This window comes from Cyanistes caeruleus, chromosome 1, assembly GCF_971803275.1.
Source record: "Cyanistes caeruleus chromosome 1, bCyaCae1.hap1.1, whole genome shotgun sequence".
In the NCBI taxonomy this organism is placed as follows: domain Eukaryota; kingdom Metazoa; phylum Chordata; class Aves; order Passeriformes; family Paridae; genus Cyanistes; species Cyanistes caeruleus.
In genome coordinates, this window is record NC_141701.1 from 41629377 (window position 1) to 41697519 (window position 68143).

Consider the following 68143-nt stretch of genomic DNA (forward strand, 5'->3'; position numbering starts at 1 on the left):
GACTTTGTGTCTTATCAACCTACTCTAAAATTACTATACTTAAAATATCTTTGAATTCACTCTTTATAAAACAAATGATTAATATTGGAGCATCAGGCAGTGTCACTGAATGCAGAAGGTGATTTATGACTAGTTTTTAAGAAAAACTACCCCAGAAGAAAAAGAGTTAATTATTCAGGCATTAGGGAATAATTTAAACAAGTCACACAGAAAACCAAGATGCAGGGAAAAGTCTCTAGATAATGGTCAGTGATTACAAATATACATTCACTTTATTGTTTATTTTAACCTGATCCTTCCTGAAGAGAAAATATTCTGCAAGATGTACTAGATTGGACAAGAGGGAATGGTTTTAAATTGAAAGAGTGCAGATTAATATTAGATACTAGGAGGAGATTCTTCATTGACAGAGTGGAGAGGCACTGAAATAGCTTGCCACATGGAAATATGGATGTCCCATACCTGGAAGCGTTCAAGATCAGGCTGGATGGGTCTTTGAGAAACCTGGTCTAGTGGAAGGTGTCCCTGCCCATGGCAGGAAACTGGAACTAGATGATCTTTAAGGTCCCTCCCAATCCAAATCATTCTATTATTCTATCATACACTTCACTTTTTTTTCCTTATAGCATCAAACATTAGAACATAACTGCAAAACCCAAGCAAATAACCATTAAAATATGTAGTAACCTTGCTCAGGAGTATTGTACTGTGGTGCACTAAGGATCCATAATGTCCAAGTGTACCTTTTGCTTCACACACTAGCCAGTTTTATGATCTGAATCTACAAATGGTTTTCAGTACAAGTATATGAAAATAGGTACAGGTATATCATGAATGATTTCTATGTTTCTTTCTATCTGAGAGATGGGCTATCTTCAATAAGAAACTCCATTTGTAGAAATGACTGATCTAATGACATTTAAATCTTTTCAGTATTTTGTCAGAGAAGTGAATGTTTCTTTTGTGGCCACAGTTGTGAAGGAGCACAAAGAAAGCCTGCAGGAAACTGAGCTTGCGTGGTCTTTAGCCACAAGTCAGGAGGAAGTTGACCTATAAAGCTATTTAGTCTTTCTTGGCACCATACATATTGGGTTGTTGGAATCATAATATCTGTATGGTGTTTAGAACTGCTTGGCAGGAAAAAATCAGTCTTCTCAGATGACAGTACTTTATGATTTAATCTAAATCCACAGAAGAATCAACAAGGATAAAGATGAAAAAGGAACTGTACAAATAGCACTTTACTGAAAAGCTGGTAATTTATCCACTAATTAGTAATCCTCCATTGTAACTCTGAGACCTTAAAAAAGTGAAAGACCTGTTTGGAAAGATTTTTCCAGTTCTTTCCTTCCTATGATAGTTTCTGGCAGTTTTTAGCTACTGCCCTTTGCAACTTCCCTGGATACACTGTTTGAAAAATAGGAAGCTAAAGATGCTGCACTGGGGAAATTAAAAACTAACGAGTCTTTATACTTCCCAAACCACCAGAATTTTGAACGCCGACTACTTAAATAGTAGAATGACTCAAAAGTTTATACTGGTATTTTGCATGAAGGAAGCATCATGAAGTATAAAACCCTAACAACCTGCAAAGGAAAATGTAACAATTATACCTCTGTTTTGGTTTTTTCCAAATTCTTTGTATTTGTAATCTGTAATTTTTCTATGTATTTGTAATTTAATCGCAGATGGTGATATTTATGTTGATGGACATATCAAACTCATCACAATGAGAAGAAGAAATATGAACATATATGCCCCTTTTCATATATGTTTGATGACATTAATGCCATTCCTTAGTATTTTCATGGAAGTCTGTACTGCTAAAGTTGCAGTAATGGTATATACATGCATAGTTACATAAAGAATAGTGCACTAAGCAGATGACCTTGTAAAATCAAGATAATCCTCCAGAACATACAGAATTTCTATTTTTTTGTGATGCCTTCCTTTTAAATTTAGATGTTTAAATTCATTGAAATTTATCAGAATAGTCATCCGTCTCATACATATTTCTTGCTAACATCTAAAGCTTAAAACCAAAGCAAATTATTAAAAAAGTTACAATATGTTTCCCTTAACAGGCAAGGCATTTGGAATTTAGATGGCCATTTATGTCTGGGGTTTTTTTCTTTGCCATCCATGCAGCCTCCATTTTTATTGACATATAGGGGAATTGTGTAAAGTAACACAATCTAGTTTCATTTAATGCAAAAGTTTAAGTCTGTTTTAGTTGGCTAACACTAATAATACTACTAAACTCATAAGAAGGTCCTTCTGTGCATTAATTTTGAGCATTTGGTTGCAGAAACAGTGTAAAATATGTAATGTATGTAATGTACATAAATAATGTGTGTAATGTACATAATAAATATGTAAGTACTTTGCCGAAGCATGGAACTAATTTCTTCAGGTCTATGGAACTGGATTTACTTTGTCTTTTTAGTAGAGTGATTATATGTAGTATTTCATCATTAAAGGTAATTTAATTCTGAACAACTCCTGAAATTCTGGAATATCATTGATACAGAAAGGACGATTCAGAGTACAAAACAGAATAAAGACTAGAATGAAAGTCTCACTGCTGAGGAATTTTTGCTTCCTGAGTATTTGGTAAAAAGTCCCTGTAGAGATGAGACTGCTTAGAACATGACTGGCAATTGCCTTTGATTTATGAACTGCTTCTGCTCTGGAAAAGCAAGGACAGATGTTGGTGCTGGGTACCTCTATTGCATCTCAGGCACACATTGTTATAGAAGTACCTTTGTAAAGAGGAGGAATTATCTGGCAGCTTAGAAAGGACAGAGAAAACTTTGATGCAGTAAGTAACCATTTAACTTAAAAATACTCCCCAGCCTCCAGTCCTGGAAATTAGCGCCAGATGAATCCTGACTAAATTTTGGGATGAGACCCAGGAGGGTATTATCCTTCCTTTGCGGTCCATTCACCTTTCTCCTGCTTTTTCCATTGCCCAGTTTTCTTTGGATGAAAACACAAGCATCCAGCAGGAGGTGTCCTCTGACAGGTCTCTTATCCTGAACAAGGGCATGAAGCCATAAGTCCAGGGAACAACCCAGAAATATTCTTTCTGACAGTTTGGATGCAGCACTTCTGTCAGCTACCAGTTTAGAAGCCAGGACCTGTCACTAAAGGACATGAAATGATTCACACGAATGCCTCTCAGTGTTAGAACAGGAAAGAAGAAACTTTATTGTCTGATTCCAGCATTTATAGATTCTCGACCATGACCAGGGATTGGATAATCAAGTTACCACCTTCCCAATCACACTGGTCATGTGTCCATCAAAAGACGTTTCTTAGAAGGAATGTGATAAACAACCTGTGTTTACAGAATGTTCATGGGAAAGTAACTAAAACTATGAGAACATTTTCAGAAGGCTCTATTTTTCAGGGCAACAAGGACCAATCATATAAAGTTTATCCACAGCCCTTCTGCAACACAGATATTGTTGTGAAATTTTACAAGTGGTGATTAATAGAAGATTATTGAATAACTATGGTTCAAATCAGGAAAAACCCTTATGTGGAGTACTTTTCAGACATCTGCTTATCACCTGTGTATCACTGATCAATTCCTCAATTTTGTCTGAAGGCTTAAGTAATGTTTTGTAAATGTGAGAAAATGGATGAGAGCAGAAAGAGTCCTTTGAGGAGGTTTGGGGTGATTTTTACATACCCATGCATTGCTGATTGCTTTTGTACTATCAGACTTATATGGGAGTTATATGATTTTTTTGTTGTTGCCTCCCTGCAGTTTCTGTTTGCTCCTGCAAATATCTCTGCCTACAAGCAGTTGTGTTTTAGCATGAACTCTCTAATAAATTGAGCCAATGTTCAGCGCCACTGAAGAAGTTTCCTCAAAAAAATTCGAAAAACATCTCTAGAAAACATACAGCACAACATTAGAGATACTCAGGAAGAATTACAGCAATGGAAATGAAATGTTTTTGGTTTCAAACATAGTCATGTGGCTGTTCTCCAGTTCCAAAACCAAGCCAAAATGTCCCCTTAGAGTGCAGTGGAATCATCTGGGAATTACTCAGACAGTGAAACAGAGAGTATTGAGGAGCAAAGTGTTCCTGTGTCTGTTTTACATTTCAGAAATGCCTATCACTGACAACAGCAGTACCCAGGGAGTAGGAAAGATACTGAAATATAGCTCTCTGCAGGCATTAGAAAAGTAAAATATAATTTTTCTTATGCTGACAAGCTATAAGTTTTCTGCCATTTCAATTAAAAACATGGGATAATATGCCCTTAATGATTATAGCAAGACTGTAATTCCATCAAAGTCCTATGTATAAAATTAAATACTTGAGTTAAACTTCGTTAATATTACTCTGATTCCAAAAGTAGTGACTTCAACACACATTTTCATAACATACTATTTTCTTTGTCAGATGGATCCAGCAAACACAGAAATGTTAAACACCCCTGCGAAATTAATACGATTTTATGTAAATGTTTCTTTATTTAAGCTAATTCAGCCAATACATACTTTTCTGCCAGAAACATTACTCATCTCATAGGAGGTATTTTCCTCCTGTCATGAACACTTGATATTCTGCTGCTGCTACTCATTAAGACTTCATGAATGGGATTTATTTCTATTATGTCCTTGGGAAAACTTAACTGAAAGACAGCCAGACTTCTTATTTGACCTGGCTAGGCTTACTTTTTCATTATTTTTGATGAATTTATTTACAGCCATTGACTAAGGGTAACATTTTGATGCTTGGACAGTCTAATAGGTTTTTGCAAATAGAAATGTCCACCTTCATTTCCTCTTGCACAATCAAAGGTGAGTCATTGGTGAGTTTGACACATTATTCATTTAAAAAGAAATTACAGCTATTCACACTGGTTAAGTCAAACTCTCTAAAAAGAGCTCTCCCCTGATTATAACACTTATAAATGGTGCAAGAGGTTCAAATAGTGGAATTTTTTTAACTAATGCAATTTCAGTTGAATGTTCAGTTTTATCTTGGAATCACATAAATACTTATAAACTTTTAAGGAAATGTAGCTACAATAAATCTGAATCAAATACATGTTATGAAAATTTTGAAATAAGAATTTTATTTATTCTCAGATTGAATTGGTATTCCTATACCTAATGTCCAGATAATGATAATCAGTTAATTTCTGCTGCTTCTTCTTTCCTCGGGGGAGGACTACTCACACTCTTCCTTTGCTCCAGCATGGGATCCCTCCCACAGAAGATAATTCTCATGAACCCCTCTAATGTGAGTCCTTCCCATGAGCTGCACTTCCTCATTTACTAGACCAAGGTGAGTCCTTCCCATGAGGTGAAGTCCTTCAGGAACAAACTGTGGATCCCCCATGGGGTCACAAGTCCTGCCATCAAACCTGCTTCTGCATGGGTTCTGTCCATGGGTCCTCAGGTACTGTCAGAGCTCTGCTCTAATACAGGCTTCCCATGCAGAAAAACACATCTTCCTTCAGGCATTCACCTGCCTGAGCACGGGGTCCTCCATGGACTGCCAATGGGTCTCTGCTCCCCCGTGGACTGCCATGAGCCACTAGGTGACAGCTGCCCTCATAATGCTCTTCACCATGGGCTGCAGGGGAAGCTCAGCTCTGGAGTCTGGAGGACCTCCTCCCACTTCTTGGTGTCTGTGGGGCTGTTTCTCTCACATGCTCTCACTCCTCTCCTGCTGTGGGTTTGGAGGCTTTTTCCCCCTCCTCAAATCTGCTATCCCAGAGGCAGCACAGCTATTACTGCTGGGTATGTCCTTGGCCAGTGGCAATTTCATCTTGAAGCCAGCTGGCATTGGCTTTGTCAGATTTGGGGGAAGTTTCTGGCATCCCCCCACTACCAAGACCTGTCCAGGGAAACCCAATACATAGTGCAGTGTTGTACTCAACTCTGAATCCTGTAAAATTATCTCAATCTCATCAGAATAAAACCAGGCTAATGACTTCACTGCCACTAGTCTTACCCAACAACAAAGTGTGACTCTAAATCTTTACCATTAATGTCCCCTCTCCAGATAGTTCCTGTCTACACTAATACAAAATATAATTAACTTCATTGCTTTCTTTTCCCATGTATTCCCCCTTCTCTATTAGAACCTCAGGATGATATATTATGCTAATCAACTTACATGTAATTGTTTTCTTAGCCTGGAATCACCAAAGCACGAGACATGAAGAGAATACTAAGATAATTCTTGGTAGCTAGAACTCCACCCTGTCTTATGCATAAAATGCTAAGTGTCTGCTGAGCAACCAGGATAATCACTGAACTGAGGCATATCTCAAAGAGGCAGGTTTCTTACTTGCCTCTATATTTTTTACCTTTTGTGTTATACCACCTTTTCTCCAATTTCCACCAATTTCTCTAATAATACAAGTTATTGCTCATTTTGGTATTTCACCTTTTTTTTTTTTTTTTGCAAATTCATGACCAAGTTTATATTTTGCTGTTAGAGTATTCTGCTTCTCTGGTTAATTTTCCTTTATCAGTTGACATTGCTATAGACATAATTTGACTTTTTAAGTTTTTGTTTCATTATAAACATAAAGCCTCCAATGCCACCAGCTTCTTTTCCAATTTCTATTTTATTCCACTAGTGTCTGAATAAACTACTTTTATATTGAAATATTTTTCTTCTGGTTCATCTTCTGTAATTCTGAGAAATATGAGAAATTCTATACACATGAAAATTCAATTTGTTTGTGTTTTTCTTTCTTTCAGCCTGTTCTAGTGCCAGCTCATACTGAAAATTCTCATGAGGTGTTTAATTTTCTGTGATTTAGGATTTACTTTCCAGATTGCAATGAAGCACCATTTAGCAAATTTTTCAGTATAATCTTAGTATGTCATCTACACATAGCAGATTTCTTGATTTCTTCCTAAAAGAAATTAACTCCAGGTTTGAAGTATCGTTGTTGTGACTGTACAGGGGATCCCCTAGTCTACGTTGTGGATGTCTAATTTGTGTCTATAGAATTCCTTTTTCTTTCTCACGTCTCAGGTATTCCACTGCTGTTCTTTTCACCTAGTTGAGTCATGTGCAGAATCTCACTGCTTTGTTTCCTTCCACAGTGTTGAAATTAAAGTTTGTGACACATGGCACCATTTCAGTGGCATTTGCCCCTCTGAAAGAGAGATGGTTTCAGTCTACTTCAAACTGTTTCCTCCTGTAAAGACCACACTGACCCTCAGTCACTGTTGGGGTAGAACACATGGAAGCAACACTGATAAGGTTTATTTACATCCCCACTCTATTCTATCCTCTCACTGCCTCTGGCCATTCTGGGAAGTAATCAAGTCCACAATAACAATGGTAGCCTACTAAGGGATATGCAAAACAAGCCATTATACTTTTCTCATTTAAAACTAGGTGGATTTGTTCAACTAATTTCCATCGTGACTTCATCTCAGACAGAAAACGAGGATGGGTGAAATGTTCCCATTATCAGGCCCACTATGGGTGCTGCAGTACCAGGTAACAGATGTACCTTCAGCTGATCAATATGCTGCTCTGTAGTTTTCTTTACATGAGCATTCCAGCCTCCAACTCCGTTACAGACTGTCTCCTTGAATGAACAGTTCAAATGATTCTCCAGGGACTCCTTTCAGAGGCACAATAGAATAGACAGCAGCACAGAACACTGGTCTTTTCAGATATTGTACTCTCTCTTCACATAACACATTCCATGAGGTCCAATCGTTTTTTGCCAGGACCATCTATCTAGGAAGATATTCCATAGCATTGATCTTTGGAGGATATATGGCTAGTGGGTTAATTACACAGTTAGATCATGTACTAATTAAAGTGACTCTGAAGTGTTGACCTACTACTGGAAAAAAAACCAATCAAACTACAAAAATAGAAGGCAGAGATTTAATATCAGACCTGCTGGAAGCTTCAGACATAATAAAGATCATAAAGAATGACTTCATTTGATATTTTATGACATACTATGGTGAAAAAAGTAAATAGTCAAATTGTCTAGGAAGCCTTTCAGGCTGCAATAAAGGGAAAATTATTAGCATTTTTTTACTTAAGTAGAGGGGAAAACTGAAATCAACTGATAGATGTTTCAGCTTTGAAAGCTAAGCCAAATGAAATACATTTTGAAGAGGAACTGGTATATACAAGTATAGAAGTAAGAGACAAAAAAATGCCTACAGTGTGCAGGCAGATTGAGGATTCTTTGAAGCTTACAGTGGATCTTTTATGAAGGAGGAATATAGGTAACAACAGACTTCTATCTTATAAAAGTAGCCCAAATAGAATTGAAATCCAAAATGAAAAGGAACATATCAGGTTCTTCTCCTACAGAAAGTGTTTATATTTTCAATAGATCATTCTAGAGCAGGAATCACACTCATCTCTAGGGATAGGTGACTGTGCTTGTGCTGCCTTTTTTGGATGCAGAAGTTGTGGGTAGCATTTATAGTAAAACACTACTTTGTTGGTATTTGAATCAATCATGGACCTTTACAGCTTGTGTTGACAGTTATTGTCATGTACAAGTACACACTAAATAATCTGTAATTGATAATTAACCTTTTATTTCAAATGATTGTACTGCTCTGAAAAAATCATATCTAGAGGGTGCAAATAATTGCATTTCATCATTTCAGCCATCAACTCTGTGTACTGCATGCTGGACAGCTTTCTACAAGCAACATTGATTTCCAGATGCAAAATAAAAACACTTGGTGGAGGAGAATCATGAACACGAGCAGTGTAGCACCTTCTGAGAAAGTGGCAGCAGGGAATACAGCTTGACAGGTCACACTTAAGAACCAGTTTAATAGATTTTTAATATTATCTAAACCAGGCAAATCTGCCTTCAGGAATAAATATGAATAAACATGCTGGAATAAACATGAGCTTAATTTTTGATATGTTGCAGTCCTTTTTTACCTTCCAGACATTCCTGTTACAAGCTGGTAAACCTGACCTGCAAAGAAGCAGCATAGCTGATGCTGAAGGTGTGTGTATATTTTTTCCATATTATCCACAAAAGCAACAATTCTTTTAAAGTTAAGCATTAGATCTCCCATTTTGTGTGGGCTGCTTTGCAATTCATGCTATATTAGTTTTTGTGAAATCATTGAGGCTTTCATTAGTTAGAAAATGGTTAATGTAAAGCAGTAATTATATTAATAGTAAAATAAGAGGAAGAATTTTTTATCAAAGCAGCAACTGCAAGCTCCAGCATGTTTCAGCTCTTGGCTGAACATGCTTTAAACCACCATGTCACAGATGAGGACTTTAAGGAACTACCATCTTATATATCTCCTTCTACCACCAGTAACTAGCTGCTCAAAGCAAAACAGGATTTTTAATTTCTTCAGGTTTTAGAGTACCCATTTTCTCATCTGGAAATGCACAATTAATATAAGGACTAACTTGAGACTTATTGCTTTATAAATTATTTTTTTTTTATAAGAGTAGGAGATGAAGGCAGGGTCTTCTTAGATGAATGGGACTAGGACAATTGGCACAACTTAATCAACTATTAGGAGGTTTGCTTGCTTTCTACTGTCAGTGTGGGATGGCCTTGATTTAATGAGACCTGTTATGAGCAGGGAATTCAACTGGATGAACTCTGGAATACTAACCTAAATTATGTTTCTGTAGTTCTAGCTCTGATTCAGGAAAAATTTAACCCTATATTCCCATCTGTCTCATAAGATATTTGAGATAAATATTAGCCATTAGTCAGGGTGGACTGAAATCAGGGGGAGGATGGGCATATATTTAAGTAGTATCCTGAACAGCCATTCCATCAAGGTTCAGATACACAGGAAATTAAACTACATTGTGATAAATTTTGTTTATAAAGAATGAGGAGTCAACACAAGTTCTGTTTCCCTCTATCTCTTTTTTCACACTTGTACAAAAAAAGCACAAATAAAAGTTCTTCATGTGGATCCTCATGAAGTCTTACAGTTGGAACAGTCCTACAGAAGAACACTTAAGTATATTCCCATATGGCTACATTTCTTTCTTTTCACTTGGTTTTACTCTTAAATTGTTGCTACTATTCAGATGTAATACCAAAATGCCTAATTAACCTTTTGCATAATTAATAATTTTCAATTATGTGACAACATCCTTGATGTCTTTCAGGCTTGCTTTTATTTTTTCCCTTTAAATTATTAAAACTGGTGTTCAGTTTCCTTTTCCTCTGCATTCTATCTCTTTGCTGATGGAGCCAACCCAACAGAAAAATGTTTCATTTCATAAATATGAAAATTTCTACATTCCAACAGAATAATAGGGTTTGTTTTAGAGAAAAAGCACACCAACATATTAGCTTCATTGATATACTTGAAACAGAATTTTTTCACTTTTCCAGTTTCTGTGTGTGGCAGTGGTGGAAAGAAAGACAGAGAAGCTGAGATAAAATACATAAAATTTATATTTTTACATCTTTTTTTTAACTGCCATGTTTTCACTGTAATATTTCTGTTACAGATGGAAAATGAACCCAAATATGGAACTGTCATTTATGACAGTAAATATCTGCTTGTGGGCCTATTCTAATTTCCATGTGTTCAAATTATTTCAAAATTACTAAGGAAAAACGAGTTCAAGCTTATACTCACAGTATAAAACAATCTTTCTGTTTACTGTTGCCCTGAAATGGGGAGTGTGAGTGACCAGAGAGGGGATGGAAGCATATCCCAGGAGGGGAGGGTCTTCACTCCCCAAGACCAGAAACCCTGAGGCAGAACCAGATATGAAAGTCTAACATAATCCAGGAAACAGCAGGATTGCAAAGATACTATGAAATCGCGTCATCTGCTTCCTAGATCTGGCCAGACAAACTCACAACAGCACCAAGGCAAAGGGGTCATGCACAGATTCCTCTGATTTCCTGAATAAAGTGAGTAGCTAAAGCAGCCACACAGGTGGGCTAGCAGGGGTGGCAGGGGATGGCAGCGGGGGGACTCCACCTAGCTAATATTGGTGGTCAACAACGCTGAGGACAGTAGTGTAGAATTATACACTTCTATTTGGAAGGAGTTTGCTCCTCCACTGATTTCCTATATGCTTGCTACTGAGTCATCAGTAAATTTTCAAATATTTTTAAATTTGAAAACTGCTCAGCAAGTTTGCTAATGACTCCAAGCTGAGACATGCAGCTGACACAACAGAAGAAAGTGAAGCCATCTAGGCATTTCTGGGGAAATCTTAAGTGGAATTTACAACTGTTTAATGTTTTACATTGTGTGTTGGTATTCAACAGAACAGACTAATAGCAAATTATATTTTTCAGTGGCACAATGGAAACACTCAAATAGTCCTATGTTGTGCCAAAACAGTGTTACCTTCTAGTGCATCTTTGCTTCTGCAGAAATACTACCAACTCTTACTCTGATTATTAAAAACACTGCTTATTAAAAGCAGTGGCTGATGTTTTTGTGTATTTTCTATACCCTTGCACACAGGATTCAATTTTAAACTATTAATCCAAAACACATGGCCATCAGACTCACCCAATTTTTCCCTGTAATTATATTGCAGGAATGTCTAGACTGCAATGTCTGCCTACTTAGATACCAGAGATTAGATCCTGGCCTGGAGATCCATGGAGGTACCAACAAAATGTCTTCTTATTTCTGGAGGTAGTGAGCAGAGTACTAAATGTCAGGGGGTTAGTCTAATTAGTACCAAGGATGGTAGGGAAGGATCATGGCATAAGCTGACAGCACAAACTCAACTTTTGAGCCAGTTCAAGCGAGGGATCGGCTGTGATGAGGAAAACACTCACACGTGTGAACACACACATGCACTGTCAGCCAAGGACTTCCATATCCAGCTGCCAGTGCCAGTACCAGCGAGGGGAGCCCCTAGAGATATGGAGGTGTACCTTTCCAGCAGTTTGTGATATCACTCTCCTGTCCACTGCCAGTCAATGTACCTCCTCACCAGTGTCAGACAGCTGGCCAGAGTGCCATAAGCAGCACCAAAGTGAGACCATGTACTCTTGTATATCAACTCCCTTATGTTACAAAGATCTGAGGAACTGGGATTTCACCTTCTGTCCTTGTTTTCTTTTTTTCTCTAACCCAGCCACACAAACTTGCAAAGATTTACTAGATATGAAGCTAATACTGCTCTCAGTCCATTGTTCCTCCAGTCCTCTGCAGGTAGCAAAGCCCTACTACATAGTGTTGAATGAAGGCCTAATTTTCAGTCCATTTTAGAAGTCATTAATGTTATTTACAGTGTTTCCCCTTCCCTGAAAGTAACACATGCTCTGTTTTATCCGTTTTTAGTCTGTCTTCAATCTATGCTGTATTATTCCCATCTTTTAAAATATTTCCACTCTTTTTTCTAACACAAGCCATCCATTTGTAAAGAATAATTTTAAAACTTTTGCCTGCAGCTTTTCTCCCTGTAGCTTTTCTATTTTCCTTAATAGGAACTGGTTATTGTGATTGTCTGAGCTCTGATGAGCATACATTAAAATCAGCCTCCAAGTAATCTGTAGGGGTTTTTTGTAAGATCAATACATAATTTCTAGAGATAAGTTAAATAAATTGTACTTGCCTAGCAAGATAAAAAATCAGAGTATGTGAGTAGGTGTTTGTATGTTTTATTTAAAGCAGTTTGTATCTGTTCCTAAATTTCAGCTTTAATACTCCATTTGATGCTGTAGAACTCTTAACTAGTGTAGCTATGTATTTGAAGCCCATGTTACAATCCAAATTCATCAAAATGTCAATCATTCGTTGTAACAGTCTGCTCTTTTTTCTTATCATTTTTCTGTATTATTAGGTTGTAGATGCAATCACACTTCGTGCTGCTGGAGGTGTGTATGTGATCTGCTTTCCTCCCCCACAGATCTGACAGCTTCATGGGCACTGATAAAAAGCAGATGTAAAATTTGACTCTGATCTGATCTGTTGGCAAATCTGCACTGGCAAGCACTGACAGTCAGGCAGTGTCTGACATTCTCATGCAGGAGAAAATAACAGCTGCTTATCAATGATGTATTAGAGATGGGCACAAACCAACTGGTGTACACATTCACATGAGAAGGGAGAAAACATTCATTGGCAAAGGGATCTCTTGCCTCCTACATATCTGGCCTACAGCTCTACTTTCTATGGTATCTGCTTCTTTTCAGCCTCAAGGTCATAGAGGTGAGAGCCCAGAGTCAGCTACAACCATACTGTCAGTAGGGACACAGCTTCAACGTAAGCTGTCCTGGTTTTCCTAACCTGGAGGGTCAGCTGGCTCCCTCAAAGCTGGAACTGAGCTGCCAGCCAGTGTGTTGGTGGTGTGAGGGATCAGCTGGGCTCAGCCAAAGTGGCAGCATCTTCTGCGTGTTTTGTTATCTCTGTCCTCTTTGGTATACGACTGTCTTACTGACTTCTAGGTTCTGTAAACATAACAGCTGAATTTCACATCAGAAAAGATGGTACCATACAGATGTCATTCCTGTTTATGCCATGGCAACTTGGAGGATGAGAAATAAAATGTCCCCCATTGAGTTAAAGCTTCCGTAAACAAACACTGCCAAATACAGACCAAAATGCTGTCATAGCAAGGGGGGGTTGAAATTCAAGACCGTGTCTACTAAAGTGCTTGCTAATTCAATAGTGGGTTAAAAAACTCAAAAATTAAACTTAAAAATTAAAACTCTGCCCAGATTCTTGGAAATGATACATTTCTTAATTCCCACTTGTCAGATTTGAAGAAATGTTAATTTATTTTGGGTAAATATAGTCAGAGTAGCTCCATTTTTCTTAAAGAATAGGTGACAAGGTAACATCTTTGTCTAATCCTTCCTTTATCAACACCAAGATATGGAAAACCAGACTATTGGCTATTGTGGTTAGGGTACTGTACAGAAATGGAAATCAGAGAGAGATGTACCATGTTTTGAAGGGATATCTGCACAGAGGGACACCAGAGGCTCTGGCAGGGCAGGAGGCTATGAGCATTGCACAAAGCACTGCAGGGTGTACACAGGTACAGGTCAGATATCCTCAGGCAGGCAGGGTTCCCCAGCCTGCCTCCAGTGACCAGGGAGGGTGAGGTCAAAGATCCCTTGGTTTTCCAGCTAGATCACAGAGATGCATCTGAACATCAGCCCTTTCTTAAAAGACCTGAAATATTTTGCTACTCTTGTTCTAAACTGAATATTTAGTGTTATTTTCCATTTATAAAGTATAAAAAGAGTGAGAAACGCCATATAATAAATAATGGAATACTTCAAGTAAAGTACTACATAAGTTGAATGTCCTATAAATATCAGTGTTTCACTCATCAGTTTCATTGGCCCTCGATCTTACCCTGCATACTTGATGAGAATAAATTATTTTTTGCAGAAATTCAGATCACAATGTAGCACGATTAATTACTCCTCTGACCATCTTCTTCGGATTAAACTGGAGAAGCTTCTGGTTGTAAGATTTTGAAATTCATCTCAGCATTTCTTGTTTAGACTGTACTGGTAATCCAGTAGCATGCTAGACGTTTTCCAAGCAGAAGTCCATACTCCAGGACTCCATTTTAGTCATAATATACTGCTTTAAAATGTCCCTGTTACAAACAAATTCGCAGTTACCCAGACTGTTCGGTTCTGTTTGTTTCTTGAGTGCTCATACTTGCTCAATATTTGAGTGCCTGCCATAGAGCACAAGTGAAATGCTCAGTGCCACTGTCACTGTAGAGGTGTGCATCTCTTCAGAACAGGTAGATCAGAGGACATCATCTTGAAGGACTCTCCTGAAAGAGTCCTAACTCAGCAGAGACACAGAGGTGGCAAAAGTGCTGAGAGTTTTCTAGGTGATAAAGATTTCCAGTATTTACCTGTGAATTCCAAGTTAGAAAAGAGCTTTCAAGTCTGTAGAAGCTTCTTTATATTTGTTAATGACTTTATGCCTGTGTTTGTGTTGGGGGGTGTGTGTGAGGGTGTGAGAAGGTGTGTGAGAGCCCCCAAGCACTAAAGCAGTGAAAGGAACCATTTGTGATTAGGAAAAAAAGATTACTGGTGAGAAATGCTATGCTCTGCTGCACATTTCAGATCTGCCAGAGATTCTAAAGGTCATTGCCAAGAGTGGTTTCCTCTGTTGCAGACACAGTATATGTGTGAAGTGGCCCTGAGGGCAAGGCTGATAAGACTTAGTACAAACATGTTTGATCTGTGGGGTTTTCTTTCTTTTTTTTTTCCTTTTTTGTTCAGTCCTGTAATAAAGCTGTTAGTCACAGCCATGTGCAGGAAAAACTGTGTTTTTAAAGCAGAAGATATGAGATCTTAAAAATGGGGATAAGACCAGTGGAGGAAAGTTGCTTAAGGAAATAGATCTGTCAGCTGACGCAGGGAAAAATCATGCAATAAGAGTTAAAGCTGAGCATTTCTGCTTTCTCAGAGAAATGCAAGGGCCAAGTTTTGAACTTCTGCAGGCCAGGCTTTATCCTTAATCTTTCTGTCAGGTGTTAGCAGGATCACAGAAAACATTAGCAGCATTTATAAACAGGACATACAACATAAAAGTGCTACAGCTTGATCACCATTTTAAACTTCTTTTAACACCAGGTTCACTGCACATTTCTTAGCTTGTCTTGCTAGCTCACACAGAGGGTCAAACAATGTTTCTGTGGTTCTGAGCACCAAATCTGTACTTCAAATATGAAAAGATGCACTTGTAAGGAAAAACATAGCAAGACTTTCTAGGTGAATGAGATATAGATGTTGTGACATGCTATGTCATATCCATGTACCATTCAAAAGATTGATCCTCATTACAATTTTACTCTCAGTATTCACATTTAAATTATTTTGTTTAATTTTGGGGGGATTTTGGTTTGGTTTGGTTTCTTAATCAATAATGCTTCCCCAATATCCTGAGATTGCCAGGTGATCCTTTCATCTTTTCCCAGGGATTTTTTGATACTCTTTTCAAGATAATCCAGTTACAGCTATCTAGGCAAAAAAACTGACCTCACTATAAGTCACAGTGATTCAGCTGCCCCCCTTCCAACCATATTTTCAGCAAATAAAATTATGGATTTTCCTGGTTTGGCTTTTGGATAATTCTCATTCAAGAAGCTTAATGCATCATATTACACCTCAAAGTCTTTAGAGGTCAAATGAACTGGTAGGCAGGAAGGTGATGCTGGCTCATTAAATGCCATTTTTCTATCACAGGGTTAATTTCTCTTGACCAGCTGTCTGAGTGATTCTATCTGGTTTCTTACTGGCTCTTCTGTGTCTCCCAAACCTTACTCCAGAAGCTGTCCATGCAGTGAGCTACTACGTAGTTTCTTTCTTCCTGGGCTGTGCAGTTAATGTAACAATTTTCTGTTTGATAACAGCTCTGTCACCTTAGTAGAACTGGCTGAAATTTATTGCAGATGCTGAGTTACACAGCAGACATTCTTGGTTATCACTGTTTCAAGCATCAGCAGTTTCACTTCATTACAGAAGCAAGCTTTTACTGGGATAAACATGCTTGCACAGCGACTCTGACCAGTAAATGCTGGGGATATGGATAAAGCTCCTGGGAGTCACATACCTAAACCAAAATTTGAGTAAAACACCTCACAGACATGAAGGAAACTTCAATTTCTTATCTGAGTAACCTTCTAGCCCTCAAGTTCTGAGAATTCCAGCTTCTTAAAATGTGTTCTGCATGTCTCCTAGGTCAGTTTTCAGAGAGTAAACTGTTGTGATTATCTAAACCAGAGCTAGGTTAAGACCCCAAAGGAAAACTGCATGTAGGAGTGCAGTTCTTTCCAATGGAATTGTTGTGTACATATCTCTGCATGCAACACTTAACAAGGTAGACAAGTATTTTAACAAACACATCTCACACATTTGATTATAGTCAGTCATGTATTTGAAGGCAAGTGCAATTCTACCGTGATGATTTTGAACAATGAATGCTTTTAAGCACTCAAACATGTTAACAGCATTTTGCTTTTATTCATTTTGCATTTGCTTATGGGATATATGCTATCATACTTCAGAGAAGCTGTTATATTAATGTACATTTAATGAATGTTTACTGCTGCACACAGCAGTTTTTGATGCTTTCAATTTTAATTCCCATTATTTCTGGTAAGGCTTTGAAATAATTATATACTATTGGGGAAAGCCTTGATCTGCAGACCTGCCCTTGAAAGGAAGCATGGAGAAACCTCAGGTGATGATACAAACCTACTAGGGTGAATCAAGTCTTATATTTTTTTTTTTTTTTTTTTTCTAGAGGACTTTTAAAACTAGCTTACAACAAGGCATTTTCAGGCAGTGTCAAGTTTTAAAAATATCCAGCAAAGGATCTTGTATAACCTTCTGGGAAGGGGATAGACTATAGATTAGATATAGAACTGTCTTTTAGGCCCAGCATTTGATATTTTAGTTTCTTACAATCTGGAATATACTCTATCTAGAGTAGAGCTTTGCTTTCTTATACATTTGCATCTGAAAGGTGAGACTTTGATTAAAGGTATTAAAAATATCTAATTTTCACTAAAAACTGAATTACAAGTTGTAATAGAGAAAGCACATAAATGGACAGGTGTTGAAGGATAAATCTTCCTATGAACTGCTATTCACCCACACTTGACAAAAATCAGACTTAATATGGGGGAAAAGTAGAGAAAGACTTATGGACACTTATAAAAGACTGACTTTTCCTTATCCAAATACCACGTGGAGCCAGGAGTTATGAATTATGAGGTGTATGCCCAAGCCTGCTCTTGGCATAATAAAACAAGATAGGAGAGGATGTGAGTTGGAGAGAAGAAGAGAAAGGAACAGTAAGTCTGCACTGATGGCACCAGGCAGAGGCAGAGTTAATGCCAGCAATTTCTGGTGAGTTACAGCAACCTCAATGTGGAGCTCTCTGTGTAAAGGGAGTTGCAGTGCTAACAAAGGTGGTGCCCAGAGAGCAAATATTAAATAAGAGACAGGGGAGTAGACATGTGCATATTCATTGATGATCTGCATTAGTAGCCAATGGTCTCACACCTTGATTTTCAGTGTAGATGAGTTTTATTATTCTGAGGAATAATAACAAATATAACAAATGGTTTATGAGATTTGTTTTAGCACATTTTGTTACTCTAATGTGGTTTGGCATTACTATGAGAAAGCAGCATCCTTAGCCATGGTTTATGATCTCAGTATTTTGAAAGAGTTATTAAGCTCACATAATTATCTTTTTCAAGCAAGCTAAGGTAAAAAGTAAGTATCTGCAGCTGAAAGCAGTCACTTTTTATTTCCATCAAACTTTTTACTGTGTGCTTACTTAACTTAAGCATTTGCAATCCCTTCACGGTGCTCTGAGAGCCTGATTGATTGTGACGTGGCTCCTGGATCAATACCTCTGTAGCATACCAAAGAGCTGCCAGAGCAAGCTGTGCAACTGCTTTATGGAAAGCAATCTGTTACTTCTCTCTGTCATGCAGATATGCTAATTCAGCTGTTTATCTGGATGCAAAGCATTTTCTCCAAGAATGATATCTGTTTGTATGCAAAGTGCTTTCATTGGCATATTTTTTCTGAATACCTGAGTACTTACCAGACGAAGTGCATTCAATACCAAAGTGGGAACCACAAGTAGTGTATTTTAATATAGTCTCCAGCTGATATAGAATAGCTCTCCAGATTCAGGATACAATATTGCATCTTTGCAGAATATCTAATTCAGCCACTGCTAATCAAGTTACTAACCACTGCTTGAAGAAGCAGCCTTGCCGAGCCACTCCTTGTGGTTTCTTGCTTCGTGTAAGAGAGGGTTTTGTCTTGTTACCTCACGATAAAATATGCTCTTAAAAGTTTCAGTAAATAATAATGTTTTGTTCTTGGAAAAATTACAGAGACAGCTGAGGTTTTCCTTATTACCTGTGGGAATCCATTAGTCCTTTAGAAGCTTTACAAGGGATTGTAAGAAGAGCCAGTGAGCAGAGAAGTCTGAACTCATCTTTTTCACAAAGTAACTTGCACATCAAGTTCTATTTCTATTTCTCTTAAGGCTTGATCTTTCATATCCACCTGAACTGTCTCAAAATCAAACCCAAGGAGAAAATTAATGCAAATATTAGAGATTTGATCTGTATTGTGCAGGGTGGAATATACCTCCTGCTAATCCTAAAGGAAAAAGAATGGTTTATTAAAAGTCAACACCACATGAAAGTTTAAAAAATGTTTACTGTGGACTAGCTTAGCAATGGGACTTCACAACAGGAGGTAAAGCTGAACAGGGCAGCTGTATAGCAACAGCAGACATTGCTATCCATTTTGTCTCAGTTTTTAATGACTTACAATGCAAGGTTGTTATGTTACTGGAATTTTTAAAGCATTTCTCTTTTGGGCCACTGTGTATACTGAAATGGAAATCTGAAACACATTTTTAAATAAACGGATATATGGGTATGGCAAATTTTTTGGTACCCATTTTTTTGCTGTGGTAAAGCAAAAAATTAATAGTTTCAAATTCTGATGGACTAAAAGGTCTCTTTTGCATTGATGCCTGCATATTACAGTTATGTGTATTCAAGACAAAAATCTTTATTTTGCTCATCAGAATTATTACAGAACCAAATTATCACCTTGTTTCTTGCAGGCCACAATTTCAGAGAAAAGCTTCTTGTCTAATGGCTAAGAAATGTTTAAATTAGATATGAAATCTTCCTATGTAAAACTGGAACATAAAATTTCTTTATGAAAGTAATATAGTTTGCATAAATCAAATTTAAGTTTGCATAAATCAAATTTAAGTTTAGACACACAGAAATAAAGGCATTTTCAGAACACCCACAGACAATATTTAGGTTAACATATTAAAATGTGTTTGGTTGTAGCAATAGTAAATTTAAATTGTTCCTGGAGCAGCAGCAGCAACAGCAGCAGCAGATGCTTTCATCCCGAGGAGAAACAAAAACTGATGTTCAAATAGTGATCAAGGTAATTCTCAGGAATATACAAACCTGTTTGAGCACCTGCATAAACCTGTGTAAGGTTCAATTCAATTATAGTTTCTTTTAGAATTAGGGGCAAGGTTTTGTGCTTGCATTGCTAACTGCACTTAATAGTCATGCAAAATAACTTGAAAATTAGATTACTTGGAAAAACTCCTTGACATTGTACAGCCTGGGCACAGTTTTGCCTGTGGGGTGTGCAACTCCTAATGAGGCCAGCCAAAAATATGTAGTCTCACTCCAGATCAAGACTGAGTCTTACAGTGCCTAGTGGTAAATGGTGTCTTTTTCTGCACGGGTAAGAAAAAGCAGAAAAGCACAGGAACTCTTCCTAGGTAACACCTATCCAGAACAGCTGAGTGCAGTCTCTATAATGAAAAGCCAAAGAACTTTAAATTCTGACCGTTTGAAAATACACTCCTCTGAAGGGTAGGGAGTAACCACAGTTCCCTCTGATAGTCCAGCTTTAAAATGTTACAGTTTCCTTTAACTCCGGCAATTCCTGAGAGGGGATGTAGCAGTCATCACCCTGAGTTGGACAGCAGTGCCTGTCATTTCGCAGCTGAATGAAAGATGAGGGATTTGAACCCTTCCTGCTCTATGCCCTGGCCCTCCCAAGTCTCACAACAGTCCTGTCTGCCTGTGAAAACCGAGACATAGGCAGATAATGAGAAAGGAAATTGTCCATTTTCCACCTTCAGGTCTAGGGGTTTTAGCTTTCCTGATACAAAACTACATGGATGGGTTAAGATAAATTTAAGGTAAATTCAGTTACTAATAGCTGATACTCCAGTGCTCCCAAAGCTCATTTAAAGAGTTAAGCATTTCTTCCCTACAGTGTGTTACGATGCCTGAGCATTCAGCAGAAACAATTTCTCATCCATTTATAGAATGTTATTGACTTTACTTTTATTTATTCTTCAATAGTTCTTTAATTGTGCTTTTCATTTGCAAAGGTAGACTGCAAGAGAGAAGGAACAGAACATTAGATAATCTTCCAGAGACCTCTAATTTGGCAAATCAATGACCAGCATGTATTTTTAGATGTATGGTTTTAAGTATGCAGGACTGAAAATGTGGACCTATGATTTATGGCTCTCTCAGAAGAGGCATATCTGAAATTAGGGTAAATAATGTCCTGGAAGAAATGTGAAATACTTTGTGAAAGGACCTAAATTCAGCCAAAGCCTTGAGACTAACGTGTCTGCTATTTTTCTTAAGGAGAATATGTCAAAAGGAGCACAAGATAGAAAAGCTTTCTGAGCACGGCAAGTTTCTGATCAATTGGCAGATCAAAATAAAATGCTTTGGGAACACATACATCCCTCACAGCCAGTGTGACCTTGTGAGTTGCTCCAACTTGCTCCAAATCTCTGTCCAGCAAATCCCAGTGGCATTGGGTGTTGAAGGAAATAACATCCCCACAGCGTCCATAGGAAGCATCTGTCTTTTCTATGCCTTGGAATCGTGACTCTGAGTGTTCTCCACTCCCATCTACAGTTTCCTTTCCATGCTTCTCTTGCTTCTTCCTACCCAGCAACCTAGATGTTCATACATACACACTCTGGCAAACCATAATTCATTCAGCTCTGGAGGAATTATGCTGTATATAAACCCAAAAATAGTGATTGCTTCCTCTGGAGAGAAGATTCCTAATAATGGCTCCTGATCATTACACATATGATTGGCTAGATGAATAAAGACATCCATAGGCATCATTGTATATTTAAATTTTCTTTAATTCAGTAATTTCATAGCTCAGTAATGATGCCACTGAGTTAAAATAAGCCAACTGTTCTGTTTTATTTAATCCTCTAAAGCTTTTACTTGCATGTGGCAGTGAGATGTTTCTTTTCAGAAAGCCTAAAGAATATTGTGCAATGATTGTGTGCATACAGGGTGTGATAGAGCAAAATTCCATCTTAATTAAGTGATAATTATTGTTTCAGAAGTTTCTGAAGGCAAAAAATAGTAACAAGCACTCACAGTTGATAACAAATGGTTCAAATAGTTGGGAGTTGCTTTAATTTAAGAGTTCTCTGAAGGGAAGAGAGATTTTAAAGCCGCTACTATGGAACAGCCTCAAACCTCAAACACTTCAAAGGAGATGGTCTTCACAACTTACAAGAGCCAGTTAACTTCTTTACATATTTCTAATATATGTGTCTGTAATTTTAGGTTCTGCATAAATTACAAAGCTTTGGCTGGATCTAAGAATGTGATTTTTCTGTTCTTGGTTTGTTTTTTTTAATTCCCATGCAGTGCTCTGCAAGCAATTTTTTTTAATACTCTAACAAATGTTGTGATATTAAAGTCTGTAGAAAATCAACTTATTTCAGTTCATTTATATATAATAATTACTTTTAGCTTCAGCTGCTTGTAACAGCCTCTTACAAAGAATAGATGGAGGAGACTTTCAGATTTAGAGATTTCATTCAGTTGTATAGATTACAGAAGCCTGGAGTCTGGACTAGAAGTCTGAAGCAAAATTTAAATGATAGTCAGATTTGTTTTTAAAATATGCTTCACTATGTGTAATGTGGGTACCCACAGCTTCTTACAAATGGCAAACTGTGGTGAGAAAAAAAAACCAGTCACTTAATTAAAAACTTAGTTTGAAGCTAGCTTAAAATAAATCAATTTTTTTCTTTTTTCTATCAGTAAAGACTCCAATTCTAATTTACTTTAGAAAGAAACCCCAACACTATAGCAACTTATGAATAAAACATATGGTCTGATCCTGCATGTCTTGTCCTGGTGAAATTGTCAGGAGTAGTTGTATGAGTCCTAATAATTTGTGGGAGTGGGCTATATATGGTAGAAAAAAAAGTCAAAACCTATTTCTGGCAGCAGAAGTGCATCATACCTTTTTTAAAAAAAACCCTCACATTTTATCAATCTTCAGATTTTCAAATTTCCATAACATGATGAGCTATTTCTGGCTTTACATTCTCAACACAAGAAAGCCACCAATCCAGGATGGACCCATTTGCTTTCTTCTTAAAACAGATTTTTTTTCTAAGTAGTAAAAGGAAAATCCATTTTAGAAAGGCATCTGTTTCTCATTAGAAACAGCACAAAACTTTCAGAAGTTTTCAAAAACAGAAATTTAATTAAAAGGAAAGAAAGAAGGTTAAAACAAAATTAACTTCTCTTAATGAAGAGGTTATATTTTTTTAATCATTTGAGTAGTCAGTTGAAAGAGAAATTGGAAAAAGGAGGAAAGGGAAGTCAAGTTATGTTTGTGTAGTCTAAAGTATCATTTTTTTGTAAGAGCAAGATGAGTTAAGTAATGATAAAAAGTGTTAATAGTAGAGCTAAGAATCCTAACCAGTGCAAACTTGAGGAGAGTGAAATTTCACAAGAAGAAAAACTAAAAAAAAAGATTGTTTCATCCAAAATTTTACTAAAATAAATGTTTTAGCACCTTTTGGACATATAAGGATAGCATGAACTCTGTTACTTCATGTAGTTTTTTACATGAGCTCTCATACAATTTTCAAGGAGTCCTAAAAAATCTAGCTTAAAAAGATATCTCTACTATCAATTATAGGAAAGATCAGTTTTATCATAACCTGGGCTTAACCAGAATTATTCTTAGCATCTGCAGACAGTTTAAAAATACACTGATCCCAAACATTTGTCATCAGGTCTAAAGCATGTTTAATCCCCTTCAATCTCTTCACAGATGAGAGCAAAGGAGAATGAGAATGTTACTTTCCATAGACACAGCACAGTTCTACACACATCTAGATGTCTACACATCTTCAGAGGTTTTGGGGTACATCCTCACACTCTTGTTCAGAGGCAAAAGTGGCTTCAGATCTAAACCAAGTTACCATGGACTAGTATCAAAGTCAAATTCATAATCACTGGAAGCTTAGTAAAGTTAAAACAGAATTTTTAAGGTAAATGATAATTTTGAGGTAGCTGAGAATTTAATCTCAGGATGCATGATAGAACTATACATTCTGAAACTTACAGTATTCTAATAAAACACCACTATATTCAAAACAACTATAAATATTTCAGATTAAATACAACCTTTTACTGCCTAAAGAAATTAAACCAGGAGGCAACAATGGTAGTCTAGGCTACATAAACAAGTTAATGTGATTTGTACTTTGGATCTGGTACAGACATGGTCCATGCCTACACTAACATCAAGCCACATCCTGGAAGCCAGCTGTTCCACTTCTGCCACTTTTGTAACTCTTTAATTCTTGAGTAAATGATGATGTAGCCCTGAGGAGCTGCTTCACAGTTTAAGAGCAGTTGATATGTTTTCATACTCACTGAATTTAAACAATTTTTCTTTTCTCATCTTAAAAAGAAAACCATGTAAATAACAATCTTTATTGTTACTGTCCACAGTTAATCCCTTTTTTCCTGGAGGCAGCTGGTTTGCATAAACCAGAAGTGTGGAAGTTGGTTGTCTCCTTGATTTCCTCCCTGTCAGGGCTGTTTCCCCCCCACTTTATTCCCAATGCCGCCGCTAATTATTTTATAGGCAAGCAAGCCATTAATTTCCAGCAGCAACCTGTGAATTTTTAAAAAGGTTTATATTTCTTTTGTCTCATTAAATAAATTAAATTCTTTTGTTGCACATTTTAATTGAACTAACTTCTCTTCCTGGTCTTGAAATCTTACAAATATGTCAATATTGTTGTCTTATTTTTTTCCTCTAATTTACCATTTATCGAAATAGGAACTATTATCCCATATTTATTTTTCTTTTTCAATTAACAGCCTTTCTACCTATCAAGTCTTTCAAGACACACTGTCCTTTTAGCTCTCTTTTCTTAGTCAAACTTGTAGAAACATATCTATTAAAAAATTGAAGAAACATTTTACCGCATGGGTATGCAGAATATTTATCACTAATCTTGAAAATATGATCTCTCCGAATACTCAAACTATGCCCATAGGATTTTGGTTGAAAGTAAGTTCAAAGCATAAAAATAGTTTCCTCTTGCTTTATAATTGTATTTATAATATGAATGCCCAGTGCACACTTAATTCCTTGAGAGGTTTGGGACTTCCCCAGTCAGTCACGTGCATAAGTGAGATAATAAATCATCTTGAGGCAATAGACAGATCTGAAAACCGAGTGACCCATCTTTATTAAATATTCAATTGATGTTTGCAGCAGCTCTGCAGCTGGTAGTTTTGAATGGCTGCATCTATTGCCCCACAGCACCTTGTCCTGTGTCTGGTCCAACTTGTTCTCCTAGATGTGCCAATTAACATCCATGGTGGAGTGTCCCAAAGTGTCACTACTGCAGAAGTGTCCGACTGTGCACAGATAAAACATTTGTAAGAGTCAACAGAAGCTGCTCCAGCAGCAATGGTCACAGTCCTTAAGAGGTGCTTTGTGTGTAGTTAGGATGCATCCATAGCAAGGAGGTGCACATGCACTGGTGATGCTTTAAGTTTTAGCTTTCATTTTTTTCCAGATTCTGTACTGCCCTTGAGTGTGACTCCGAACTTCATATAAAGTGTTAGCAAGTTCTCTTCACAGTTTAATTAGACAAAACAATCCTTTTCCAGTCTGAAGGACACCAAGGACACCGTTACAGCTTCAGGCTCAAAAAAATACAAACAACAGTGAATTGAGGAGAACAGTCTGGGAGGATGGGACTTCATTACCTGAAGCTGTAATTGGACAATTAACTCCAAAACATAAATGGACAAAAACTTGTAAAAGTGTGAAAACTCAGGTGTCCATCTTGGGTAGAGTCATAGCTAGGCTCTTGTACTTCCCAAGGTGTATCCTTTGAAGGGCTTTTTAATAATTACCTACTTTATTCCTTTATTCCTTTTACAGTCCAGCCTCTTCAGGTATCACCAGGAGGGTCTCATAGCATCGTGGTCAGCTGACTTCTAAGAACAGAATAAAATGTTCATTTGAGGAGTCACTCCAGATTCAGCTGAATGCTGAGTGCACTGTGAGGATCTCCTTGACTGAACTGCCTATCACCACTGGACAGACATCAGTCATTCTGATTTAGAGATCTGGTTTTCCATGCAAGTGTTACCCTGTTCCAAGATTCCAATAAATTATTATTTTTTTATTTAAAAAAATACTTTTTCCAAATGTCTGTGCAACAAGGCCAGATTTGGATGACAATACAGTATAGAAATAAATAAAATTTCATTTCCTACTTTTACCAGGTGTTTTTTTTCAGTTCTATTGCCTCCTAATGACAGATTTCTCTGCCAGGAGGGAGTTTTCTCCCTTGTTCCAGTGAATCTTTTTAATTCCTCTTGCAGGTAAGGTTTCATGGAAGGCAACATTTTCAGGCTGCAGCAGAACATGCATGGGGTATGGAAATTACAGTTAATTACAGTCAATTCTTAACTGTTTTGTGATGGATTTTCCCTTCTGAAGGTTTTATCACTAGACTCCTAAGACTGTTAATTCTCATTAAACAGGATGAGCTGATCCTCATGAGCCATAGCAACATGAACTCCTGGTTTCAGTGTGTCAAGACAGTGCAGAATTGCTTCAAATGCAGTTGCTCCACACATTTGCCCTGTAGAAGAGCAAGATCTTCCCTCATCAATTTAACTGAGAGATGACATAAACATAAACAGACACGGATTTGTAACACTGATTAGCTTTCTTCCTTGGACAGGTGAAGTGCTCACTCCCGTGTCATGTCTGTGTCCCCACCACACAATTCCCCTTTCTCTCTTGAGGTCAGGCTGGACCATTACCTCTTCAGAGAGTTAGTGTGGACACTGCTTTTTACTAACTGTTCTAAACCCTTCTCTGAGGCTTCCAAGATACTCTGTGGCTCTTGTTTCCCAAGTCTCAACATCAGCAGCACTCAGTTAGTACTTCTTAAATTTAACTGCTAGAGCATATGGTAACCTGCCTGTTTCAGGCCTCCTTAGGTAAGCTGCTCCACCAGTTTTCCTTTGTTTGGTGACTAGTGAGAATAATACTTTTCTCAGGGGAAAAAGGGTACATGGCAAGAAAACTACTTACTCTTCTTTTGGTTGTAAATTAGAAAAGGAGAAATGCTGCCAGGGAAAATGAAGGTATCAATGCTTAGTGCTCAGGGCTTCCTTGTCCTTGGAAAAAAGTCTCAAATGATTTCTCAGACGATTTGGCTCACTGTTGCTCCAAGTTCTCTTGATGACATGTCCCATTTTTAACAAAAAGGTGGTCATTTTCTCTCCAAACATTTTGCCTTTTATATTTCTTATTTAATGAGGGCTCACAGGTATGTAATATATTTTCAAGATTACTCTTCTCCTTTTGGGGTAGCTGTGAAGTCCATATCTACTTTAAAGAGTTTTCTGAAAAAGCTGCCTACAATTTTCTAACTTTTTATGACAACTGTTTCTTGCAAATATCAAATGAATAGAGATTGCTTAATCCTTCTCCATTTGCTTTGTTACACTGACATGGCATTTTAGTTTACTTGAAACTGTTCCACTTAGTTTCTTGTGCTGTCATCTGATGATCACCCACAACCACTGAGGTCCAGAGAAGACTGTTGTCTTAAAGGCCCCTTAAAACAAAAAACAAAGTCTTCTTTGTTTAACATGAATCTATGGCCTGACACACTACCACTCATGCAAGTCTGGTAAAATGCATTTCCCTAAGAATGCTTTATCTTAAAAAACATTCATTTCCAAATTATTCTTGCTTTATCTCCACCATCAGTTCTTTGCACTACACCTTGCAGGAGAGACGTGTCTCACTCAGCACAACTTTGGGCAAAACACAGTGGAACCAACAGTAAGGGTATCATATTCCCTCTGCTTATGTAAAAATACAGTGGGAGTAAACCCCATGGTACCACTTCTAGAGAGTACTACAATGCTGTTGTGATATAAGATATTTAATCTAACAGCTTAGAATCAGATGAAGCTGGAAGTTGGATACAAACTGAATATAAAAAGAGGTTTCTGTCCTGTTGCAAGTGATTTGAAATTGTCAAAAGTGAAGAAATACAGGAGTCACTTTGTGATCATGTGTGAGCTGAACTGACTTTTAAGAAAAGGGAGAACATTTTGCTTTTCTTGTGCTAATAATTCATGACTACAGCTTTCTCCTTCAGATGTGCCTTGACTAATCTAATGTTTTATTCTTCACATTTTTCAGAAATGTGATGTATTGTTGTTTGGTTTTCATTTTATACCTTAAAAAGTGACTTTTACAAAATCGACTATTGAATTCTAAAGACACTTGCATGTTAATTTCATGCAACTATGTGTGGTTAGTATGCTGAAAAAAGTCTGGGGTAAAATTATCTCCCATCAAATGCAAAGGACTCTTCTGTCTCAAAAGTAATTTGATTTGCATCAAGAGTTCTCACCTAAACTCTGAGGAAAACTCAGAATTAGTTCTCACCTAAACTCTGTTCATGGGCTCTTGGTTGAGATTTCAGTGAGAGCAGATTTCACTCCTATGTCTTCACATAACTTAAGAAAGTGTAGGTGCAAAAATTATCTGCCATAAATCCTGGTATAAAGTTGGTTGGTATAAAGATCCCAGGAAAAAAAACCAAAACAACAACACGGAAATTCTAGAAAAACTGTGAAATAATGCTTGAAACCAGAACCATGGACATCAGGTACATTGCTTATTTAGCCATGATTCCTATGCCCATGGACCATGGCTGGGTTCAGTGGTTTTAGGCTGGAATTCCGAAGTTTGGCATGCAGATCATACTAATTTAAAAGAATGAGTCCATAAATAATTAGGAAATATGGACTAAGTTAGACATTTGTGTATATATTTTTGTCTGTTAAAGAGCAATTAGAAATAGAATTGATTTATATTATCAATGATAAATGATTTTTAAACCATGTACTGAGGGGAAATGTGAGTAAATTGGACAGCTATCATCTCATCTGGGAAAATTTAGATGGCTGTCTGAAAATCACATTATTCAGATCATCAAGACAAATGAGGGCATGACATTACTAGAAGTAATCTTTGCATCTTCTGCAAAGGTTATAAAACATTTTTTGTCTTTGAAAAGCTACGTGGCATTTTCCACAGAAACAATACAGACATAAGCAATTAAAACAAAATCATTCCAATTATCTTTTTCTCTAGGCATTTCAGAAACGTACTTTCTTCTTACTATCTATGCTGTCTGACTCCTTGCCTTGAGGAGTAAGCAGCAATTGCATTTTGCATAGCTCTGAGCACATAACTGGTACCTAGTGTATAGTAGAAAAAGTGAATGAGTGACCATAATCAGCTGCTGATAGAACAATTTTTGTCTGCCTATCTACTAAAATCATGTCTGGGTACCAATATCACACATATCTACTTTTCTCTCCTCTGGTCTAGGCTGAAGAAGTAATCTGTAATTGAGCTGCACAGAAAAAATAGCAAACAACGTCCTTTTTTCTAGGGCAAAATGTGCTTTAGAATCCTCTTAGGGTGGGAGATGGCTTGGCAATGGGAAGTTTTTTAAATTAGTTGCTGTTCTCACTTCCATTTATAACACCTGCAGTATTTGAAACTGGCATGTTGGCTCCACAGTGATGTATTTTCATAAAAATTGGTCATCCCTGCAGCTTTTGTTAGCACACACACTCAGAAATCCATGTATGGAATTACAAGGGCTCAATAAACAAAATGCCCACTTCCACACTGCATTAATTCTAAAAGGAAAAGGAGAAGGCCTATACAAAAAAAAATGACAGTAATGATACACCACTAAAAATAAATACACATGAGTACACTCTGTCAAATAGTGAATCCCAGGGACTGCTATTCTATGTATTCATTTTACCTCTTGATTCTTTTTCCAATATGGAACACTGTTTAAATCCATCAGAAGAAACTCTTAGATCCTAGACTCACAAATAAATGCTAATCCCACTATAAAAGACTTCTAGCAAAATTCACCAATTTTGCAAGTTGATTGATTTTTATTTTTGCTGAATTCTTCTAAATATGAGAACTGTAGAAGCAGGAAGGGAATATCTGTCAAATTATATACTCAAGAATAAACATATCTTTAAGAAAAAAAAATGTGATGTTCAAAACCTGCTTTAAATGCATAATTGCACCAAGATGATTTGTCTTTCCTGAAATATGTCTTGTTACAGGGACAGCTTCTTCAAGTGGCCTAGAAGTGAGGTCTCTAAGAGAGTTATTACTATAACCATAATCACTATTTTAGTAGAAATAAGATTAAATCTTGAGGAAAGAAAACAAGCTTTAGACACAGGTTATTACCATCAGGTAAGAGAACAAGAAAACATCTTTGGCCAACAGAGCTGATGTTAATTACTCTGACACAGATAGCAGTTTTCCAGATTATGATCTTATGACTCAAGATTATTGCTACTTCTGGAGGTAGCAGTGCAGATTTTACTACAATGTTTGATGTATGTCTTAGCAATCATGTATAATACTGGCAACATCTTTGGACTCACTGATTAATTTGATTTACTGAGGGGTCATTTAACATTGTTGATGGATCCCTCAGCCACAAAGGATTAGATAGATATGAAAGGAAGATGACATATGCATAGGCCTGCTTAATCAATTATTAAAACCTAAAGCAATATGCCTCTGGTAGAAGAGGAGCCTAAGCTGAGTCTGGATTCATGATTTTGAAACCAGCAGATATTTGAGGACCATAATGCAGGCTAGGAAAAAACCCACACAGTTGTTTTGTTATACCACCTTGTCAGTAAAAGAGAAGATAAATTTTGTATATTTTCGTCTGGTTTAGTAGAAGTTGGGAAAGTTGTCATTAACTGTGATGCCTAAAAGATAAACCACATGGGAAATAGTACAATGTAAAACTTTGTGTCCGTCTGAAACTCAGCTCCAATTAAATAATATTTTAATGCTTGCATAAGCATTATAATGAATATAAAATTACTGGGTTTAGTACTACTGTTATATTTCAAAAAATAAAAATAATTTTAAAATATACAATATATGATAATTTATAAATGTAAGTTTATGTGTACACACAAAAAAGTGCATGAAAGTGCTTTGTTTCAAAAATATAGCAATCTGCTACGAAAAAGAAATGGAAATGCTGAACGTTGTATTGATGAGTTTAGGGGGAAGGGCTGTTTTGAGAGCAATCTAAAGAGATGTTACAGGGCTGTAGTTCAATAAATACAATCTAAGGAGTTTTATGGAGTATTGTGTTGGTTTTGACTGAGGTAGAGTTAACATTTTCCCAGTGGGGCTTTGTTTTAGGTTTGTGCTGAACACAGGGTTGATAATACAGAGATGTGCTCCTTATTGCTGAGCAGGGCTTGTACAGAGCCAAAGCCTTCTCTGCTTTTCGTGCTGCCAGGCTGGTGAGGAAAGTGGGTGTGCATGGGAAGTGGGGAAAAGACAGAGAGGACAAGTGACCCAAACCTACCAAAGGGATATTCCAGACCATATGACATCATGCCCAGTGTATATAACATGGGGGAAGAACAAGGAAGGATGTTTGGAGTGAAGGCTTTTGCCTTCTCAAGCCACCGTTACAAGAGATGGAGCCCTGCTCCCCTGGAGATGGCTGAACACCTGCCTGCCCATGGGAAGCAGTGTTAATTCCTTGTACCACTTTGCTTGTGCATGGCTTTTGCTTTCTCTGTTCAACTGCCTTTATCTCAATCCATGAGTTTTCTACATTTTTACCCTTCCCATTCTCTGTCTGGGATGGGGGAGATAGCTGCATGGGGCCTGGTTGCCAGCTGGGGTTAAAACACGACAAGTACACCTGTGTACAAAACTTATAAATCATTTCCAGAAATACTGGGGTTTGCAGCTAGTAAAATATAGCATCGACACTTTATTTTATATTTGTATAGGTTTTCCAGCAACATTTTAGCTGATATTGAAAGAAAAAAGCTTTTACCTACTGATATTAGGTTTTAAATCCAACTTTTATACTCCATATGTTAGAAATCAGTGACGTTAGCTATTCCCATTCCAGCCCAGAGTCTTAACCAGCAAGAATATAACAGTTATAACATGGAAAACAATCAATTGAAAACAAACAGCCACTTGAGTTTGCAGACAACTGTTAAAAGAAGAAACCTGAAGGCAGAGTGTTTTTATCACGTCTTCTCTGTTCCTGTTTCTCCCTTCTCAAGCATTTCTGACTTTCCATATATTTAAATACTGACTGTAAGTCTGGCATTCTGTTGATATTTTTAACGTACAATTTGTGAAACAGCCCCTCACTGCCCCACAAATTGACAACATTTTGTGTCCTCATTTCGTGTTTTGTAAGAAAGCAGGAATAATTAGACAATAATAAAGGAAATCTTGGCAAGTCCCAGAAGAAAATTCTCAAAAGAGAGATTTTGCTTATGTTTTTACTGCTCAAATTGTGCCTACTCTTTGAGATGACCCAAAAACTTTGGTTCAGTAAACACTGAAAGTACAAAGAATTCTTTCTCTCCTTCACTCCCATGTGCCTTTACACACAGAAATGTAGGAGGCTCATAAAATTGAAGCACCAGGGATGAGAGCCTTTATTTAGCTGAGCCATAATAATTTAATACAAGTGTAATGCACATAAAGTGTTGACTTGCAAATGGAATAATCTAGGATCTTCAAATGCACACTTTCAATAAAACAGTAATTTAAGAACACTTTTTTTAAACTAATGCATTCAGACAATGTATGCCTTCTCTATTATCTATTCATGAAGTTGCTTCTCCCTCATACACTTGAAATAAATGTTGGATTGACTTTCTAACTAATTATAGAACAGTGTTAAGCAAGTCACAGCACAGTAACTTCAGCTGTTGTGTCCTAGGTGACTTATGTAAGACTAGAGGCACTTGGATTTCTTGGAAATAAGGATCTAGGCAAGACAAACTCCTCGTCCTGTATTTGTAGTACACTCTTTCAGCAGACAAACATAAGCACTGCTCTTTCTAGGTCACTCCTCCACATCAGGGAAAAGGGAGTGAGTTTTATTAACTGAAATTTACTTTCAGCTGTACTATCTTTTCAATCCTGAAAGGACACCATAAAATTGTCCTTTGTCTCTTCATACTAAAAGAACATCCCTCTCATCAACTAAATGGATACCAAAATATTTGAAACCCTACTAAATGTCCTTACCTATATTCTTCCATACACTGAATAGCTATTCTTCAGATTGCAAGTTATATAAATAAAAATTAACTCCAGGTAATAAATTTGATTACTACTAACTAAAGCATATCAAAATAACAATACTATATATATCTGTGTTTCAGATAAAAATTCTCAGGAGCTGGAAGCTAACAACATCAATCTCTCAGCACCCATTTGCCCAAGAATTTTCAGCTTATTAGAGGTTTCAGTCCCTACATCTAAAATGTTCATCAGATACAAATAAATAAATAAATAAATAAATAAATAAAATACTCCTGACTGTTTTACTGTAAAATAATGAACACCCTCCACTGGTTCTGTGCCAAGATATTTGTCATGTTCTGTCAGGGCCCCAGATAAACCTGCAGATATTCTTTCTTATAATCTGCTGCAGCCAGTCAGGGTTTGGTTTATTCATCCTCCTTTTCTACTTTCAGCCTGCTTATTTGATGGCTCTGGTCTAATTAGAGATATCACTGTTAGTGCTCTTTAGTGATAGGAAGAGAGAATTTATTCCACATATACAATTTTCTGCAGCATTTAATGTTACTTTCTCAGAGATTAGTAAAATTCTTGCTCTCTTTGATGTTGCAGGTCAATGTTAAGTTTGGGTTATTCCTCACACTACATCTTCTAGAAGTCATTGTTATGAGCAGTCAAAATGTTTTGACATATATTTTCTGTTCTTTCACTGAAATACTGCATATATTTTAAAAATTATGTTTTCCCTGAAATTCACAACATTTTGAATTAAATACACACATGGGGTGTGTCTCAAGGAGCTTCTGCTTGGCTGCAGGCCATCACTATGTGCTCCATAAAGACTTCATCCATTTCAATGTAACATGTGCATAAAACTGCTGGGGCAGGGGTGAGGGAGGGACAGGACAGCATTGCAACAAGGGAAGCAATTTCTGAGAAGATTAGCCCATAAAAGACATCTTGAACAAAACTCCTCCAAGCCATTGCAGGAACATATCCTGTCAACACATTTCAGGGATGCTAGTTTTCAGCCTAAAAGTCAAGGTTTTATTGAGGTAAAAGATTGTGCTGCAGTCCTGCCCCCTGTTTTACAGCCACATTGGGATTCCTTTCAATCCATTTTCCTTCTTTAGAGTTGGCTCAGTATAAATGATATGAGGACCTGTTCTTTCTGAGTTTTCAATATGGATTAGATTATTTCTTGGCCACAGCAAAATACTTTTGTGTTTGGGGGAGGGGGGGATGGGGTGGGCAGGGGGATGTTAGCTTTTTTTTCCTTTAACCAGAGACAGAAATATGTCCTAAAAATAGGTTGATCCATTACAGGCTTAAAATGACTGTTGTCTGCCCTGGTTGTCCTTTCTCATTTTTCTATTTCTGTGCAGGTGCTAAAATGATGTTTGTTTTTGTATTGTTTTTTATTTTTTTAATTAGTGTAGAGAAAAATAGGGGGAGAGGACAGTGAATGAGCATTAATAACAACTTGAACTCTGTGAGTCTGAGTCATAATTATCCTTACATATAATTAGGATTTTAGGTAGGTTTGATAATGACTGTCACAGCCATCCACCTTGTGATCCTTTTTGTTGTTTTGTTTTGGTTTTTTTCACTTCAAATCCATTATCAACGAGTTTACATTTATTTATTACAAAAACCACTTTTGCTTTCTGTGTATTTTCAAATGCAGCAGATGCTTTAACATCCAAAGAGAAGTGAAGGGTCATCCATTTTCAGAATTAGTCATAAAGGCCTTATATAATTTTATAATGCCAAGCAGTTGATGCATTTCAAGATTAATATCCAATGCTATGTTGTAAAAATGCAGAATAAAAGTCAATCCTTACATGAGAGAGTTACAGCCTAAGCACATTTATCTCAGAAGGTCTGAGCTGACTGCCTTAGTTACTGGAGCTCTATTTGAGTGGTGAGAAGCTGTTTAAAAAGTGTTTATATTATAAAGGTGCCCCCTCAAGACAAAAAAATAGTTAAATTCACAGTACAGTGAGAGACACACAGAGAAACAACTTCCCCACTAAACACATTAAACAGTAACAGCAAAAAATTAATGTAGGACAATAATAATAACCAAATAGAACTAGCAGTGGAAGCAACTATTTATTTTCAAAATGCATTTCTGCTAGTCAGTCTTTTGCAGCCATGTTAGAAAGAAATACAAAGGAAGTAATACTTCATCAAGAAAAATATGTCTCTGGAAAGCACAAAATGTGAAGGAGGAATTTTTTGTTGCAGAGTTTTGTTTTGATTTATTTATTTTTTTCCTCAAATTGATATTGTATTTTGCAGGCAGGCATTTTATTGTGACAGAATGCAAAGGTATTACTACACACAACTTTCAGTTACATTCAATACTCCACTCAATCTGTTACTGACATGCAGAAGTTGTGTAGCCACTAACACACTCTGTCAGTGTGATGCTTTGGTGGTTCCAGATTTCTTCTGAACTTAAGTATATGGTGATTCAGAGCTGGAGTCATGACAACATTAAATTGACCCGCTTAAAATATGTTGGGAAAATACCTATTTAAAAAAACTTATTTCATTGTGTTTTTTACCCCTAGTATTATCCTTTCACTTCTGGACTATTATGAAACAGTGAAACATGACTTTTATAGGTTCTTAAAAAGATGTATGATATCCAAACAAGGTTTATTGTAAGAACCTTTCATAGATTCCAAAATTTTATTCAAAATGTAAAGTGACTTTTTTTTCAAGATGAAAAAGCTACTCTATATAATGTAACAATGTGTAATAATGGAATTAAAATAAAAAAATTGTACAATACATTTTATCAAAGAGAGGATTAAAGGCTATTTTAAAATTAAATATCAAAAATATGATTTCAGATTATTTCATACAAGTACTTGTGCTACACAGAACTCTTTAAACATATTTTTTGAGATATTAAGGATTTACTCATTAAATTTCATTTAAAAGTGAATTGAGTGGCAGTTCAGGATCCAAGATTTCAAGCTGGCCAACATTTTGATGCCATGTCAATACTGCAGCATCACCTTTTTCCTTCTCATTTGGCTCACATAGCAGTAGTCTGTAAACTGGAGTCCAAAACATACTCTGGGAGCCTGGCTTTTAGCTTTGACTCACAGAAGCAAAAAGCACATCTCCAGCTGCTTCCACCTATTGATCCACTTTTACAGTGCTGAAATACTTCTTGAAGTCAGTATCCAGTATCCAGTAGCTGGATATTAAACAAAATGATCCAATCTCTTCAGACAGATCCTTGAAGAGAAGGTGGAATCAGCACTTCAAAACTTTATTTAGGTTGTGCATTTCTGACTAGCACCTAATCTGCTGTTCACAGAGAAATTCAAGCTGGTACCAGGGGGAAAGATCTTTAAAGATTAAGCTGATCAGCCACAATTTTTTATTTTTTTTTTACTTTACTTTATTTTTGGGCTGTTTTACAGACTCTCCCTCTCTGACTATTTCAAAGTCAGGATGAAGTGATTTTTTTACTTTTTGCAAAAAGAGCAACAGAAAACAAAACAAAGCAAAAGGAAAGGGAAACAAAATCTGAATACCTTTCTGAAAAGCTACTTCCAGTACTGCTGGGTTTCTCCTGGACATCCAGGCTCCAGTCTGTCCTGGAGATAATCCCTGTAGGGTGGCTGACATCAAGCTGTGCCTTGGTTCTTCTCTACAAACTGACAAAACAGTTTTATCTTGCACCCAGTGCTGTTACCTTAACTAAACAAGTAAAGTGAGATTATGTCTTCTGTATCACAGGTATAAATGAAAATTAATTTTGTTGATATCAAAGATGGTTGAGTTTGAAGGAGACACAGTGGTTGACATAGCTAAGAAAAGCAACTTTTTTGAGTGTACAGGTCCTTTTGTATTCCTTTTATGATCTGTTCTAACATTATATCTCTGTCTAGGTCATGTTCTGTCATTTTGACTACAAGCATTTTTATAATTTTATTTTGGAGAAAAAGTCAATAGAATGTCTCTGAATATACCATCAAGTATTGTAAGTGGGAGCTGAATCTTCTCTTTTGTCATATGGCTGGGAAACAGCAATTTCTTTCTCTACAGTTTCTGAGAGGGATGGAAGTGGAAAAAAAAAAGCAAAAAACATGCTTTTCCCCAACTTCCTCCCAAAACACAGATCTGATTCTTTTCCTTAATAGTAATAGCTTCTTTCTATTACAAAAAACTACCTTCCAGTGATTACAAAAAGTGAGTTTCTTTTTGTAATCTGCAACTGCCAGAACAGCTTAAAATGGCATATGACAGACTGCATGACAAAAGAAATCTGACAGAATCCCTCCATCAATGGAGTCAGCCAGGGCAATGAACATGGTCATGGTCAAAATTTTCAGTCACCAGCTGTATGTGCAATAAACCGAGAAATGATTTGCAAACAATATTAATCGTGGAAGAAATATCTGAGTAAACACTGCTTGGGTTTTCCTTCATAGAAGAGTTGAGAAGTGACAATAACAGAGAGTCTGCTTTCAAGAAGAAATAATGAACTATTATTTAAGAGCATGAAAAAGAATGAAGAGGGATTTGCAATTATTTTCAAGTATCAGAATGCTGTAATACCACAAAGAGAGTAATCCTAAGAAAAAAATTACAAGGATATTACTTACTCCTAAGAACTCAAAATTAGTTTGATTTGCTGTTAGATTTGCTCTTCATTCTTATACTGAAAATCTGTTGTATTTACCTCAGTCCATTTATCATTCTTGCTTCTGCAGAAAAAGTTTACAAAAAAAAAAAAAAAAAATCCCATTTCACTGCAATAGCTACAGTCTTTAGAGTTAATCCTTGTGATTGTCCATCCACAATATGCAGTATTGCTTACCTCACATACAGGCAAGGAAACTCAAGAAAAGAAATGTAACTTTACAGTATTTCTTCCAAATAACAACTGGGGAAAAAAAATCCTTATTATGAATTTCTCTTTCTAAATATGTAGAACAGGAAGATTTTGTCCTTCTTGAACCAAAAAACAAATGATACAAGAATTTTCTTCTATTTTCACTTTTAAACAGGATACTGCTAGGACCAGGATACTATTACTTAAATTTACTTTTAGGGAAGAAATGGAAGTCTGTTATTAAGCATCATAGCTATATATGTGCTTGAGGTAAAGAAAAAAAATATCTTTCTCAAGGCCAGCTCTCCAGTCTTAATTTGGCTATGATAGTTGGATCTAAGTTAGTATTTACATGCTGGCACAACTCTTGTGTCTACTACATTTTTTCCAGATGGATAACAATATATAGATTAACTCAAAATAGACCTCTACTTATAGACTTTATAACAGCAAAAAGCAAAAAAGCATTTCTTTTCTATTACAATTAATCATTGATCAAACATTCGTACCTGCCTTGCCTAGACTGGCATATGAAATCATACTATTTTCCTGTTTTCATTATTCTAAGCATCATTTAAACTATACAATATAGCTTCCCCTTCCTATTTATCTCAGCTTTTCTTTAAATCAATTAAATTTTGGCTTTCCCCTCCCCTCAAAAGTGCATTGAATTGGCATTTAAATCAAGAAAACTAACATTTTCCTGTTGCTGAGATGTAAAAACTGCAGCCCTTTGTTTGCAAGCCCTTTCATGTCCCATTTACCCATGTCCTCTCAGGAGTTTGTTATAGCAACATTAGATATTAGTTAATGGAGCTGGTTCATTGCATACTTTGAAGAACTGGCACAAATCACTATGGGTTGGCAGGAGTGCTGCCCAAATGCTGAGCTGATCACAGCAGAAGAGGATTTGGCTGGCAGGAGGACACCTCTCTGGAGCAGAGATTTCTATCACACTGATGCCATTACAAAAACAAGTTGTTCATGGGGCCTAAGCAGATGAAAGTGAACATCATGCAGCCTTCCTCCCCTCACCACTCCCTGAAAAATAACTGTGTTTTGGTTTGGGGGGGTAGTGTGGGTTTTAACAGCGTATCAGCTGTTTGAGCCTGTTCTACACCCAAAATTTGGGCTCTGTAAAGGACAGAAACAGTTTAATCTCAATGAGTAATAAGGGAACTTGTGACTTCTTTTCCACGGTGTTTCTTGAAATTGGTATTTCACATGTATAATTACACTAAGGCTACAGCATCTCTTTCTTCTGTCATTTCAAACATCTTCAAAGAGAGTCACAGTCACCTTCTTGCAACTATGTTGTTGTCTTTCTCTCTTCCTTTACAACATGATCTTATAGCAAAAGGTGTTAGGGGCTTTTTCCTAGCTTGCACTCCTTTTCCAAGTCACATCAGACCTTGAAGTGACTAAAGGAAGAATGTGATGCACATACAACATAGGCTTTTCAGGGGATTTTATATTTTTCAAATACCTTGTTTTAAAAAGGAAAAATAAATACACATTAAAAAAAGAAAACCCAAACCCCACACAGCAACTCCACCCCAGCCAACATGGAACACCAGTTTGCTTTTGGAGGCCAAAAATGTCAGACAAAATATTGATTAAATCTTTATTAAGAAAAAAATCTAAGTATAAAAAAGGTCATTCTGTACACTCAGAGAACAATGAAACTATACAATAGCAGTAAAGTAAGACACAAGTCAATTTAAAGACCCTTGAAATCATGTTTTCAGAATTGTGCTCTTTTCTGCTGTCATCTGCCATGCATTTATTGCCTCCATCAAGACTGTAAACTCCCTGAAGCAGCCACTTCATACACCTTGGAGTTATGCATAACCATGACAACCATTAACCTATAACAAAAAGATGCTGGCTACATAAATGTTTGCTACTGTTAGTTCATCCAGTGATGAACAAATATCCAGCAGGTTTAGTGATAGTACATCAAAAAGTTGCATGGATACTTGTCACAAATGTTATCATCCAGCCAAATACTTGCTATTTTCCATAATCCTTGATGCATTTCAGTCATGGCCAATAGAATAAACAATCGTTACACTAATTAGCTTCATTTAGTCTTCAGCACTCCAATGTTATAGTACCTTTCAAGAGCATGCCAAAGGTACACTTGGATAACAACAAGAATGTGATTACTTTGAGTGGAATCATTTGCCAGACCTAGCCCTCATAACTAGTAAGACAGACAGCAGAATATTGATAGAATTAGTCATTTAGGAGCAAGTAGATCTTTAAGCCACAATAAAGCAGGCAGAAGAAATGTAAAATGAACTAGAAGTATCAACTGATTAAGGCTGCTCTTCCCCGTGGAAGAGGTCAGTTTCTATTAGGATTACTGGTTTCTTGTGCATCTCCTCTATTCTGTCCTCAAATACCAGCATCCATAGGTAGGAATGAAAGTGGTACATGGGTACTTGTAGAAGTTGGGATCAATGCACTCTGCTTGATCAAAGAAACCAAACTGATTACTGCTTGTTCATATAATTGGGCTTTCTAAATAAATTAAACAAAAGTTATTGACAAGCATTCTTGTAAACTTACCCCTGTAACTGGTACATAAATACTGGATAAAAGTGCCACACAGCAGTCCTACTCTGGATCATAGATCTGAATCCTGTTTACATCAGTGTGACTGCCTATAGAGCTGGTATCTTGAAGGCAACTTAACTGAATCACGCATCTTCCTCCTAAACCTATGACGTCTTGTTTTTACTGTCACTTTTCTCTAATTATTCAAGTAAGTCATCAGGATGTTTAGTCCTTGAAACTTCCATTAGAGAAACATCACAAATTATTGCAAATCTGGAAAGAACATGGTAGGCCATGGATATGTCCATTAAGCAATATCATTTTAGCTACTGACAAATATTTTGAAAATACACTTTTCCACTCTCCTAAAGGTTTTGTTTTCTTCTTGCAGCTGAACCCAGACATTAGGAAGACCCCAAGCCTCTTGGAAAAACAAGTCTGTATGTAGCATCTCAGTCAGAAAAGCCATCACGCTGTCCTTTTCAACTGTTGGTACTGCAGAAATATATATAAAAAGGTTATAAATGGAATTTTCATTGTATTTACCTCAAAGATATTTGATGTAAAATATCTGGCTAAATATTTTTGAATGCGTTCATTTCATCTTTTTAACATAAAATAAAATGGCCAAACACTATAAATGGTTGTGCAAGTTCTATGGGTAGATGATTAAATAAACATCACCATAACAGTGAAACAGTATTAGGCACTACCACCTGCATAATATGAAGCAGCATATGAGTTCATTCGTTAAAATGAAAACATGGAGAGGTTCTATAGCCTTAGACTTGATGCACAGTTGACTTAAATCATCAAAACAGCATTGCACCCCACCAGATGGCTTTAGCTGATCATGACTTGTTTACAAACACTTTTACCAAAAGGAAAGCAGAGCAAGTAAGTAATCCCCACTGTTTTAAAAACAGGACTCACCTGCTTGCTGACAGTGTTTTTCTACCAACAGTTGGTGGAGAAGGTTCACTATGGAAGAAGCTTTTTATCCACCAATATTTATCAACTAACTCTGGTAACCCTGCCAAAGGAGAAAAGCCCACAACATTAGACACTGGATGAGTGTCAGGAAAAACTGAAAAGTGTTTCAAAGAAGGGAACAATACCATGCATTGCTTTGTCCTGCTCTGTGATGTTCACAGCATCCAAACAGCAGGAAGAGCTGGAAGAAACGCTGGATTCCGAGTTCAGTCTTGCTGCTCGTGGAAAACAGAGATGCACGTAATGAAAAAAAGATGCTTTGAGAGAGTGCATTATTAATATGTCAGGAGTTTTTCAGTCATGCTGCTACCTCAGAGGAAACAATTTCACTGAGCTACAGAGTGTAACTTCTTTATTATATACACTGTTCTACTACAGTGGTTTTCATAAGAATTTTTGTATCAGTTTCTCTCTCACTCTACTTACACTTCCTTTAAAAGTATACTGAGATCTGTCTGCATAACTTTCACTGAAATCACTGACAAAATTTAAGATCATGGCCACATTGCTATCAAGACAAGCAAGTACATCCTTGAACATTCAAGTCCACAACAACCTAATTGCTCTACTTTCCCTTGTGACACAGGTAAATGCTACACTCACACTAGTGTCCATCCTGGACCTAGGAATCCCAGTACACCACATGTACTCTCAAAGCAGTGATTATTTCACACATAAAGAAATAAAAATCCAAATTGACTTTGTATTGTGTCTAAATTTGCAAAGTAAATATGAAGTAAATAGGAAGTACAGGTAGAAACTTCCTAGACTAGGACTTTTTCTAGGTCATGTTTTATAATTAAATATATTTAATTATATATGTATATCATAACCCAAATAAATAATTCTAAACAGAGTCATTAAAAAAAAGGAAGTTAAATTAATAGCTAGAAGCAGATGGTCATTAAAACTAAAGTTCTGTGATAGGAAAAACTCTCCAATAAATTAAAAGCTATTAGGCAAAGACAACTCGGCCACTTTCTCGGGAGAGGCTCGGGAGGCTCAGCCTCCCTCCTCTTGAGGCGCTCCCCAGGCAGAAGGAAAGGAAGAGGGGAAATGGAGGGCGGGGGGTGTTTGGGGACAGCACGCAGCTCCCGGCCCCGCCGAGCACTCACTCCTGTAGTACTGGTTCTTGGCCAGGAGGCAGCCGGCGGAGGGGACGGAGGCCATGGCAGCGACTCCAGGGGAATCCGGCTTTCTCCGGGGCGAGCCTGCGGGGGAAAGGATGCGCTGTGCCGGGGGGAAGGATGCGGCCGGCGCGGGGAGCGGGGCCGCTGGCCCGGCCCTGCGGCTCACCTGCGTGTCCCAGGGACAGCGGCGGTCGAGAGGCAGAAAGGGGACCCCGCTCCGCTGGCAGCCCCGGCAGGCCCCGGCCGCCCTTTATGGGCCGCGGCAGGCGGCTCCCCCCGCCCCGGGGCGGTGGCACAGGCGGGACGCGAGCGGGGCGGCGGCGGGGGAAGGAGGCCTCAGCCTCGGCCGCAGCCGCCCGGGTCGGCCCGGGACAGCCCCGCACCGGCACCCTCGGTCCTTTCTGCTGCTCTCACCCACAGCACTTCTCTGGAGTGCCTCAGGAGGGACTGGGAGCTGCTGCGTTAAACATTCTCTTCCCCATGGGGAGCGGGAAGAGCGGGGTGAAGCAGACCGGCGCCTGTTTGGGTAAAACTTTTTGTTTTACCCAAGAAACGCAGACGTGGCTATGCATATAAACTAGTTTTAGTGAAGCCAAAGGAATGATCTCCACTTTCACGGCAATGAGCAAAACCTGTGATCATGTAGGCTTGGTAAAATTAGAACAAAGTCCAAGATAGATCACAAAACTACTTTTACCTTCCCAATATAAATGCACAGCTCCTTTTCATTGTAATCATAATGCATGGCAAAATCAGTCCAACAGTGTGTCCTCACCTTTCAGAACTGTCAAAAGAAAATTGGCTATTTGGTTTGCTCCTGCTCCATAACAAAACTTTTTGTCCTTTTTTTTCCTAGCAGGAGCTGTGGATAAGAACACAGAGGTGTAGTGTGTGTGATACCATGTTACTGTCACATCTACTTGAATAGTGCATTCCGTCTCAAATGATAAGGACATAGCTCATAATAGCTCCTAGTGTATTTATAAGGCTGTAAACCACACTGCTGAGAAGCCAGCTCTAAAACAATACCCACGCAGCATTTGTAACAGGTAAGCAGAGTGTATTTTCATAGGCCTTTTTACTGATGTGCTGTCAGAGTCTTAACAACGTGGTGGTCTCTCCTGAGCAAAGATTGAAGGCTCATCACTGAGAAATCTTCATGTCTGACTCAGGAAATACTTTGCAGATGAGTTCACACCAAGCACTATCACCAGTTACCCCATACATTTTTCCTGCTGTGTAAAAAAGCACTGTAAGAGTAGTAGTACTCACTGTTGCAGCTTCTTTTTTATGGATACCTAAATGTATTAGCTTGCTAAATCTGTTAACTCGTTGTATCGGTCACCTTTTTTCCTGTCTTAGTAATCAATTAACATCTTCAGTCTTGTTCTGTTCGAGGGCAATAAACTTCTGCAACACCCCATTTGTTTTTGTCACCATAAATGTCCTCACACTGAGCCCTCTGTTGAGTTGTCAGATCCATTCTGGAAAGAGAGGAAGCTTATTCCCAAAGAGCCATAGGAAATCATCTTCTTGGGCTGTGAGGGTGGGCATTGGTAGTGATAGCACTGTGTCCTAGACAGAACTAGTAACCTTACCATTTATTGTATCTGCTTTTGTATTTCAGCTTTAAAATCCTGGTTTAATATACTCATTGGTTTGTCAAGTACCTTATCAGAAAAGCTGTTTAGGCTCTGACATGCCCATGTTATAGGCTTTGTATTCGACAAGAAAACAGACATAAGTATCTCTCTTGCAAACCTCACAAACATCTGTCCATTTCAGAGCCGTGCCAAAGTACTCAGGAGCTGGGGAACACCAGGTCTATAAAATTTTCAATTGCTTCACTGCTGCATGTGTATAATTTGGCTTTATCATTTTGCATACATGGTCATTTACCACTTTTGTTTTGGAGCCCTGTTTAATGCACTGGAATAGGTAGGGCTTATTTAATGAGAAATTGTCCACTATTTCTCTCAATCTGTTATTATGTCCTATCTATTGTATTTTCTTCTAGTAAGAATACAGAATCCTCTGAATATAGAACTGCAGGTTTCTCCAGTGTTTTTTCTTGCATGGTCATTCTGGCAGACTGTTTCTAAAATACTGGCACAATTTTTTAAAGTACTGCTACAAAACCAAGGCATGCTATTATCTTCAGCTAACAAGAGGGAATTCTGAGATCCAAAGGAGCTAAGATAAAATTATCCACAAATCTTGCATGTCTCATGTGAAAACAGTTTAGGACTTATTTTTTTTATAACTACTTCATGCCATACTTCATTTACCCCTTTACACCTGTCCTTTACTTGAGATCCAGGTTTAAGTACTCAGTGCATTGATAAATCAGTTTCTCAATCAGACATTGAAAAACTTGCTTAGTGGCCACCTATGATTGAGTAACTCACAAAGCATCAATTACAAACTCATGGGCAAGGTTACAATTTAGCTTCCAAGACAGCATTCAATTGCCTTAACCACTGACCCGTTCTTTTCTCCCTGGAAGCCTTGGCTGCAGCACTACTCAAATTCTGTCGTGAATATGGAAGTAGTCGTATTAAATACATGCTGTAGCCTCTTGAATATAACAAACTCAGTTCATCTCCATGCTCTATGCAAAAAGAGGCAAGGGTCCTATGAAATAAATAGTACACAGTCACCAATTCTTTAAAAACACCTTTACAAAATGTACATTTCCAGCCCTTTGAATGACTGTGACCTTAACAACAATGTTAATATAGCATTTGTGTATGCTTAACTATTAAATAGACACAGTACTGATGCATAACTATTAAATAGACACAGTACTGAATTATTTGTGATCCCATGAAACATGGATACTTATCAGAAAGTAACTTGAAATTAAAAATTATATCAATATGACTGATTAAATGGATAAATCTCCCACCTTACCATGCCAGGATTACCTGATATAACCCTTTATTGGACATTAAAAGCAAAATGTCACTGTCACAAAAAGAAAAACAAACAGTCTATATTGAGTTACTCTTTGACGCTGACCTGTTAATTATTCACTAAACAAAGTTTACCTTACCTTAATAGACTTAGCTACTCTTTCCATTCTTGGAACAACTGTGAGCCAGGTGCCAATCTTTCTGGGGACTTGTTTTGGATATTTTCTTCCACACACTTTTATGACATTTTTTTTACTTTTCCTTGCCACTTAAGTTTCTGTAAGAGTAGTGTGGCATTAGAAGTTCTACAGCTTTGCTTCAGGGCTGTGTCCTTTGTATGATTATATGGCTACTCTGACAATGTTTAGAGAGATAGGAACAATTTGAGTGAAAGCATCTTTCCAAATGCATATGCAGAAAGGTACAGTTTTGGCACATGAGGGTTGAGTAGTCTCTCCCCACAAGCCTCTGGAAATGCAGATTTTGCACCTTTTCATAAATCACAGAATCCCAGAATAATCTGAGTTTAAAGGCACCCGGAAGGATCATTGAGTTCAGCTCTTAAGCGAATGACACATGAAGTGATTGAGCTCACAACCTTGGCATTATTAGCACCATGCTTTAACCAACTGAGCTAATTTCAAAATTAGTCTTATTACTCATCCACAACTAACATTTAGTTTCAATTTTTTTCCAGAAAGTATAAATCACTCTTTATTTAAGGGAAGTGTGTATTAGTTTGACCATATGTCTTCCCATGAGAAGACCAAACTTCCCTGAGTAGTATTTTGTAATGGATGTATTAACATTTTTAGAGAACTTTCAGAAATGTTTCCTTCATAGAACTGTTAGTAACTCTAATTATTCACTATTTAACTCAAAAAATTGTTTTGCATACCTATACTGTCAAATTTTGGAGGGAGTTTATAAAAGGTTTGCCTTAAAGAAATTTTACTATGTGAAACTTTACTACGTGAAGTAAAAAAACTTTGCCATGCAAAAATTACTTATCAAAACCTGTTTAGTTTGTTAGCTGCTTCCAAGCAGTGCCATCACTTACTTTTTTTATTCATTTCACTCTTCAGATATTCCTCCAAGTCAAACAGCTCAGCAGGAATACAGGGCTCATCTATCAAAACCAAGAGGAGCTAAGGTATTGATGAAGAATTAAATGGCAGAGTGAGAGTTGGCAGGGGAATGGAAATTCATACTGTATGTAGCCTTCAAAAGATACATAGGGCCTTAGAGCTGCTGGCTTCTGAGCACAGAAGGGACAAGAAACAATTTTTTTCACCACTGAAAATCATCAGCTCTGTGGAAATGACCACTCCCAGTAATGAAGTGATTGTTTACTGGGAGCCCCGGCACTTTCTTCCATTGTTTTTTATCTTTAATCTTTACTACAAATGTGATTATAAACTAGGGAAAAAACAAAACAAAACAACACATTTAATGAAAAGAAAAAAAATTATTTTTCTTGACCGTTTAAATTACTGGATGAGATAACACTGAAAGCAAAGGGTAACTACTGATTTCTAGAGTGCATGGAGCATACTTCTGAATAATGCTGGAACTTTGCTGGAAACATCAAAAAACAGCAAAAGCAGGGAAAATACATACTTTTACCTACAAACTGACTGGCAAAAACACTGAAGACCACTGCATTTCTAAATCGTTAGCACATCTTTGTGCATTTACTGTTAAGTGCCAGTTTTCAAAGGCTGAAAGTTACAAATTTCTCTTTATTAAGTCCAATTCATGTCCTATGCAGCACTACACTCACATGAAAACAAAGACATTTTAACATTTGTCATTTTAGGTTTATCTTAGCACATAATTGAAACCCATTTTTCTTTGGATCCATATGCAACAAGCTGCACAAACTTCTTTCAGCAAGCTGCATCTCTTAAATCTTTCTCAGAAGGCATATGAATACTTGGACTTTCTGTTACTTTTGTTTCTCAAGTATTCAGAAGAAGAGGACTTAAGCTTCCAGTATCACCAAATACAGGGATTATAAACTGGATTGATACAAAATAGAATACATAATTGATTGGAATTCAGCTGAAAAAAGCAAAATTGAAACATAGCCATGTTTATATACCTTTTTAATATGTCCCTGGAAATGTATTGATCTATAGAGATGAGAAAAGTTGGCTTGTTATTCAATTTCACATCCACTACAGAGATGCAGAGCCAAATTGCATATTTTAATATTTTTGTCTATTTTGGTTGAAACAACATTTTTTTGAAAAGCATCCACTTTTTCAAATTGCTGTAAAGAATACTGTGCATTTTGACATACACACACAAACTCTTTTCTCTTTCACTTCTGTACCTACTCTCTCTCTGTCCTTGCAGGTAGAATGGACCCAGGCTCACCAGTTTGAACACAGCCTAATAGCTCTGCAAAGGCATCCTAGAAGGTTGTAGTAGCCCATCATGCCTCACTGTGCATAGACACTCTTCCTCACATAGCACCGAGACATGCTGGCATCCTCATTTCTTGGCTAGTTGTTCTGTCACCAGGCCAGATGCTCAGAATGGAGCAGCATGAGGTGCAAAAGGAATCAGGGAACTTGTGAATAAGAAGAACATACTCATAATTTTGCAGCTGGAAAATTTCCCATTAACCTAGCAACAGAGCTGGCCCAGGACATCACAGAACAGACCTGTTCCAAAATTAAGAAGCCAAAGTGTACTTGTACAGCTGTGTTAGAGCAAAGTGTATGTCCTGAAGGTGTGGTGGACTTACATGGTGAAGTTATGACAGCAGCACCTGAAGAAACATGAAAGCCTTAATTCACTGACTAATCCCTCCAGCCTGCAGAGGCTGGCTGTGCAGGACTTATCACACAAGGACATCAGGTCGGATCCTCAGTTCATTATACTTGTTGTTTCCTTCTCTCAAAATTTAACCTGTTGACCTCAGAAGTGCACTCACCCTTTTGCAGGGACTCTGCCATTTTTTGTAGACTCCCACACAATTTCGTCTGAAATCGTAGTTTAAATATGCTTAGTACCATTCTTTGGCCCTGAAGATAACTGATATAAAATGGCCAACAGCCACACTGTTTTATACTGCAAAATAAGATGTTTACAACCAAAATGGTGAAGAATTCTCTCTTGCTCGTGTTAAAACCCAAGCTACTTGGCAGTTTTTTGGGAAAAAGCCAGAGAAAGCCCTAAGCCTAAGCCATTCCAGGTTATTTCTAATATCTTAATAGTATGGACAATCATGTTCTGTCTCCTGTCAAGGTTTCCTGGCATTAATTTAGGGGTTAGTTAATTTAATGTGACATCACCAGTGCCTAGTGTAAGATCCAGAGTCCAGTAAGCTGGCAAACAAATGACTCTGCTAGGGATCCATTTGAAAACCTACCATGTTTAACATTTGGGTGTAGATGGCTAATTAGGGTCCAGTTATTGCATTTCTTTAGATCTTAATGAATCTAATGCAGTGGCTATTTCTATCTCCACAGATGCTGCTGGTGGGAAGCTTTTCTCTGAGGCTTCTGCAAAACTGCCTCCACACACACAGTGCCAAGTCTTTTAGCACAGCAAGGGCTAGAGCACAGTCCCAATCACACAGCCAGGGAGGGCCTTCTGCCTTCAATGTGCAACATAACAGCAATAAAAGAGAGGAGAACAGGCACTGCCAATCTCTGCTTCTGTGACCATTTAGGAGCCAAAAAAAAAGAGAAAAACCCTAACAAAAAAAAAACAGGAGAGAAAAGAGCCAGAAATGCAACTTCTTTGGGAGACCATTCTTCCCAGTGTCAATCCTAACTGACACCATTGCTGAGCCTCTAAGCACGGCATACTGACACTGCACTACAAGTTGCCTTATGAAAAAGGAAAGGTAGCCAAGCTGCAAACTTCACAAGGGAGAAGTTCCCAGCATCCCAGCAGAATTTGCTCCAGCTATGAACTCATCTCACTGGCAATGAAGGCATAGTTGGCAGCATTTCCTGGAGCTGAGGACAGACAATGAGGAGCTTCTTCATCTCACAAAAGTAGAAGGTGGATGCAAGTGATTGGTCCGTGTCAGGATATACTATTTACATGCCACGAGACTTGGGAATCTGAGGTCATATTCACTGCTACTGAGCCACTAGAAGTACAGGTTTGAAGCAGTATTAGTACAGTCCAAGAAACAGAAGAGGAAATGAAATGAAAGATGGCAAAGGGTCCTTTAATCCAGAGTTTCTTATTCTGTAGGATGTATTTTGCCAAGGCACTAGCAAGAAGACATAAACAAATCATCCTCACCACAGAGTGATGTCCTGTAATGAATGTGCTAGAGACACTAATTAACTGTAAATGAGACCAACACAGTTGAGATGTGTTGCTCCAATCTTCTGCCTCTTATGACACGATCTGCACTGACAGGTGTTTCTCTACTTCCTGTGATCATATCTGAATTGCTGAATCATATCAAAATTGATGAAGAATCAGAGGAATTGCCACTGATGTGCTGTTGATGGGGGCAACGTCCTCCAGGTAAATGAGAGTCTGACCACACTGGTGGTGTTGCAGGTACTTCTCCTCAGTGTGACTTGACTCAATTCTGAATACAGCTGATAGACACAAAACACCTAGTTCCTTGGCTTTCACTTTTCTTATACTTCAAATAATTCTCATACTTTCAGAAGTTTAGCCCATTTCTTTCTGACAAATGAGAACTGAGGCCTGCATGCAGCCTTGCAATTTCAGGAACACAAATATACTTGTAGTATGATTTTATTGGCTAGGCTCATAGTAGGTTTTCCTAGCAAATGCCAATATTGAAAAAAACAAACATAGACAAGGGTCAAAAGATTAGAATTGATAGTGCAGTCAAAGTTTGGTACTGTTTAATGAAGTTTTCATTAAAACTGCTTCTTATCACTAGATCTGTTGTCAAGGGTTGCGTTTATCTACTTTCTGGTTTAGCAGTGAAAAGAAAGGTAGTTTTTAATTTATCTTCATCTTACTGAAGTAGAACAATTGTAAAATAGTTTGACAAGGGTTTAGTCTCAGGTATGAGGAGTCTGATCAAACAGAATGTGCATAACCCATTTTCCTCACTCTCCTTAAGTTCATTTTTTTCCTCCCTTTTGCTTGCATTGCAGTTTACTGCAATTTTCTCAAATGAATTCAAGTCCAACATATTCTTTATACATTTTGGATGGAAAATATTTCACACTCTGTATGCAAGTTGATTTTTGGCAGAATTTTGGAATCAGCTGTAGTCAAAAGGTACAGTAAGAATCAGAGGTTATGATTACTGTTAATTCATTCCCTCCGTTCCTCCTTCTGTTTCCTATCTTGCATCTGTGACAATGCAATCTACCCCTTTTGAAGAATTTTGTTGAGAAAAGCAAATTATAGAAGACCACATAATTAAAGGAGACCACCACAACTGCTTATAGACCAAAACTACAAAAGGCATTGTAGAACATCAAGCTTTATAATGAAACAGAGCAAGAAGGTGAAACATAATAAAACTGTAAACAAATAGTTGATGGTTAATACTTGAAAATATTCTAGAGGATATGATATAGGAAATGCATCTGTCTTTTGTGAGAGTAAAAGCTGTGAGAAGTGCTGGATTAATTTCACATGTCACTGTCAGAACAAATGCAGAGAATAGACTGTTTAAACTCAACAAAAGAATCTTGGAATATCTAGACATTTTGTTTATGCAGTCACCTCCATTTGGCTGATCTCATTTGCCTTCAATTAGACTTTCCAGCAGCTTAGAAGCTCCATATCAGTCAAGAGAGAAGAGTTTATAATTGGCTACAAGTGTTCATATTCACTCCTTTGCCTTGGAGAAAATAAACTCCTGTCAGCAATTTAAGGTGGTTATCAATCCTGCAACCACTGTCTTAGGCTGTCCTCACTTGTTAATGCAGCAGCTGCTGCTACCGTGAGAGAGAACTGCTGCCACATGATGTTTGACCAACCCACTTTAGGCCCTTTCAGGACTGCCAAACAGGTACTGGCCTGCATTTTGAGAAATAATTGTTGAAAAGAACAGTTTTCCATTATACCTACAGTTTTCTTATAAGTCACCTTTGGGAAAAAGTAGTTCTGTGTGCCTGAAAGAGCTTTGGTATTGGAGCTGGGTCATGCACAGCAAGGTTAAAGTCAGGCAAGTTGCCAGAACAAAGTCATTTTGCTCAGCATTGGCTTCAGCTCTCACACATCTGCTCTGTAATTCAGCAGCTTGGTGCTGTCAGCCTTTGGAAGGACCAGTGCCTGAACAGAATACAAGACAACTATTTCTAAATACTTCTGAGGATCTGTGTTCAAGTACTTTTTGGTATAACAGCAGGGCTCTATCCCTGAAATTTCATCTGGGTGACCCAGGGATGCCAAACATCTGAAGTTATTTTTATGAATGTTGTTGGAGAGATTCTTTCTCAAAACCCCACCCTTTTTAAAATTTTATTCCCTAAAATCTTGTAACTTACAATTTTTTTTCTCTTGTTAAACAAAATAGTCACAAATAAGTGAAGCTCAAATTCAATGGTTTAAATATTTAGGCATATTCTTTTCTGCACAATTTACAATATACAGAATTTCAGACACATGTGGACAAGATGGTTCTGCATTAATCAAAACAGGGACATAGAGCTGGGGCAGTTAGTTAGCAATGAATTAAAAGCCAAGGAGATCAAGTCCTAATCTCAAACATTCACATTTTGTACATAAGTACTGTGATTTTGTCTATATATTACTGATAGAGTTTTCTATATTTTTGTTTGTCTGAAAGTGTGATACATACAATAAGGGCATAAAATAACATCTGAACCAAACAACATTTCTGAATATAAAAGCAGTGTTTCAGATACAGTTCATTAACCTCATTCATTTTAATTGTTACCCAGTCCAAAATTATATCCTTTTCTATTACACCATAATGACTTCTTTAATTTGCCAGAAGTACAAAAAATGAGCAAAAGGAAGATCAGAAAATCTTACTGCAGAATTTCACAGTTTTCTCACAAAATATATTTGCAAAATATTGTTCTAATAGAAATTTGTATTAAGGCATGAGTGATTTTATGATTTTGAAGTTGATGGGAACTTTGATAGTTCTGAAATGGCTAGTGTTTCATAAATTGGCTTTAAAATTTAAAATTAGATTGTTCTCTCCTTTTCTTTGACTCATTTATTTAGGGTTTCTCAAATGAATTATTTAAACTCAAGCACTTAATCCACATCAACACTTTCATTTATGTCATAGCTAAGTAAGCTTAGAAATTAGGAATAAATAGTGTAGTTTGGCCCTGTCATCCTCTCACTACAAACACTGGAGCTCAAAACCAGGAGATTGAACTGGTGCAGGTGTCTGCCCAAGGAACAGGGCTCACAAAAATCACTGGGGTGGCCCTGGCAGCGCATGAGAAGCACAAGAGGGCCTGTGAAGCAGCTGTGTTACCAGTGAGTGAACACCTCTGCCTGTGGTTTCCCTGCTGTACTATTCCAGGTAGTAAACAAAATCTGGCTCACCTTGTTCTTTGCACTGGCAGCAGGTTCAGCTTGGAAGGGAGCATCTCTTGGCTGACTTAGAACTCCCAATTCCACCTTCTGTAAATTTGCATCTTGCCAAATATTTAAAGTAATTTTTGTAATTTTTGGTTTGTAAGAGGAACATTCTTAATACCTGCCTAAAATAACTCACTATTTTTTTACTTTTTTAATTATTATTTTTTACTGAATGGAAGATATGAAAACAAGCATTTGAATCTTATGAATTCTGTAATAAAGTTTGGAAATGCACCATTAGCAATGGCCTTTTACATTATGCACATATCTGAGCCACATGGAAATCTGATATTTACCTGTTCAGCTGTTTCTTTCATGGATCTGCAGTGCTGCAAGACAAGCAGGCAGAACTAACTCACATCAGTACCATTCCCTGGACCACAGTAAGGGGGCCCCGGGCTGCAGTGCCTTGTCTGTGTCTGCAGTTCCCTTAGTTTGCCACAGACACGTTTCTGCTTTGCCAAAGATGAAGTCCTCAAGGCCACAACTGCAATCATGCAAGCTCTTCTGTCTCCTTTGAAAGATGTCTCTTGCTCCTGCACAGAACTACAGGACCTGTAGGATCACTGCCTGCTGCTGCCTTACAGCATCTGCACTCTGATCACTCTATTACAGCAAGCCACAGCTTGTGACATTGCCAAAGGATGACAGAGGTGGCAAAAAGCTCCAGGTATCTCCAGATTCAAGGGCAGCAAAACCCACCTCCCTAGATGGTTTCTGGAGTCCATTCAGCTTCTGGATCTCCTTCACTGTCCTTCAAAATTGTGCCAACACCAAATGAATCTCTGTGATTTTCTGATGCACTAAAAACATGGCAGATGCACCACCAAACTCAGTTTTGCCAAGCCCTAATAGTTCTGGATGTGCATCATGAGCCTCTCCTGGTGCTAATTTCTGGACACCAAAGATTGCTTTCAGGGTTCCATCTCAGAAACTGCTCAGTGCAGGAGAGGTATCACACCTGCTTCTTTTTCCATTTTCCAAGTCTAGAAATGTATGGGTATTTTTTCTTGATAGCCATTTCTGCCCGACTCCTTGAGATCCATGGCACAGCAGTGTGGTGTGTGTTAGTAAATCTGCTGTGTCTGTGGATGTAATGAAAGTCTGCAGGCCATCACCAACTGCTATCTTTCTATCTGGTGGAAGCATGCTCAGCTGTGCTATGTAGGATGTGATGATGATATTTTTCTCTGCTCAGTGTTCCTTGGGCAAGGCCAGTGCTTAATACACTGTCGTGGGCGGAGAGCCCAAAAGCAATGCATGCACACAAGACTGAACCACATCTGCTACAGGTAGAAAATCTGAAAATGAGCGTTACATGCTCCATTATCTTTCTTTTCTTTTTCTTTGTTTTCAATTCTGCATACATATAAAAAAAAAACCCCAAAAAAACCAAAAAACAAGCCACCATACCACCAGTGTACCCATTTCAGTTCAATTGATTTAAATTTTTTTTACCAAATCTTCAGCTGTAACAGGTGACAATACCATTCCTTAAAGTTTTTTAATACATCTGGCAGGTAAGACCATGAAAGCAGTAGCTCATTATTTTATATTTATGAACCAAGCTGAGATTCTATAATATCCTGTCCTGATGTGATCTATTGTTGTACTCTTATTTCCAGCCACTTTTATCTGACTGCTGCTAGAAATTCTACCCATAGGTACTGATGCGTTGCCTTTGAATACAATGGCATATTGTTGCCTGTTCTCTCAGTTTGATTTATTTTGGGTGATAAATGAACATCTTGAGGCAGTCATCAGACTTTAATTTGACTGAACAGATCGTAACTGAAAATCACAATTTTCCTAGAGCACTGTTGAAGAGCAGCCAGTCATTTTACATTACCCATACATTGTTGGCTGTTTCTTGGTTCTCTGCAACATGCACTAGAATGCTTTTTGCAGTATTTACAGCACTATTCATATATTTTACTATCAATGTTTTATAAGCTACCAGCAGCAGGAAAAAAAAAAATTACTCACAGAGCATGTGATACTGGGAAGAACATAGAAATACAACACAGTTACATATACACATCCAAAAATATACTAAGTTGCCTCACATACTATGAAAGCTGAAAAGTCCTTTACAGCTGCATATTATAACTTTTTTACTTTTTTTTTCTTCCAGAAAGCCTCTGAAGAGCCTCAGATTTGAGAAAGGCTATACTTTCCCTTTCAAGTCTGTTTTAACACAGCTGTCTGTAGGTCTTGTTCTGCTGTTACACTGATGTAAAGCTGTTGCCAACAAAGGATTCATTTCTGATTTATAAGACTGGAAATGTTCTATCTCTTTCCTCTCTTCATTGCTGTCTTTGCTTTCCCTTGCCTTTTTTCAGTTTCACATTGAGTTTAAGGACTAGTAAATAAACTCATTCAAGCTTCTGTACATCAGCCACAGGATATTGACCTCTGCTGAGCCCAAAGACTTCTCTCTGGGTGAATAATATCTTCCAGGAAACACCTGATCTCACTTTGAAGGCAGCAAAAGAGGGAGACCCTGCCACTTCTTTGCCAGCTTGCCTGCATTTTCCTGTAATCTCAGTTTTCTGATTTATAGACAATGGCAACCAGAATGGTATCTTTTGTTTCTTTTGGTCACTTAATTGTTAAGCATATGTAGAGTTCTAGTAAAGCTGATACACAATTCTTATTATAGCAATCACATCAACTATAGCAGAATTTATTTGCTTTAAAAGAGCAAAATGTTCTGGCTGAGTTCTGATACAACAGAATAAGCATGGTCACCTTTCATGGGAAAAACTTTGTATGAGCTAGGATTTCTTAGCTGTTTTCATAGGAACCCACCAGAGTGTTCTTCCCTCCACTGTGAGCCCAGTACCACTGCAGGCTCTACATTCTGAGAAATATGGGCTGCACCACTGACTTCTCTGCTGGGACAGGGCTGGAGGGTTCCACAGGGACAGGAAGGAGCTTGGGTTGTACATTTTTTCTGTACCTCTAATGCTCAGCACAGTAAGGCATCCTTTGTACCATTTGATTCATCTCATGAAGGATTTATGGGAACTTAGCACTTCTGTGTGGCCATCCCTCTGTGCCACTATAACTCCAAGTTAGCCTCTGTATCAGAAGCTTAACACTTACACTGTCCTCACAAAGGTTTTGAGCCCTCAAAACTACATCTTTTGATATTTGGTCCTTTGTACCTACTTGGTACTGGTTTTACTCCTGTGAGATGAAAAGCAAGACTGCTGTAATCCTCAAAAGTTGAAATCCCTTGTCAGGTCCACCCTGTAGTAGCTGATGGTTTAGATAAATTTCTGTTCAACTATTTATGCACCATTTTTTCTGATAAGGATATTCATTTTTGCTACAGATACAAGGGGAAGACTGGCATTTTCTACCACTTCTGATGGAAAATATGTTTTTATACCAATGTTTGGATTTCTTTAGTTATTGTCTGTGCACCTCATTCAGAAGAAAGTCCTGGAACAGAGTTTAACCTGTCAAAATCCTTACATTTCCTGATAAATTAATTTAAAAAGATATAAAGGATAAAAAAAACAATTGTATGACCTGCTGCCGCAAGCAAATAGATCTTCAGGGAAAGCGGTTTGTTGCCATGCCTTGCTTTGAAACCATCCTGGGTGCTGTTAAGAAGTAGTTTCCACTGCTCATGCTTCCTAAAGTCAGGAAACAAAGTAAAAACATGGTGATGATAATAACTAGGTATGGACTCTGTGCTGAGCCTCTTTAAGGAAGTAACTTTCAAAGATACATGTAGAAGAAAACACCTGCTGAATTCATGCTGTAGCATACATCTTTTGTGTCGTTTGACTTACAGATCCTATTTATTCAGAGTCTCACTGCAATCCCTTCTGCAGTTGCCTTATATTTCATGGAGTGGCTGAAGAGTATATGATGTAAGTATGAGAAAATATTTTCGGAAGGTGAAAGGACTTACGTTGTACATAGCTTACAACTTCTTGTGTAAAATGCTTTTATTTTGTTTTGAGAAAAACCTCAAATGCTGGTTCTTTTGCATCAAGCACTTCTGCTGTCAGTTCCTGGCATTAATTCAGTTGGAGAGAGACTAAACTGGTGGGGAAATTCAGAATATTGCTCCATCTTCCAAAAATGTGCTCAAAACAACATCATGCACTTTTCAGCTGTAACCTCTCCTGCCTCTTTTCCCAGCATCAGGTGAGTGAGATACACAGGATTGCTGGAAGAACCAGAGCAAATATGCATTAATGCTTCTGGAAGCACAGCATGCCAAGTCACATACTGCACTGCTCAAAGTCCACTGGAATTCTGAGAAACAGGAAACAACACTAAATTTACCCTGAAAATCCCTGTTCTTCAGACATAAACAAAGTTCTACAATCTGCCCGGCCTTCTGTGAGTCATCTCTACATAGTACTCTTTAAGGAAAACTTGACTTGACTAAAACACAGTGTCCAGCAAATATCAAACTAATAATGAATACATGTTCCATGAGCTATTGTAAAGTCTTATGTATTTCACTGGCTGTGAAACACTCCACCCCATGAACTGAGCATAAGATGGGTGGCCAGGCTTAGAAGTGCCTCAAGCCTGGCTTTGCAAGGTGGGCAGGATGGCCTTCCCATTCTGTAGGACACACTCAGGACTGAAGTCCTGCCTTGGCAGGAGTGTCAGCCCAGAATGCCAGGCCAGCTCAAGGCCCATTTGAATACTCATGCATACTGGCAAAGCTTTGCACTTCAGACTTCGTACACAAGGTGTACTTAGGCTGTCAGATTAGGGGACAGATTTCAATTCGGATGCTGGTGATGCTCCTCTGGAGAGGGGAACTCATGTGGTCCCTCTGCTCTAACTGCCATTTTCTGCACTCCATGTCTGCCCATCTTCCTGCTTTTTTTTTTAGTTATATTCCTTTGAATTAAACTCTGTCAGTATTTTTCAAATAGAGCAATTTAAGACAACCGGTCTGTAAAGTGAAGCCCTAAAAGAATATTATGCTGTTTCTGATGAACCACATGTAGGAGGAGTGACAGGAATAAATTGGTTCATCCTATTTTATATTTCCAGACAAGGTATTCAGCTGCCTTGATATGAAATAGCTCAAAAGTAAATTTTCTTCGTTTAAGGTATGTAACAGTGGAGTTGCATTCAAAAGATCTGTGTCAGCATCTCCTTGTTTCAAGCCTTCATTTTAAAAAACATGATGAATGTTGTTTTATGCCTGTATGTTCAAGCCAAGCAATTTATGGTGTTTAAAAATTAATACAGATTGAAAAGCCTTTGATAATGCAAAGCTCAGCACTCTGGATTTCCTTTTGCTCTTTTATATGTGCTGCCAAAATATTTGCTAACCAGCTGTAACCTTTAGCCCAGTTTCACTGGGTACTAAAATAGACTGTTGTGCTGTAGTTGTGTTCCTCTGCCTTTAATTTGCTGTTCACGTATACTACAGCGTGTAGTAACCAAGAGCCTTTTGTAGGGCAAAGGTAACCCAAAGGAATACAGTGAAAACAGCAAGAGGAAAACATCGAAAGTTGAATCCTACGTGCAAGCAACATCCTCTGACATTCAGGCAAACCCCAGTTCAGATTTCTGAACTGAACACTCATGATCATGAGTCATATCTAAAGCATTTTCTATCCAATCTCTTTTTTTTTCCTTTGCTACAAACTCTCTATATTCTGATTTAATGTATAAGCAAGGAATTTTAAAGTGTATTAAGCTAGCATGCTTCAGGACCTCACCACAACTATGAGGAAAATTAATTATTCTGATTTTGCCTTCTTTAATACAGCTTAGAACAGTTTAAATCCTCATGAAAATAGGCAAAACAAGCTACGATATTTTTCTTGATATATATTAATAATAATGTACAGACCAAATGCTAATTCAACTAAAATCCTCTTGATCACATTAACTGAAAAAAAGGCTTCAGGGAAAAGTCTTATAACTGTAATTTGCAATATGCAGCACCTCAGCACCTTTTGTCTAAGGGTTTTATAAATATTAAAGCCCAGAATGCAATATATCACTGTAGTCTTGACTAAAAGGAGAATTTACCCTCAAACAGAGAGTCAAGGTCACAGTCACAGTTTCAGAATTCAGGACTATTCCCTGATTCAACAGCCATGTCCTGAAAGAGGAGTAAGAAAAGCAGACATTGCAGACTGGACAAGGTTGCCCAAAGGTAGCAATTATAAGCTACATCAGGCTGCAGAATAAATGATCTGCACCATCCTGATTAGCCTGCAGACTGGGAAGGCATTAAGCATCATTGTATTGCAAATTCCTAATTGCATTCTGCCTCTTGCAAGGCTCTTTGTCTCTGTGGCTGGAAGCCACAGTTTAGGCCTTTTTTCTCTATTTTAGGCTTCTTAACATGTTTTTCACAGGAAAACAATGGAATAAACATGTTGTTTTAAGAATGTGTACATTCTGGGATTCCTAGCAACATGAAGAATACCAAACCTCTGTGGATTTTAATGGCTTAACCAAGTTTGTTGATATTGGATTTAAAGCTGAGAAAGAGCACACCTCTGCTGCTGGAAACACTGGGAGAGTTCTATCCTTACATTCTTTTCTATGGTACAAAAATTCTCCCCTTTCAATTATCCCTAGGTGCCTGTGTAAGTCCTTTTAAAATACCGTATTGTAGCAACAAAATTTCCTCTTAATGTAGTCTCTTTGTATTTATGTATTCTAACACATACATTACACCTCAGAACTAAATGCTGAAAAGTCACACATACATATATATAATTTATTAATTCATCAATACAAGTGACATTTAAGAAATTTACCATAAGACTGAAATCAGCATGTTGCCAGAGGAAAGCAACATACTTTATAGAAAATGAAAAGAAAGCCTCACTCTTCCTCAGCCTTATGCCCAGATGTCAAAGAGAAGAAAGATGTATTTAAAGCCAAGCTTTCATAAGGAATGATTTTCTTACATATAGACATGCCAATCTTCTGCATTCATAAAATATACATGTTCTGAGGAAAAAAATATCTACTTTTTCACTGATAGAATAGTATAATTTGCAAAGGTTTGAATGGTTATGTTTGAAGCACTGAGTCAGACTGCTTCTGTGTACGGCGCGTCTGTTACATGTCTATCAATAGAGAGTTATTTTTAAACTTATTTAAGAACAAAAGAACAGAATCCATAGGCTAAAGACACTATATACTTAAGCATTATCTCAAATTTCTTCAATTTCTTTGAGAAGCTTTAGAATCCTACTGCAAACCATGAGCCTTGTTTTCATTATCATGTCATGTATTCAAAATATTAATGTGTGCATATAAGTAAGAGGTACTGTAAGGGTTCTGAGAGAAATGTGTATGCCTGTGCATGTCTCACAGTTCTACCTAGCTCATTACTAGGTTTTTATTTTATTCAGCTGGTGGGGACAGTGATTCTTTGGCAGAATAATGTGTTCACTTTTTTAATGTGGATGCAAGCATAAAAGCTAGAAAATGAATTGTTAGGAGAAAACCTGCTGACTCTACCACTCAGCAGTATTTCTTGTTCTTAAAATTATCAGCACATAGTTTTATGACTCATATATGAAATAAAGGATGAAGATTAAGATTAGACTAGAGAAGGTATTAAATTTGTGTACCCTCCACTGAGGAAACTGAGATTGGTTAGAAACACAGTGAAAAAAAAAGCAGAAAAGAGGAAAGATAAAATGTCAAGTGAAAGATAAACATGTTTGAATTAAATTTAACTTTTACCTATGTGGGCACATCTACATGGGGACATCAGTGTGCTTGGTTGTGTCATGTTCTGCCTTCTCCATACTGTACATTAAGACTGAAATAATTTGCCTCATACTTAATGCCAAGTCAGCTGTATCACACAAAAGTATTTCTGGAGCTAACATAGGAAATTACATTTTTGAGAAGTGAGTGAGTGTATGAAATCAGAGGGCTTTACCTTTCCTGCACCGAGACCCTCACACTTCCTTATCCTGGAGGCCTTGTTCCTCTATGAACCCACTTGTGCATGGACTCTAAGTGAAAGAACCTCGTATCCAAGATCTAGAGCTTCTTTTTATGAGCCAGGGTGATTAGCCTTAGCTCTGTGCAAGGCTCTGCAGCTAACAGACCCCTCTAGGTGCCAAGCTCTCTCCATGTACAGCCTTGTGCTAGTGCTGTGTCTCTGTTGTGTCATATTGCACCTGAGCTCCTGCCAGGTCACCCAAGGCACATGGTGGTCTGATTTCCATGCTGTTACCCAATACACAGAGCTCCACAAGTGGGTCAGGAAAACAGTATTTTAATTTGTCAGCCTGCTGTTCCTTCGTTCCTGATGTTCTGCACATTCCTCCTGCACAGACATTTCTTGTGGATGGAGCAGGTCATCGCTGCCACGCCTGTCTCCTGACTTGACTCACACTAACCTCCCCATACAAGCAGTCCTTTAGCACTGAAAAAGGCAGCTCTGGGAGGGTGTGAGATTGCTCTGGTTGCATTATGAGTTAACAGAGAGACCAGCAGGGTCAATGACCCTGTCCTGCTGACGTGATCCATCACACACGGCTAGCAAATGCCCGCTCTGTGGCCAGCGCAGAGGGAGTACAGAGTATTTGTGTGCTTGTGCTGGGAGAGGTGATGGGGACGTACCAGCAAGGTTCAAATGAACACTTTAGCTTTCTGTTCAGGAACTTGTACAGATAGATAGCTCATTACATGATTTTAATTGGACAGGCCTCCAACTATTGCCAGAATTGGGAAAGCTGTATGGCCCATGTCACAGTCTCCATATATAGAGCACTCTCCTAAGAATGTTCTGCTCTTCTGCAGCACATGCTTGTCACAAAGAGAAAGGGAATAAACCTCCTTTTTTATCTCAATAGAGCAACAACAGGAAAAGAAGCAGGGTCTTGCACTGCAGCCAGAGATACAGTCTCTAATGGAAAGATCATTGAGTAATGAAGACTGCCCAGGGAGCTAGAGTGTCTGCCTCACTGGGGTTTTTTTTGAGCAGGACATAACACAGCCATCTGTCAGAGATGATTTATATAGCGCTTATTCTGCCTGGGAGCAGGGCATAGTCTGACCGACCTTTTTGGATCCCTTCCAGACTAGTTTTCTGTTATTCCCCATGCTAAGATGCTTGGTAGATATGAAGTATGCTTTTACATATTGTATTTCTTTAGTACTTGGGTGGGGAGGGGGTGGGGAGAGAAATCTTACCTCTTATAATTTATCTATTTCCTGAAACCAATTACATTTCATTAAGTGTAATTACAGTTTAGTGCACATTTCTTCATCCTGCATTTACAGTATTCATGTATTCATATATATATATATATAAAAATTCATCTGTAACTGCAGTACTGGAACACAGTTACCTTTAGCTTTTGCTTTAATCTGAGGTTCACAGCTCTGTGAATAGTCTAGGATTAGGACTCTGCCCAGATCTGTCCAAACTGTAAAGGTGAAGGATAGAGCTGATCATTTACAGAGATGATTGTTTATGTGTTGTTGTTTGAAGCTGGCAATTAAAGCCAGGCTGAAATATAAGAGAAAGCTGTGTCACAAGCAAATGAGAAAAAAGCAATGCAAAGGCAGCTTTCTGTAATGGCTGGCTGATTACTGCCACATGATGGAGTGCAGCATCTTTGGCAATGACCCTGTTTTTCTCATCCACGACCATGTAGAACCCAGTGATTCAATAGGTCATCTTAAATTGTTTGTCCTAACTGCACAGTGAGATAGGAAAAGGCAGATTATTTCAAGCTAGTAATGTCTAATGTTGTCAAAGATATCTTGAAAGCAAAAATAAATTCTGTATTAACACTAGTGCTATAGGCACCATGTCCAATTCATTACCTTCTTCAAAGGTTTTTTTAATGGAATTTATCAGTTTCTATTGACTTATTAATAATACAGTCTCTGCTTTTCTCTGTGGTTCACAAATTAGCCTGTGTTAGACATTTAATATGTTCTCCTTTGTGTTATGCAGAGCATCTTTTGAAAAACCAGTAAGAGTCAGATTTTGCATGCTATGCAGGTGCTATTTGCAAAGAGGATATCCTGGCAGATTCTCCTTGTTCCATTGAAATAGTTCTAACATGCTGACAAATTAATTGATGACACCATAAGAGTGTTTTCTGCTCAAAATCTCATCACTGCCATGCCCATAAATTATCTTTACATACTTTTTATTACACAGAACCAAGTGAGGTATTCTTTACCATAAGCCAGTGCCAACTATTTTTTTTTAAAGCATGCAGATGATCTGTGAGCTATATCATAGAAGAACATGCTAGAAATATTTTAACAGTAACTGTGACCCACTAACACCAACTGTTTATGAAACATCTAATGTAGACCTCCCCAGTATTTCTGTTATTAAAACAGGTTTATGTGCATGTGTGTTTGTATGCTTAGAATTTAAGGAAGTCTTTTATTACGCTTTTTTTCTTGAAAATCCCAGAAAGGGGGCAGGGTTGAGCTAATTGGTGTATAATGACTCGTACTCTAGCTGAGTTATTCACTTCAGTCCTTACCAAAATACGACTGCTTTACCTTTTCCCCCATTATTTCATCTGATTCTAGTGAGACCTTTTCATTTTCTTGTCCTTGATATACAGCCGAGCTGCTGAGGTCAGGAACAACCTTCCTCTACCACCTCTCTCCTGCTGCAGACCAAAGAAAATTAGAGCCAGAGCATGTTCATTACTGTTTGCTCTTGCTCCTTCTGCCCAAGTTTGTATCAGGTCCTTAGCTCCTATTCTCGAAAGCTCATAATTCTTGATATCAGTAGGAGAAAAGGGAAAGCCTGCTTCATGTGCATGGCCCGTTAAAGGGGGCATGTAATTTAAGGTGAGCTGGCAAGTGGAGTAGGATCACCAGCTGCATACATAGAACCGGCTCTGGTTTCTGGCTTCTGGGAAAGGTCATAGCGTGCTTTCTAACCATAGCATGAGGGTGTACTTTCTGCTCTCCAGAGCAATCTGCCTCACACTGACCTGTGGACAGAAACCCTGGTCTGTGCCAGCCCCAACACCACACTCAGGAATTGTGTGGGAAATATTATTTGCCCTGAACTGAAGTTATGCCAGGAAGCATGCTAACAATTTTTATTTGTTTCAGCAGCATGTTGTAATTATGTGATGATTCTTGAGCTAGTTTCCTTGTCCTGTGTCATTAACTGGAATAGTTATAGAGTCAGTTTCTATACAAGGTGCAAATCCTAAAAGTCACAAAAAATAATGTGCTCACAGCATGTAAAGAAGTGACATATCAACCATAGTGACAAAAGCCACATTGCTGCTGCCATTTTCCCTCATGGAAAGCGCTCCCTCTGGATCCATACCAATACCATGGTAGCATGTGTACCTAAGGGATAGAAACAAGGTTAACAGGAGCACATACTCTTTCAGTCTGTAAGATCTGATATGAAATATATCTTCCCATTTACTTGTCCATGTACAAACACAGACACAGGCATACTTTCCCAGTCAGGCAGTTTACTTAGTTGTTGCTGTGAATGAGTGTCTGGTCTTCAAGCACTACAGTTCCTTTTCCCAACTGGACATTTTCCAGAATGTATGGTGCATGAATTTCAAAAGATACTTTCTGCTTTTATAATGTTTTTACAAAATGAAATATTGATGATTATTTTTATTACTGTAAGTACCCTTGGCTAATAAGCTGATTAATATTTTTTTGTAATTGATTTACTGGTTTAAAATAGGGAATCAATACATTTCATTAACAGATGAAGTAATAGCTTCATATTATCTACTTATATTAACTTAACAGAAGAGGGCTTTGATGCCTTACCACATCCACATGGAGAATCTGGGGCTGTGGGTCTTATAAAAGGTAAGTTATTGCTCTCTTAAATACCAACCCATGCTTATTGAAAAATTTAATGCCATATAAAGGCTTCTGTGCCTGCCATATCTTTCCTGTCTTGTCCTCACTGTGCCCAACACTGAAATTTACCAAACACTGGCATCTCTCTTTCAGGCAGCGGCAGCATTCTGTTCTGCCTCTGTGGCAGGGTCATCACTAGCAGATGCACAAAATGCTAGCCCAGGGGTGTTGTTCACCGCCATCATTATTCAGTGTAAGGTCACTGTAATACTGCAGAATTTGCCTTCTGTATTTGTACTGCTTAGTATAATTTTAAAATAATAATAATCTGTGCACTTTGTATTGTATTACTGATCCTGATTTAACAGTCTTTTCACATAAGAAATTGCAGCTGAAATTCACCAAGAGTTTGTATTTAGCAGTATTTGCATAATGCTAAGGTTCCTGGCATTTCAACATGTAAGAAAAAGACTGAACTATATTCCCTTCTCATTAAGAAAAATCTGAACTACATTTCTCTCTCATCTAACCATTTTAGCTTTCCAAAGTGTTTTTCCCTTTCAATTTCTACCCAAATTTTTAACAAGCCCAAAATAATTGGGATAAGAAAATTTAAGAAATTAATTTTTTTAGCTTTAATTTCAATCTTGCAGTGTGCTCATCAGTTTTGAAATTAAAGTTTTTAGCCTCCAAAACATAGACTTTCAACACAATATGGCAATGCATTTGCACTCTTATTAGAATTAATGAAATGTTCATCACTAGCTCCCTGATCTTCAAGCTGATAAAACTTGTGCTTTTTCTTTTTTGTGCTTTGGTTTTATTTAATCTTCCAGCAGTTACAATCTATGTTAAAAATACCATCAGGGCTTTGGTAATTGGCTGCTTTACCTGCTCAGTTCTGAAAGGGCAGAGATTACTCTTCAGAGTTACTTGGAGAATATCCACTAAGGAAAAGAAGGGACAGAAAAAAATCTCAGGTAGCTGGGTACATAGGACAGTTGTCTCTTACATGTTGGGTTTTTTTTAAAAAATTCTCAACAATCTAAATCACCTTGGGAAGATTAAGGGTGGCAAAGAGCAGCTGTTCTTTTTTGATGAACCAGCCTCAACATAAAAAAAAACAACGTTGTGCCAAAGGTGAGCCTTGGGAGCAGAAAAGCATTGTGATGCAGATATTGAGCTTGATGGCAGGTGAGACCTACCGTGAACTTTATCCTGTTTTGGTGCATTGCTTATATGACATTTATAATCACTCTAGTATTTTAAGGATGCTGAGTTGTGATTATATTTAGGGTTGAGTTTCTTATTTTTTTAAAAAAGAAATTTCAATATTAAGCAAAGACAGTATCTAGTACTGACCCCTACATGCTGAAATAGTAGAGCTTTTTATTGTGCTGACTTGAGCAATATGAGGCTGAAATTAAAAACAAACAACTGTTTAAACATTTATTATATAGCACAGCTGTCTATTGCATAGCATTGTTTGGTGAAAAAACAAAGTGCTCACTTTGAGTATGTTTCTGGTGGGAAATTGTTAGACTTATTCAAACTCAAAACACAGTGTTTCATATTGATTCCTTTCTGCAGTTCCATCTAGAATCTTAAATTCTATGCCATAGAGGGAAATTTGCAGCTATTGTTGTTACAGCAGGCATTACCAAGAGTAAGTATTTGGACATAACTTGGGAGAAGAAAGCATTTTAGCATGATGATTTCAGTATTTCCAAATCAAAATTCTCTGGAAAATGTTTTATCTTGTGAGAGAAACTTAAAATTTTATTATTTAGAATGAAAACACTACAGAATGTGAGAATTTGCCCCCAGGGTAAAATCTGGTGTTCCCACTAGCTTGGCAGACGCTCACTGTCCCCTGGAGCTCAAGTGCCCCAGAGCCCTCACTCCTCCAGCAAAAAGTCACCAGAGAGGCAAATAGAAATCTCATTAGCCAGCACTGCTACAACTCTCTTTTAATAACAGATTTAAATACAGGAAGAGACCTTATACCTCAGCAACAGCTTGGAAATACAAAAACAGTGTTTTAAATTCTGGAAAGAGAGAGAGAGAGAGAGAGAGAGAGAGAGAGAGAGAGAGAGGGAGGGAGGGAGAGAGGGAGGGAGGGAGGAGAAACCGTTTCTCCACTTACCAGATTGAACAGTTAAACAGTTAAACTCTATTTATGCTACACACACCTCTATAAACAAGGTAAAATCCTGTCCTGAGTATTTACAGTCTTGATCTCTTTGAACTCATCTGACGTTTACCAAAGTGCAAAATCTTTTTCATTATTTCAATTCAATATCTGTATTGATCCTTTATTATAGGCAATTCATTCTTTTTTACACCAGCACTCAACTTTAAAACAAGTTAAAAGTCATTCCAAATCATAAAATATAATCCAAGCTTTATAAGAAACAAAAAATTAATTTAGAGGTGTAGATCAACCTGTTGACTCCCACTCCCACTTCTGAAAACTAAGGGCAATCTTCCACTTCCTCAGCTTTGTGTTCTCTCTGATTTTCAGATGAAGGAAATGAAACATTGCCTGGTCTCATTTAGATAATATCTGGACCTTCAAGCTAGCAAATGGATTTTCATGCTCTTTTGCTTACCCAAGTTTTCATCACCACAATCTAAGATCTAAAGCTATTAGAAAGCAACCAAAGCAAGGCTTCAAAGACAGTGAAGGGTCTATACAGGAAGGCATATGAGGTTTGGCTGAGGTCACTTAGCCTGTTCAGCCTGGAAAAGGGACTGAGGGGAGACCTCATTGCAGACTACAGCTTTCTCCTGAAGGGAAGAGGAGGGGCAGACAGTGATTTCCCTCTTGTCACCAGTAACAGGACTCGAAGGAATGGTCTGAAGCTATATCAGAAGAGGTTTAGGTTGTATATTAGGAAACAGTTCTTCCCCCAGAGCATGGTTGGGCACTGGAACAGGTTTCCCAGAGAAGCAATCACAAAACTTGACAGAGTTTAAGATTTTGGACAACATTCTCAAGCCCATGGTGTCTTCTTGGGGCTGTCCTGTGCATGGCCAGAGCTGGACTTCCATGATCCTTGTGGGTCCCTCCCAGCTCAGGATAGTCTGTGGTTCTAAGATGTGCTGATAACCTTAGACTCTAGTTTCATATATTTGCTACACATGGTGCATTTAGCAAAAGCTTTCAAATTTCCCTCTGTTTACAAGTTGTTGTGCTTGTCTAAATCAGTTCTGTGCCTCTAAAAAAATACATGGTTTATCAAATTGTCCCCAAAAGATTATATTTCCTTAAGTTTTCTTCTAGGCAAATGCAGCATGTTTTGTTC

At 37.7% G+C, this 68143-nt stretch overlaps 1 protein-coding gene and 1 long non-coding RNA gene across 6 annotated transcripts; one reads left to right on the forward strand and one right to left on the reverse strand.

Moving 5' to 3' along the window:
- Window positions 1-39498: 39498 nt before the first annotated feature.
- PPDPFL (pancreatic progenitor cell differentiation and proliferation factor like) lies at window positions 39499-42872 on the reverse strand. The gene is made up of 5 exons (XM_023921146.2): window positions 42740-42872; window positions 42559-42654; window positions 41569-41658; window positions 41384-41483; window positions 39499-40945 (listed from the first exon to the last, which is right to left on the reverse strand). The coding sequence occupies exons 2-5, from the start codon at window positions 42611-42613 to the stop codon at window positions 40933-40935; spliced, it is 258 nt and encodes an 85-aa protein (XP_023776914.2). The 5' UTR covers window positions 42614-42654; window positions 42740-42872; the 3' UTR covers window positions 39499-40932.
- Window positions 42858-58290, forward strand: LOC111924868 (uncharacterized). 5 transcript variants are annotated; one of them, XR_002861871.2, is made up of 7 exons: window positions 42862-43099; window positions 43430-43622; window positions 46574-46641; window positions 47850-48356; window positions 48971-49991; window positions 56836-56914; window positions 57189-58290. It is a non-coding gene; the product is annotated as an uncharacterized LOC111924868 (long non-coding RNA). The 5 variants fall into 5 exon arrangements; XR_015286719.1 differs by having other exon boundaries at window positions 43433-43622; XR_002861874.2 differs by lacking the exons at window positions 56836-56914; window positions 57189-58290 and adding an exon at window positions 55162-55606.
- Window positions 58291-68143: the final 9853 nt, after the last annotated feature.

Coding starts and splice junctions, on each gene's coding strand:
- PPDPFL (XM_023921146.2), bottom strand. CDS start 42,613: ATGGCCTCCGTCCCCTCCGCCGGCTGCCTCCTGGCCAAGAACCAGTAC. Junction 41,659..42,558: donor CAAGAACCAGTACTACAGGA/GTGAGTGCTCGG, acceptor TTCCACGAGCAG/CAAGACTGAACTCGGAATCC. Junction 41,484..41,568: donor GCAGGACAAAGCAATGCATG/GTATTGTTCCCT, acceptor CTCCTTTGGCAG/GGTTACCAGAGTTAGTTGAT.